Raw genomic sequence first — 72,089 nt, 5'->3', positions numbered from 1 at the left:
GAATATTCTGGGAAAAGTTTTTTCCCTCTCTCGTGAATATTCTACTAGAATCCCTATTAAAGATCGAGATGGAGAAAGTCCCGAGGAAGAGCTAATACTAACAAATTGATTTGATGTAGACCAACACCAATCAATCAGACCTTCAGGGATTAATAGCAAAATGGAACATCAACACGAATAATATAAATGAAACATCAATAGTAAAGACAGAACGAACAAAAATCACTGAGGCAAGCTTATACCACAATAATAACCTACACCTGAAGGCATCAATTCAGTCTTCATCAATTCTCTAACACAGAGATTTGACTACATTTGCAAGGCTAACAGTATGGAAGTTGGTCTAATTTCCACAAGGAGGCTCTTCTATGCTAAGGATGTGTTTTCATAGATTCTATAAGCTTACATCTTCTCATTTCCACAAAAATGGGAGACTGCTAGCTGTTTGGGCATTATATCAATGGAATTTGGCATTGTATCAGTGTAATGTACCTGTGAAGACAAGCACCAGCCATTCTGCACCAAGTGAAGCTTTCTTCAAAGGCAGCCCAACCGTTGCAGTAGTTTGCACAGGTATCTGTTGAGAGCGTGACTCACTTTCCCAAAATCTTTCTTCTTCTAGGTAGGGCCACAATTAGAAGACCAGCCTGACATGGGCAAAGCCTGTCCCTGCCCCTTCCAGCCTTAGACACCAAATCCTTCAGGGGCAATTACACTCCCTTGAGAAACCACATTGGACCTGACAAAGTAAACTCCAAGGGGAGTTTCTGGATTCAACCTCAGAGACTGGGCCAAGAGGTTTAGCTTCTCCTCCGTGGTTAGACTAGCAATATTTCTGATTTATTAGGTTCGTGGACCACTCTGCATCCATATATCAAATTAAAAACATAAAATTTGTTTTTCAAAAATCAGCTATATCAACATAAATGAACACCAGAAGCAACATTTAACATCCCAAGAGGCCAGATCCAATACCAGAGGAAACCACACTATAACAGCCCAGTCCCAAGGGGTTATCATCATCACCAATTAGTATAGTAAGAATGGCATCTCCCGGCAGCTTTATATAAACATTATAGAGCAGTGGGAAGAAAATAGACCCTCGTGGTACCCTATGAGGTAACAGCTATTGGTTCATAATTTTTATTCCCTGACTACCATCATCGGAAACAGGAAGGCAGAAAGCCACTGTAGAATAGGGTTGCCAATCCCCAACTATCACAAGTGTCCCAGAAGAATTCTATAGGTAGTCCTCGGCTTTCAACAGTCCATTTAGTGACCATTCAAAGTTCAACAGCACTGGAAATAGTGACTTATGACCATTTCCCACACTTATGACCATTGCAGCATCCTGGTGGCCAAATGATCAAAATTCAAGTGCTGGGCAACTGACTCATATTTATGATATTAATGGGTCCTGGGGTCATGTGATCACCTTTTGTGACCTCCCGACAAGCAAAATCAATGGGGAAGCTAGATCCATTTAACAACTGTGTTACCAACTTACCAACTGCAAGCATTCACTTAACAACTGCGTCAAGAAAGGTTGAAAATGGAGCGAAGCGTACTTAACAACTGTCTCACTTAGCAACAGAAACATTGGGCTCAGTTGTGGTTGTAAGGTGAGGACTACCTGTATTGTCAATTGTATTAAAGGCAGCCCCAAACCCTAAAGGAAGTAAAAGAGGCACAGAACCGACAAAGGTGGCTAACGGGACTGTGAAAGGTTGTGTCCATTCCATGCCCAAGTCTGAGCCCTGAGTGAAAGGGGCTTGGATTTTTTGGGGGAGCAGAAGAGCTATGCCAAGTGGTAATAGGGCCAGGTGGGAGCTCTATCTGCCAGTGATCATTCTAAACAAGGCAGCCAACACAATAAGGGAGAGGAAGTAATGTTTCACTTCACTTACAGCTAAGTAAAGGTATGACTCAAACTTCAGCTTTTAGCCATATGCAGTGGGGGTTGTTTTTCTCCTCCACATCTCTGCAGGTGTTTCTTCTTCTAAAACTCCTTAGTAAAAGGAGGAAAATCTGGGACTGGCCAACAGAGGGAGGCTGCTCAAGAGCAATATTGCCCACCAGATGGAACACAGAGAAATTAAATTGATTCTATTATTGATTTTTTTTAAGGTGGAATAGCTCATCTACAATAGCAAAGATACAGCCAGGGATTGTTTGTGAAACAGATTAGCAATACGCAACTTTCAAGTCAAGTTAAAGTGAAAGAACAAAGCCAACCAGTTTCCATAATATGATCTTGACCATACACCAAACTATTTTCAAGGAGAACATCAGGAATTGCTTTAAAAGTCTTTCATTCTTTCATACGGAACCATAAGAACAGTGGAATGAAATCAAATAAATGGTTGAGGTTAAATGGAAAAAGATACTGTCAAAGACCAAGGAACAGAAGAAAAACAAACTGGATGTCAGGACAGGTGATGAGAATTGCCAAGAAAAAAAAAGAAAAAAAAAGCCAAAGCCAAGAAAGACAAAGAGCTTGGAAAGGAACTTATTAAAGAACTGCTAGAAGTAACAAGGAGTAAAATATGTAAAGACATCAAAGATGGAAACAGGTATACCAAAGCAAAACAGTTTTCAAAACAAAGTCTCTGAACTTAAAAGAGTTTCCAACCTCAAACTGGTCTGCTAAAGGATACCAATGACAGATTGTAACTGATTCAAAGATTAAACAGAGATGGGAGGAGTGCATTGAAATTCTATATAATATGTATGTAAACATCAAAGATATCTCTAGCAGTATAAAATGAAGTTAGATCAATTTTCTGGTCATTATCAAGCCAGAAGGCTGTAGGAATATCAGAAGGCTGTAGGCTGTAGAAATATGACCAGCGACAGAAGAATTGCTGAAGTTCTAAACAAACTACACCTGCAAATAAAGAGAATGACATTGTGGCAAACAGACTGGAAAGAGGTCACTGTACATGCCAATACCAAAGAATAGAGACTTAATAGATTGTACAGATTATCAGGGAACATCCTTAACTTCAATGCTAGCAAAATAATATTCAGGGGAACCAGGCATAAGTTACCTTTTTCCAATGCCATTGTAACTTTGTCATCAAATGAATAATGCCAAGAACCACCTGTATTTGCAATGGGGGAGGGTGTAAGTCAATCTACCTTATAGTTTTGTTGTGGTGGTGAAAAATAAAAGGTTATATTGTTCCGATATAATTCCTGAGGTCCGGAACCAAAAAGGCAGTCTATAAATCTAAGAGTAAAGACCAAACCTTCAAGGAAAAAAAAAAGGACACGATAACCCAAAATAAATGTTTTATTTCAGTAGCAGAGGAAAGAAAGCATGCCACCTTTGTGCATCTACACTCCTACAAGTCATAGCTGTGAATCCTCAATGTAATCTTTAATAATTAATTCCAGCACTTCTGTAAATTATTTTTAGTCCAGTGATTCATGGCTTTCAAAAAAAAATCAAGTTGATGATTTCATCTCAAAAATTCCTCCCTTCCCTTTGTAAGAATTACAAAGGTAGTAGTTTATAAGGTAATCATTCAACTTGCCATTAATTAATCTATTTTCAATATGCCACAATAACAGAAATCACCCAGTCCTCTCCCCTTACCATTCCTTTATCTCCTATTCACAATTTCTTCCATAAAGAAAATAAATAAGACTGTTAAACAGGAATAGTTATAAATTGGACAGCAGTGAATATATTGGGTGGGTTGGGAGAGTATGTGGAAGGGAACTACTTAAAGCACCTATTGGAATCACATATTACCTCAGCCTGAAGGAAATGTTTTTCTGGGATGAAGTTGTAACTGGGATCATCCAGGTTGTGGCACTATCACCAGGTCTCTTCTGCATCTGTGGCATCTGTTGTGCCTCCACAATATTCACCCTAGAACACATTTTTCACACAATCACTTAGGTGCAGGTAATTTAGCAGATTTTAACAGATTAACACAGTTGGAAGGGGCATTGTAGGTCATCTAGTCCAACCCCCACCCACCCACCCAAGCAGGTGACCCTATACCATTTCTGACAAATGGCAGTCCAATCTCTTCTTGAAAGCCTCCAGGGTTGAAGCTCCCACAACTTCCGAAGGCAACTTCTGTTCCATTGGTTGATTGCTCTCACTGTCAGAAAAAAATTCTCCTTATTTCTAGTTTGAATCTCTCCTTGATCAGTTTCCATCCATTATTCCTTTTCTGGCCTTCGGGTGCCTTGGAAAATAGCTTGACCCACTCCTCTCTGTGGCAGCCCCTCAAATATTGGAACGCTGCTATCATGTCTCTCCTGGTCCTTCTCTTCACTAGAGTTCACTAGCTCTCAACATAACTGAGTTCAAAATTTCTGCTTCTCAGCAAGACACCTGCAGAGATGTGGAGGAGAAAAACAACCCCCACTGCATATGGCTAAAAGCTGAAGTTTGAGTCATACCTTTACTTAGCTGTAAGTGAAACATTACTTCCTCTCCCTTATTGTGTTGGCTGCCTTGTTTAGAATGATCAGTGGCAGATACAGCTCCCACCTGGCCCTGTTACCACTTGGCATAGCTCTTCTGCTTGCAAAAAAGCCCTTTTCATTCGGATTTGGGCCCAGAATGGACACAACATTAGGCACGCTTGTTAGCCACCTTTGTCGGTCCTGTGCCTCTTTTACTTCCTTTTGGGTATGCGGCTGCCTTTAATACAATTGACAATACAGGTAGTCCTCGATTTACAACCGCAACTGAGCCCAAATTTTCTGTTGCTAAGTGAGACAGTTGTTAAGTACGTTTTGCTCCATTTTACAACCTTTCTTGCCGCAGTTGTTAAGTGAATGGTGGCTGTTGTTAAGTTGATAACACGGTTGTTAAGTGGATCTAGCTTCCCCATTAATTTTGGGAGGTCACAAAAGATGATCACATGACCCCAGGACACTGTCATAAATATGGGTCAGCTGCCCTGTGTCTGAACGTGACTGTAGGGATGCTGCAACGGTTGTAAGTGTGAAAATCAGTCATAAGTCGCTTTTTTCAGTGCTTCAAACAGTCACTAAGTGAACTGTTGTAAGCCAAGGACAACCTGTATATGTATAGGGATATTAAAATGGCAGCAGGAGTGTGTATAGGTATGTTGAGTGGCTGGAAGTGGAGGCTTTGGTTCCTGTCCTTTAGTCAGACCTCTTCACTTGTAGAAAGTGATCTGAAAGATGGAATAGATCTCACTGAAGTGCTTCATTGAGTCCTTAATTTCCCCTTTTTTAACACTTTTTAACACTCCTGCCTGAACGATTTGTTAGCTACAAGCACCAAGCACTTTGAGAGTGAATAATAAATGAAGTTCCTAGGGAAAAGAAACAAACCACAGACAAGCAATAGAGAAATTCACCACCTTGTCCGGTTGTCCTTTGAACAAGCTCTGGTCTAAGATCAGTTTGGATTTTTGGTTAATCTGTGTCCCTGAATTACAGCCAAGAAGGGCTTTTCATCCATAGGAGGCAAAAGAGTTTCAGGAAACTAGTTCAAGTGGATAGTTAAATACGTATGTTTGGAATCAAGGAATATTGAGATGGGAAGAAGTAGACTAAAATTTTAGGCTTCTAGTTTTCAACTGTTATTTATTTATTTATTTATTAAATTTCTACACCAGCCATCTCAACGATGTGATTCTGGGTGGTTTACAAACAAGTTATAAATTCCACTTGGCTCCCCTTAAACAAAGTTTTCTAATTGGTGAATTCGTAAGTTATTGGGGTGGGGAGTATTACAACTATTTTTCGGTAGGTTTGAAAAACCTCAATCCAAGGTGTTTTAAAAAGCCACGTGTGATAAATTCATAAGCAACAAACCTCTATTATTATTATTATTTTTAAAAATATATAGCATAAGGCTTATATAAGCACAATAAAGTAATTGTTGAAGTTGGCGGGAGTTTTAAGCTCATGACACAGGAACCTGAACTGCGTTAGAAAAGAATCTTCCTTAAGCAAATTCATGCATCTCAAAAATAGCCTTCAAGAACTGTTATATAACCAGCTACCTAATTATCATTGTCAAATTATCCTATGACAAAGAAGTCTAATCAAAGCTGCATCTCCCAGGTTAAACAATCATAGGTGTTTATGTCTTACTATGTCAGCTTAAAAATTAAACTACAGCAAATATTTTTGTACAGCAAAGGAACACCAAGATGATCACAAATGCAAAGGAATGCATATACACAACACACATGTAAACACACACAGAGAGATATCTATGTATGCATGTGTGTGAAGTATATATACAAGATTGATTTTTATACTAAAGATTTATAATCTACAACAGGGGTGTCAAACTCAAGGCCCGGGGCCCAGATCTAGCCGGGGGGGGTGCTTAGATCTGGGCCACAGGACTGCCCTGGAAACAGTGAAGGACTAGCCCATGGCACCCTTGCCAGTGAAAATGGAGCTTGGGAGAGCTGTGGGCCTCCCAAGCTCTGTTTTCACTGGCAGAGGGTTGCAGGAGGCCGTAGCAGCCGAAAATAAAGCTCAGGAGTTTTATTTTCTCGGGCAGAGCGCTCGCTCCACCACTGGTGCCCCCGACACAAATGATGTTGAGCTGGCCATGCCCACCATGACCCCTGAGGTCAAACACAACCATGAGGCGTCCCTCAATGAAATCGAGTTTGACACCCCCGATCTACACCATCTTATTTTAAATGTTCTTTACCATCTTCCATGAAGACATAAATAGTAAATTGCCAACAGTACAGAAGCCAAAATAAAACAATCTAATCCAGAGGTCCCCAACCCCAGGTCCATGGACTGGCACCAGTGGCATGCCAGCAACTGGGTGATGCAAACGAAGCCCAGTGGTGGGTTATGACCGGTATGCCCCGGTACAGGCGTACCGGTGCCTGCCGGGAGTACCGTTCCAGTATGGTACTCCAGAGGCCCCACCCACCCACCCGCCGTCCTTACCTGTATTTGAGCTCTTTGGGGCTTCCGTGTATGGAGCATACAGTGCCTGCACGACGCTCTGCCAAGCAGCTGGAGCCCCGGAATCGTCGCAGAGCATCGCAGGTGGTAAGTAGGCATGCGCGCATTGCACGCATACATGTGGTGGATGCTGGGCCCCGTTGCACCATACCAGTTGCAACAGGATCCAGAACCCACCACTGGCAAAGCCCCATCACTGGGGTGCAGGCAGCTTGCAAAACCACACCCCCTCCAGTTCCCAGAATACCTTTCTCCAAGGAACCAGTTCCTGGTGCCCAAAAAGTTGGGGGCCACTGATTTAGTCCATATCCATTTCTCTGTTTGAGATTAAATGCCAAAAGACATTCAAATATCATTTATGGTGTCAAAAGAAGTACTAAAGAGGTAGTTTTCGCCATACACACATTCATTTGGTGACCGTTCAAAGTTACAACGGTACTGAAATAGTGACTTATGACCATTTTTCACACTGATTACCATTGCAAAATCCCAATGGTGATGGGATCCGGAATCATATTTATGACCATTGCTGTGTCTCAAGGTCATGTGATCACCTTTTGCAACCTCTGATGAGCAAAGTCAATGGGGAAACCAGATTGACTGAACAACTAACTTATCCACTGCCATGATTCACTTAACAAGTATGGCAAGAAGGGTCGTAAAATGGGACCAAACTCATTTAGCAAATGTCTCACTTAACAACAGAAATTTTGGGCTCCATTATGGTCGTAAGTCAAGGACTACCTATACCATTTATGGGTTTACTCCATTTTTTTTTTAAAAAAGGCTAAAACCTTACTCTGGCATAATTTGAATTCAGATGAGTTTGGGTGGATTTTAGTTTGGAGATCACATTCAGCCACACCAGAAAGCTATTCTAGACTTCAACTTCTGATTGCCAGGAACTTTTCTAGGATGACACTAGATTTTAAGCCATTTAAATATGTAGGGCTTGATTCATCGCTAAATTAAAAATGTAATGGCAGATTAATATTTGCTTCTGCGATTAACAAGAGGAACAAAAGTATAGTAGTTTGTACAAAACTGGTGTGTAATGTGTATCGACATACTGCATTTTGTGAACACGAAGCAAAATGGTGAATTTACCATTTACCTGAATCTTCAAACCAGCAACTAATTCACATTTTGAAAGCTGGCATTGCAGACAAGTAACCTTTCAGTCATTATTAATACTGTATATCTTATATATCTCCCAATTGCAGTCTTTTATTGTACTATTGGCATAGTTTCTGCTTATGTTTTATTATTTTTCCCAAAGAAGAGAATGACTGAGACTCTGGATTTTCAAACTGATGAAAACAGAAACGTTAAAGATCTATGCTGTCCATTCAGTATTCTGAAAACCATCACTACCACCACATTTGGACTTTAATATCATGCTAATTTATTTAAACAAACAAATCTGACATTTTACCGAGCTGACAGCTTTACTATTTACCCGGAAGCACTGGTTTCAATGGGACTTCCTTCCATGAAGAAAATTGTCCTAATGAAGTTCTGACGATCAGCCAAATTCAAGTGGAGAGAGACATTTGGTTGCACTTCCATAGAAAACAGGAACTCAGAACAAACACCCAGTTTTGACAAACACCCATTTTAAAGAATACCAATTACTGTAATAAATAAGCTTTATGGGCAGAAGAAATATTCTCAAGGGTACACACGAACAACAGAGATAGAAGAATAGCAGAGTAATAGAGTTGTAAGGGACCTTAGAGGTCTTCTAATCCAACCCCCAGCTCAGGCAGGAAAACCTATACCATTTCAGACAAATGGTTATCCAATCTCTTCTTTAAAACTTGTCAAGTTATTCCACTAATGAATTGTTCTAACTGTCAGGAAATTTCTCCTTGGTTTTAGGTTGCTTCTTGCCTTGATTAGTTTCCATCCATTGCTTCTTGTCCTGCCTTCTGGTGCTTTGGAGAATAGGTTGACCCCCTCTTTTTTGTGGCAACAGCTTAGATACTACTGCTATCTTGTCACCCCTAGTCTTTCTTTTCATTAAATTACACACACCCAGTTCCAGCAACCATTCTTTATATGTTTTAGCCTCCAGTCCCCTAGTCATCTTTGTTGCTCTTCTCTGCATTCTTTCTAGAGTCTTTTTTACATTGTGGAAGGAGAACATTGAGCAAGGAATAATATTAAAGGAAGATATGACTGAATAATCTAACCTCCCTTACACTACCTGGATTACCCTGAATAGGTTGAGAGTTGGAGTGCCTAAGTATAAAACCAATATGGCCAAGTGGAGACTCTCAGAGGATAACAACAGGCTATGTGAATGTGAAGAGATACTCCTGGCCCATTTGCTGGTATGTCAGAAACATGTACCATTAATGACTTATTTTTGGCCAACAAGAAAGCCAAGAAGGTGTGTTTATTATGACAGTTTAAAGTTTGATCTAGACAAGGAAGAAGAAGGCTGTAACACAGGGCTGTCAAACTCCCAGCCCGCGGGCCAGATGCATCATGCACTGGCCCACACCTGGTTTAGCAAAGGGGGGAAAAGTCCCAATATGTCATGTGATGCCGCCATGACGACGTGAGTTTGACACCCTTGCTGTAACACATCAAGCAACCCTCTGGTTCCTAGCTTTCTACCACAAGGTTTCATTTTTCTCATTGTGAAGCAATTTGAACTTGATAATAAAGTGAAGTAATTAAAATATGGCCTTAAAATGGATGTGAAATATTCACTGTGTTAGTGGCTGAGCTAACTAAAAAAGGTTCTCTCCGACAGGTCAGATTTAATTGTTTGAGTAATAATTACAGGATTGAAGCATACTTCATTGGAGGTGGAGAATAAAATCTTGGAATGAAAGAGAAAAGGAGAAGGAAAAAGAGGATGCAAAAAATTTAAGCAGCTACATTGGCCTAAAGAATTTCTCCTTTGCTCAATCAGAACAGCTCATGGTAGCGCACTCAGCCTGGGGTTATTTAAGAAGAGAGAGAAAGAAAGAAAAATAGATGAAGAGTGATACAATTGCAAAGTGAATGGAAACCAAGTAAAACAATCCCTGAATTAGAAACTCCCACTAGTTAGAATTCATTTTATCACTCACGAATTAGACTGGGTCCAAAAAACATGTGATTCATAGAATAATACAGCTGGGGGGGTTGGGGTATTTATAGGTCATCTAACCTCCTATTCACCACAGGAAATCCAGGAGTTGAGCACACATAAAGACACCTAACAGATGGTTTTTCAGTCTTTGCTTAAAAACCTCCAGCAAATACACATTCTCCTGGGTATTGTTTCATTCTATTTTTGAATGTTCAGATATTTTGCTTAATATTTAAGCAAACTCTACCTTGCCTTCTAGGCAGACTATAAATCTCTGCACTCTTCTACATGCCAAAACTTTGAAAAACAGTACCGGTCTTTGTCTGAAGTTTGAGTCATGGCAACTGGACTTATTTTTCTTGTTAAGTAGTCTTTGCGTCTTTAGGGCAAAGATACCCACTTTTTGTATCTCTTCCTCACAAAAGTTGTTCTCCATTGCTCTATCTTACTGCACCCCCCTAGAGCCATTCCAGTCAGAGGTGGTATTCAACAGATTCTGACCAGTTCTGGAGAACTAGTAGCAGAAATTTGGATTTGGAAATTTGAGTAGTTTGGAGAACTGTTAAATACCACCTCTGACTGGCCCCACTCCCATCTATTCTCTGCCTCCCGAGTCCCAGCTGATCGGGAGGAAATGAGGATTTTGCAGTAACCTTCCCCTGCAGTGGGGAAGGAATGGAGATTTTACAGTATCTTTCCCCTGCCATGCCCATCAAGCCATGCCCATCAAGCCATGCTCACCAAGCCATGCCCACCATGCCATACCCACAGAACTGGTAGTAAAATATTTTGAATCCCACCATTGATTCCAGTTCTATTACAACTTAAAGCATAAATACATAGGTAAAAGCATTATTTCAAATGAGACTGGCAAAAGTTTATATAAACCTCTTATTGGTGGGGTATCCTCAAGTGGGACTTTCCTACCAATCTTAACAACCAGACAAGATCATAATAGGAGAAAAGTTTCCTAGATACTCAAAATCTAATAGCAATAGCACTTAGACTTATATACTACTTCACAATGCTTTACAGCACTCTCTGAGTCAGCATGTTGCCCCCAGCAATCTGGGTCCATTTTACCAACCTCGGAAGGATGGAAGGCTGAGTCAACCTTGAGCCAGTCAGAATTGAACTCCTGGCTGTGGTCAGAGTTCTGCCTGCAATACTGCATTCTAACCACTGCACCACCAGAGCTCCTAAATCTAAGGTCTTTAGATCTATAAAGGATAACACCAACAACTTACATTGTGACCAATAAATAAATGGCAACCAGTGCAGATCTTTCAATACAGATACTATATGATCCAAAAATTTTGCACAAGGTAGCAGCTAAGCTGTTGCATTTTGCCATCGATTGGAACTTCTAGACACTTTTGAAGGATAGCCCATAAGGAAAGCAGTAATCTTGACTTTCCATAGTCCAAATAGATTGTAATCAAGGCATGGATAATAGTTACCAACTCCTACAGGTCAAATACTTGCTACACTAAACAAGATTGTGAAAATTGGATCCAGTGACAGCTGTGGATCAAAGGAGCTCTTTTGGATGAATCTGCCCATGATCAAACTTTGATCATGTTGAAGGATATGACTGCTTCACTGGAACTGGATAGTAAACTGAGTCATTATCGGCACAGCATGGATTACACCTAATCCTCAATTTACCACCACAATTTAAGGTCAAATTTTATGTTGCTAAATGAGAAATATGTTAAGTGAGTTTTGCCTGTTCTTGCCACATTTGCTAAGTGGTTCATTGCAGTTGTTAAATGAGTAACACGGTTGTTAAGTGAATCCAGATTCCCAATTGACTTTGCTTGTCAGAAGGTCATAGAAAGGGATCACATGACCCCAGGACACTGCAACTGTCATAAATATGAGTCAGTTAGCAAGCATCCAAATGTAAATCACATGGGGAGACTTCAAATGGTCATAAGTGTGAAAAAGGGTCATAAAACATTTTTTTCAGTGCTGTTGTAGCTTTGAATGGTCACTAAATAAACTGTTGTAAGTTGAGGATTACCCGTACTAGCACTGATGACATTACTGTCAGGGGAAATTTCACCCTGAGCTAACAAGGTTTAGAATCGATGGCTTTCCAAACAGCATATCTTCAGAAAAAGCGAAAAATAAAAATCCGAGAACATGTTCTAATGAAAACAAAACTTTTAATATGAAAATAAGAAAAATAAACAAATCTATCTAATTGTTATATTTTGGCAAGAGCAGTTATCGTCCACCTTCTTGGCAGATGAACAAAGATCAAAAGTAAAGAAGTCTCTGGAATGTGTGATGTATTATGAAACGTGTTAAGAAGCATGCGCAGTAAATCATTGCTGATAAGGGCCTATGACCTGCGCAGTAACTTTTCAGCTCAGCTAGCAAACAATTAACGCAGTGACAGTTACCTAGTTTGGGTAATGAAATGTCTGCAAGAAAACAAGCAAGCTCAGAGAGCACCCAGGACCCCACATTGATTTCTGCCCCTGATCAATAGACTCTGTCCCCTTTTAATGACCTTGGAGGAAGAAGAGTCAAGTATATAGAGTGTAGCTGTCATACTATTCATAAGCTGCAAAGAATCCAAAATAACAAAATAAACGTTTGCCATGAATATATCATTCTGGAGTTCAGGTCAAGATGGATCAGCTGATATTGTCTTCAACAAACAGTGCAATAGCAATAGCACTTAGACTGATATACCACTTCATAGTGCTTCACAGTCCTCTCTAAGCAATTTACAGAATCAGCATGTTGCCTCCAACAATCTGGGTCCTCATTTTACCGACCTCAGAAGGATGAAAGGCTGAGTCTGGTGAGATTCGATCTACCAAACTGCTGGCAGTCGGTGATCAGCAGACGTAGCCCCCAGTACTGCACTCTAATCAGTGCGCTACTGCAGAGCATTGTCTTCCTCGTGGCACAGCTGTTTCTTCCTGTATCATCTTAGTCAAAGTGATTCTGCATGCTGATGTAAAAGAGTGGCATCACTCTGTGGTTGTGGGTTCATGACATACAAGCAAAAATTAAGTAATCTAGGACTCTAGCACACACAAAAACAAAATATGACAAACATACATAACATTAAAGCCAACATATAAATGTCCCAGACTGAGGACAGATCCACCACTCTTTTTCCTCCAGGGTCATTAAAAATGACCATCACTCAAATTAACATGCAATCATAGCATCACCTCTCTGTTTTAGGGGGGAGGGGAAGACTTTTTCTTCACAATAGAGGTTAGATATGCAACTTTTTAAAAAAAAGGAACTGCATTTTGACCTGAATTCTTTCATTTTTTCAACTTTAATTCGAGTTAGACAACGATGTAGCTAAATGGTTGCTGTTTGAGATGTAAAATGCCTATGTCCAATGGGGCTATAATTATAGTGCGCAGTGGTAGGTTGCAGGCGGTATGCCCCGATAAGGGTGTACTGGAGGTTGCCCCGTGCTCTGGAGGGTCCACCCACCCGTCCACGCTCTTTACCTATCTTTAAACCCCTCAGCACTTCCACGCACGTTCATGGCACATACAGTGTCTGTATGACACTCCGCTGAGCAGCTGTACCGGTTGCAACGGGATACGGAACCCACCACTGTAGTGCAGTTACAACTGTGCTCTGCTCTGAACTATAAAAAATCAGTAACTATACTGCTCTCCTTGTGGGCAGTTATTTTCAGATTTCCCTGCCTTAAATGGAACAAAAGAATCCTTTTTCATGAAATGCTACCTACCTGCACTATAATAAATAGGAAGCTAGGTGGAAGTATATATTTAGAAAATTCTGCCTTTATTGAATAGCTAAATATTTAATCTAAGATGCAACTTGTGGTTTTTTTCCTTTCCAGCTGAACGATTATGGAATAATTTATCTAAAAATATTGGTTCTCTTATTACAAAGAGCATCCAGGCAATGAACTTGACCTCTCATACGTACAAGTCCAAATATCCATATTCAGCTACATTCACAGAGTAAATAATCAGATGTCCCCGGGGGTGCTTTTTCAAGAGGCAACTGGACTTTCTGGTTTTCCATTTAGTTTCTCATTGAAAGTCCAGTTGCCTCTTGAAAAAGCATCTTTGGGACAACTGTGACCTGGATAACTGAGAATCTCCATAGACATAAATAATCGGAGTAGTCTTACGAAACATAACAGGATAGGTGAAACTCTTTGGGTATATGCTTGACATTCAGTGTTTCTTAAAAACACATCCATGTGGACTTCCAGTGAAAAAATGGCCAACTGACTACACACCCAGGGAGAGATCTGGGATTCCTGAAGGGTTTTTCCCTGGGCTGTAGCTTTTTCAACTACCAACAGAAGAACCAACATTTCTTTAGTGTATAAAAACAAGCTCTTTAGTTACAAAAACAATTGGAGCAGTTGTCATCAAGACTATAGAATTATGCAGTATTTAATGCAGGATAACTAGATGTTTACTAAAAGATCGAAGCTACAAAACATTGGGGCAAATCTTCAAAGCCCATCCTAAAACAGGCAAGAAAAAACTTGGAATAATAGAATAACACAGTTGGAAGGAACATTGGAGGTCTTCTAGTCCAACTCCCTGCTCAGGCAGGAAACCCAATACCATTTCAGACAAATGGTTGTCCAATCTCTCCTTAAAAATCTTCAGTGTTGGAGAACTCACAATTTCTGGAAGCAACTCATTCCACTGATGAATTGTTCTAACTATCAGGAAATTTCTCCTTAGTTCAAGATTGGTGTCTCCTTGATCAGTTGTCATCCAATGCTTCTTGTTCTGCCTTCCGGTGCTTTGGAGTATAGGTTGATCTTCTCTTCTTTGTGGCAGCTCCTTAAATATTGGAACACTGCATAAAACTCATAGGGAGCTTGTTTGGCAAGCCTACCTAAAAGAGATTTCTACAACATAAGTATCACTACTAAAAGGCTTAGTTTCAAATTAAAGTTGGAAACTTGTGCATAACTTGCTGGCAAAATCCCTCAATAAATGCAATTAAGTATATGAATGGAATCCAATCATTAAAGACAGGATCTTGGCAACTGGGGCCTTCAGATATTTTGCACCACAAATCTCAGCAATTGCAGCCAACATATGAGAAGCAATTGTGGTAATTACAAATTATCTAGAGGATACCACATACTCTTTTGCCTCTAAATAATTTCTATAAATTAAAAGCAGTTCTTTATATTTAGGCCTTTTTATTAGCACACAGTGGCTGTATTCTGGTTATATCATCTGATTACTGAAATAATCCATCATCTGGGTTAATTGGAAAACAAATAAAAGTTAACTGATTTTTAGCATATTTAGCCCCACCAACATTTCAGCCAAAAAGTCTTCACTTAACCTAGTTAAGTGTGCTGTGTGAAAATAGCTGGTAAACATGTTGCCACAGCAGAGCATTCACACTGTTATTTTTCTGAACAATTTAGCTTTCAAGATATTGCACAGAACTGTTCCAAGGACTATTGTGAGCAAAGATCAGAAGCCAACCAAGAAGCATATAAATCTTATCTGAAAGATGAACTTTTCATATTTTATGTCACATATCATAGGTCATTTCTTCGCTGGGCAGACTCAGCATTAGAGCAAAATAGCCAAAACTTCCTGATAGTAGAAGAACAAGTGAAAATAAGACAACTCAAAGCTCTTTGATACAGTCCTATGAAGAAGACTGACTGAACTGTAAACATTGATAGGAATATACGTCAATTCTCAATTTGCGTATTATTTGGGAGTGTAGGTGCCATGCATATCTGATGTCTGGTACGCTGTAACCATTTTGTCCACTGCAACATCACAAAGATAGTTTTCCTCATCGGTTGGAGCACGAAAACATTCAAAGGTTCTGCCAAAAACCAGTTTTCCCTTTGCAAATTAGCAAATATGTTTTGAGGTTAGCAACATTTTATAAGGCTTGCAACTCCATCAGGTAGAAGAGGCTAATTTTCCCTCTTACTATATTTACCTGAAAGAAAGGCAACCCTAGGTTTAGGATGGGAAAACTATACCAAAAATAATGATGAAACAAAATATATTTTTAGCCCAAGTAAGACAATATTTCCTTTTTAGAAGTAGCTCATTTGGGACCTGATCTTTTTTCAGATACTGTAAATATAGTATTCTTAATAAAATTGATTGACATTTTAAAAATATTTTACCTTATTTCTTCCATAAATTGGTGCAGCTTCTTGTTTATTTTTCATTAGTAGCCAAACATACAGATTCTTTTGAACCAGTATTCTATGTCAACAATGGAGCAATCTGGTCAGAGAACCATAGTTTTTTTAAAAAAATAATCTACCTTCCATGGATGCAGAATTAGGAGTCTCCTACTGACAAAATAATATTATTGTGAGGGCAAACTGAATGTTTTCTGGATGATTCGTTCAACCATCAAAAGTAGAAACTGAGACATAAACATAGACATTTAATTTGTTCCTAAAAGTTCAAAACTCTATTGCTACACTTGCTGAATTATGGCACAGCAACTTTGGGATATTCTGAGGAGTCAAAATTTGATTGCCCATCTCTGCTTTACATGATAAATATTTGTGCTAAGTTACATTTCTGATTATCAAAGCATTTTTTTCAAAATAGATTAGATCCCCCCCCTTTATTTTTTTAAAAAGTCCCATTATTACTGATTGACATTGTAAATTTGAGTTAATTTTGAGTTTAGCTCTGAAATCACAGCTAAGTTACAAAGGAAGACATTGTTTTGGTAAATAAAAGGTACAAAATTGCAAATGAAAAGGGAAAACCCTTCCGAGTTGAAAGTTCAACTTATCTGCAGTTTTGACAGACCCAAAAGCCGTGTCCTCCATGTTGAATTGCAAAAGAACTGAAGGTGACTTTGACCTACTGAAAAGTAAGGCATGGCATGGCTGTTGGTCTTCTGTGTAGGTCTGTCATCTGTATCGCAAAAACCCAGATAACCAGGATGTTTTGGATTGTGTGTGTGTGTGTGTGTGTGTGTGTGTGTGTGTGTGTGTATACAAATCTCCATTTGTCACCACTCTGATTTATACAGCTTGTATAAAATAACCATACCATAAAGACAAAAAACTGTAGGATTTTTAGTAATACAATACTCTTAACAAAGTTCTTCCCTGGGATTTTTTTAGCTGTGGATCTTTTTTTTAAATTGAACTATGCTTCTTAAGTGGATATTAAACTGAGGGGTGCCAATTGCTCCACAGAGGCAAATCTGTTATATCAACTAGTTACTCAGAAAGGTTTTTTTAAGTCCATAGAAGGAAGGTAAATTCTCCCCAGTTTTGGTATTTTGCCATTAAACAAGTATAATCCCCCGAATAGAAATGTGTGATACACATGCAGGATTATAATGCGATGGTTTTTGTTCTTTGCTTGGTAATTGTAATTTTCTTCTGTCCGGTGGAAGTGTAATATTTCATTAGGGCCTCTGTTTTCTGTAGGTTATTCTATAATATCCAAAGTCTTTTTAAATACTTTATCTTTCTTTTTTTATTCAGCAGCATGCTTAATAAAAACATTTCATCCCTTGACAGAATAAAGATTTAATTTTCTTTGGAAAAATGGTGCTTACCACTACAGGTAGTTCTTTGTCTTGCAAACACAATTGAGCCCACAATTTCTGTTGCTAAGTGAGACATTTGCCCAATTTTACAACCTTTCCTACCACAATTGTTAAGTGAATCATTGCAGTTGTTAAGTGAATCTGGCTTCCCCACTGACTTTGCTTGACAGAAGTTTGCAAAAGGTGATGACATGACTCTGGGACACTGCAATCATCATAAATATGAACCAGTTGCCAAGTCTCTGAATTTTGATCACATGACCATGGGGATAGAATAGAATAATAGAGTTGGAAGGGACCTTGAAGGTCTTCTAGTCCAACCCCCTGCCTAGACAGGAAACCCTATACCATTTCAGACAAATAGCTATCCAACATCTTCTTAAAGACTTCCAGTGTTGGGGCATTCACAACTTCTGGAGGCAAGCTGTTCCACTGATTAATTGTTCTAACTGTCAGGAAATTTCTCCTCAGTTCTAAGTTGCTTCTCTCCTTGATTAGCTTGCACCCATTGCTTCTTGTTCTACCCTCAGGTGCCTTGGAGAATAGTTTGACTCTCTTCTTTGTAGCAACCCCTGAGATATTGGAACACTGCTATCATGTTTCCTCTAGTCCTTCTTTTCATTAATGGTTTCCTGCAACCGTTCTTCATATGTTTTAGCCTCCAGTCTCCTAATCACCTTTGTTGTTTTTCTCTGCACTCTTTCTAGAATCACATCTTTTTTACATTGTGGCGACCAAAACTGGATGCAGTATTCCAAGTGTGGCATTATAAAGTGGTATTAACACTTCATGTGATCTTGATTCTATCCTTCTGTTTATGCAGCCTAGAACTGTGTTGGCCTTTTTGGCAGCTGCTGCACACTGCTGGCTCATATTTAAATGGTTGTCCACTAGGACTCCAAGATCCCTCTCATAGTTACTACTATTGAGCAAGGTACCACATATATTGTACCTGTGCATTTTGTTTTTCTTGCCTAAATGTGGAACCTTACTCTTTTCACCATTGAATTTCATTTTGTTAGATAGTGCCCAATGTTCAAGTTTGTCAAGATCCTTCTGAATTTTAAGCATATGGAATGTTGCAATTGTCATAGGTAAGAAAATGGTCAGTGTTGTTGTAACTTTGAACAGTTAATAAATGAATGGTTGTAAGTCAAGGATTACTAGTATAGAGATTGCTCCTTGCTTGTTCAAAACTCTTAACTCTTTTTTGCAATTGTTGCTCACCATCTTCAAACCAATGATTCAACATTGCTTTCTAAAAATCTGACTTGCTGAGCATAGCGGATAAAGAAATGTTAGTGGAGATGAAGCAATGGTTTACAACTTTCTCTGGTGAAAGGTTATTTCTGTAACTAACAAATCAAATCCTTCAGACCTGTCACCAGGCTCAGCATGAATTGCCATGGAGACAGCCATTTAGAAACAAATGATAAAACCAAAAAACGAAAATCCTGGGATTCTTTTTCATGACTCAATTCTCATTAATGGATGATATATGCCTGAATCTCCATAGAACTCGTAGTGATGTGGGATAATATTCAAGCGGCACATGGTCCTTGAGATAAAGTTTAATCCAAAGGCCCTTTTTTCAATGATAAAACTCCTAAATGAAGACCCTAATATGGTTTCTTTAGCTCAGGGCTGTCAAACTCGCGGCCCACGGCCACAGGCCGGATGCATCACACGCTGGTCCCATCTACGCCCAGTTTAGCAAAGTGGGGGAAAGTCCCAATATGCCACAGGACGACCTGAGTTTGACACTCCTGCTCTAGTTAAATTATTGAAAAACTGTATGTTCTCTCTAGAACATCATTCCCCCCGAGACTGGAACAGCCCCCACTCTAATACTCTTCCAGAAGCTGCTGAAGACCTTGTTCTGCCAGTGGGCATGGGGAACCCAGAGCGGAATGGAGCCGATTAAATGGCTCGTGTGATCTGCTGTCACTGGGTAGGGGAGTCGGGGGTGATTTTATTATATTGATTTATTTGATTCATTTTATTAGTTTTATTGTTTTAAATGAGGTTTTATATTCTGTAAGCTGCCTTGAGTCTCAATGGGCAAATAGGCAGAAATAAATAAATCAGGGAAAAAAGAGAGAGGTTTGTTAGTCTGATGGGTGAGTTTAAAGAGTAGTCGTGAACAATGCTTTCTTCTGAGCTAACAGTCATATTTTTGGAGTCTGAAAAGGAAAGACACTTTGGGGGATTAAAAAAAAATACATAGTGAAATAAGAGAAATAATATTGAATCCCCCAAAGGGAAGAGGTGCGACTGTGCCCTGCCAGAAAACAAAGAGAAAGTTTGTGATAGCTGATGACTCACTACTATGAGGAATTGAAATAAATATGAGGTGCATTGTGAGCCCCGAGCAAGGATAAGAGTTGACAGAACAACATGTAAGACTAATCAATCCACTGACAAGACTTATTCCAAGATTTATAAATCCAATGACAATTATCCCTTCCTGCGCATCCGTGTGGAGAAAAATGATACTGCAAAGAACTGATCCAACTACATCCCCACAGACTTTGAAACTTTAGGATGCAAGTTCAAGATCTCGAGGGCTTTACGTGATATTCTCATCCATTCTTCCAGCCCAGTGGATGAGGTCTGCAAAGGGAAAGAAGAATGCTGACTCTGATTGATTGGCTATGCAAGTCGCGTTGAGAGAGTTTGGGTTTCTGGGACCATGGTTTGAATGAATTGGATGATGGACAGCTCACATGAGACCAGTTGCCTTTCACAAGAACTGGTCAAACTGAAGCATTGCAAGCCCGAATCTGGTAATGGTTAGTGATGAAAATCCTGAAGAAAGGAGTTCATATAAAGTTTTGTGTTCAGCACACGAGAAATAAATGAGTCTAAAATCCCAATACAGAAAAGCAAACATTAATTTAATAAACATTACAGATGGGATGGGACAAGATTATTTCCATTATTGAAATATAACACTTGAAGCTTACAATATGTTCAAAGGAAACAGAAGCCATAGACATGGGGGAGAAACTAATATTGTATGTTCAGAGTATCTTTCACTTTGGATCTTAAAAAACCAGATTTTTAACAAACTCAGAGCAATTCTTAGGAGAATTCCATGGAAAGAGGAAGCTAATGGGAAAAGCAGATTAAAATGAGCTGAAGTTTCTTAAAAGGGAACTACTAGAAGATTTTTGAAAACAATTCAATAAGAAAAAGTAATGGAGGACAGCAGAAAAAGCCAAGGGGGATATTACTCTAAAAGCTTAGAGGGGGGAGGGGCAGAGGGAGTACAAATATAGAAAGGGGAAAAGAGGAAGATTGCATTCTCTACCCTGGTTGGTAATTGGGAATTTAATGGATACCATAAATTGGGAATAATGATAGCAAAATATATTTCACTATTTAAATTGGCCAATACAGAGCTTTAAAGTAAACAATCTGGTGATAGAATATCTTATTCATTCATATTTTATAGCCATCTATATTTCTATTGTTGTGTACCCTGTTTCCCCGTAAATAAGACCTCCCCGGGTAATAAACCCAACCCAGCCTTTGAGCTCATGCACTAAAATAAGCCCTCCCCTGAAAATAAGCCCTGCATAAAAATATTGCAACGCAGCAGCAGTCATGAGGTGATCATGCTCAATGTCTCCTTCACCTCAAAAATAATAAGACCTCCCTGAAAATAAGGCCAAGTGCTTATTTTGTGGAAACACAGGAGTAGTTAAGATAAGAAAAACCCAAGTCCAAATCCATCTTCAACTATGAAAACTTAGTGAATGACTTTTTGAGTCAAGTAACCATCTTACTGTCTTTGAGGGGTACAGCAAATATTAGTAAAACATTATATTATCCTGCAAAAACAATAAGTATACAAAGAAACTCAAGATTTGTTGGCTTACCTATCTTTGGTATAAGAATAAGAGAAAGAGAAGTTTTTTTCATGCTTCCAAGTCTCTGCTATTATAACCTATAGTAATAAAATACAACTGTAGTATGTCTTCTCATATCTGTTTCCTGATCTGATCTACTTTGAAAGGCTAGGGACAGTACAATTTACCTCACTGGATTGTTGCAATTAGAATAAAAGGAAGGGAGAAGCCCATGAAAGCCCTCAGAAGGGTATAAAACCTAATAAACAAATAACATCAGCTTAAAATGTTGTTATCTTACTGATTTGATTGAGAAAATTCAATTGTTTTAGGAAACACGGAATTCAGGAGGTTATCTGAATAGAGTTTCAGAATTTGCTTTGCTTGTTCAGCCTATAAGGGCAATATCTGATCTGGCATCATGGGAAATCAATTCACATACATGCATGTAAATCAGTCAATGGTATTATTATACTTTATATAATGATTACACATATCTCATCTTCCTCTATGTTTATACAAAACTTTGTCATTGGAACAGGAAGCAAGTTGGGGCTTGGCACCACGGAAAGTACCAGATGATGCTGTTGACAGATTGCTAGAGGAAACTCACTTCCCAAGAAGATCAGAAGATCTTTTGTCATTTCCTAATTTTACTTCATGGCCTTTCTAATGCAACAATACCATTCGTACTTATATGACTAGAACTGACTAAATCAATGGATCTTTCTTCTGAATAGATAGCCTTAGGACTGCCTTATTAAAACTAAAAAGGAAGTTACGGAATGATAAGATCATAAAATATCCAGACTTTAATTCCTAATTAAAATATGGATTTCCGTTCTGTTTTGCCATGTGCATAGTTGTCCCTGAATACTCTAACAGTGATTAAAAACCAGACATATGAAGGCCACATTCTGAAAGAATTATAGGGAGTATAAACAGTAGATTTCTAAGACGGAGGAATAAGAAACCTTAAACATGGGCCAAGACTGGAATATTTCTGTTTACACCTTGGACATTTCATTTCTTATCGGTTCTTAATTTAGTAGATAAGACTGAAAGTCAATATTTACTTATTCCTCCAAGAGGAGCACATACCTTTGTGTGTTTAACAGAAATGGAAGACGCTATTGTGTCTGCAAACAAGGCTTCAGAGAAGTTTCCCCATATCAGAGCAGTCCCTTTACTCCCAAGAGTCCATAATACCCATTGTTATAGTTCAGGCAGTTTATATATGTGCAGAAGCCCCAAGTTACTTTGTATATCGGAGGCTAATGATGTACAATGTCTTTGTATATTGAGCCTAATTCTAATGACTGCCTTGATACAGAGATACTATCAATTCAGTGTATTACAGTTATACATGAGAGACCAGAATAAAAACATTCAGTAAATATACAATTAAAAATTCTAGCATAAAATAATAAATAACAACTAAAATCCATGATAAAATCCAGTCTGCCAATTATACATGGTCTAACTATACTAACTATATGAAACTATACTAAAATTACAATCCATAGGGTTAGGGTTAGGGTAGAACTATGGAAACAATAGATATAAGTATGTTGTATAATATCAAGTTACTATATTTTCTTCTTCTTATTTTAGCTTTCTATGTTGAATATTGTATGAATAAGAGAAAAATGGATGGATTTAGGATATGTAACATTATGTATATTTTTAAAAGTGCTGAAACAACCAGTATATCACTGTTGCAAAGTTGAAAAAGTTGAAATTGAAGTTATCTAGTTTAGGCAATGAAATGTCTGCAAGCAAATAACTTAGCTCATTCCTTGAACGGCAACTGTTCTCCTTTATTGGTATCTATGCTGTTATTCCACTGCACCAATTCCACATGGTGCACTGAGTACCAGTTAGATCTTTATCCAGTACAAATTACGCCATTTATCCTCCTTGCTTACTTCCTGGTATTTCTGACTGCTAGCTGGTACAGGCATTCTCCCTGACACTAGTCTGAAATTGCCAAAACTATTTGCCCTTTTGCACCTAACCATGCCACAAACAGGAATTGGCAGCATTTCTTCCCATGATACCCTTCAACACATATTTAGTTGTACCAATGTTTTCTCCTTTCACTATCAGCATCCATTGATGGTACATCATTTGACAAATGTGACTAGCATATCAAGAAACTCAGTTCTAATTTCCTCATTTTAATTCCTGGAAAGAAAACATAGATTCCATCTACTAAAAGAGTAGTTAATGGGTCCTTTATTTCCACACCGGTATGCTGTACCGGGGCGTACCGGTGCCTGCCGGGAGCACCGGGTCCCATTCTGGTATGGTGCTCCGGAGAGCCCACCCGTCCACCCGCCATCCTTACCTGTATTTCAGCTTTTCGGGGCCTGCATGATGCTCTGCCGAGCAGCTGGAGTGTTGTAGAGGTGTCGCGGAGCATCACAGATGGTAAGTACGTATGCGTGCACTGCGTGCATGTACACGCACTGCGCATGTTCCTGTGGTGGATGCTGGGCTCCGTTGCACTGTACCGGTTGCAATGGGATTCGGAACCCACCACTGTTCCACACATACATACAGTGGTGGGTTCCTACCGGTTTGGACCGGTTCGGCCAAACCGGTAGTGATTTGGCAGCCTGGGTTGCTGGAGCCAGCAGCGACCCAGGCCTGCCACGCCCCCGAACCGGTTCTCCTGGTGGCGCCTCTGGCCATTTTGCATGCACAGAACAATTTTATTGTACTGTGCATGCATGTGCATATGCATCAAGCGCAAACCCATAAGCGAACCAGCAGTAGTGGCTGCTGGAACCCACCCCTGCATATGTTGCAATATAACTTGAAAGTAAGGTTGAGTGAAAATATTAGGAATAATAATCTTACAACAGCATTCAACAACCAACTTTTTTCCCCAATCATATTTTTTCCTAATAATAAGACTGGTCGAAAATTGTTTAATTTAGGCATACACCATAACAAACTTCTTTCAGCAATTCTGAATAGGAATAAGGGATTGAGCAGGCAGGATTGTCTATGTTTAACAAAAATACATATCCAATTCATGTTATCTGTTATATATCAGGAAAAATAGTTGTACTCCAAATCAGTTTTGGGTACAACCTCACCAGTGACATGCGGTGAGGTTTATGGCTGGTGAGGCTGGTGACGTCATCAAATGATCATCATGAAGGGAGGACTGTGACAAGTTTGATCTTTGCAAGCGTGCAAAGCAAAATACCCCAGGATCATGGTGCCGGGGACAGCAACTCCTTCCACTGCGCTGGGGAGAAGAGCCACGCTGTGCTCCTCAGCACTAGCCTCAGATCAGCGTGAGCCGCGGTCCCCTTCATGTTGGCTCAGGAAGGAGGGGAATGGGACCACGTTTGCAGGAGGCTCCTCAGCGCTAGCCTCAGATCAGCGTGAGCCGCGGTCCCCTTCATGTTGGCTCAGGAAGGAGGGGAATGGGACCATGTGTGCAGGAGGCTCCTCAGTGCTAGCTTCAGATCAGCATGAGCCGTGGTCCCATTCCCCTCCTTCCTGAGCCAACAGGAAGGGAACCACGGCTCTTGCTGATCTGAGGCTAGTGCTGAGGAGCACAGCATGGCTCTTCTCGGCAGCGCAGCGGATGGAGTTGCTGTCCCTGCCACCATGATCCTGGGGTATTTTGCTTGCACGCGCAAGAAAGAGATGAAAAAGAAAAGAATTTTTTTCTTTTTTTTTCTCTTCATGATGAGAGCGGTGAGACTCTGCCTCCCCTGCTTCCCCTGACTGCACGTCAATGAACCTCACAAAGATGAAATATTTTAATTTTCATTTGAAGAGAAATAAACACATGAGCAAATGTGCAAAAAAAGTAATTTAAGTGGTGAATTTTAGCTAAAATGTAACCATTATCTGAATTGCAAACTACATGTCACTGAAATCAGTGTCAGATTTTCTGTTGGTTTTAAAGGGGGTGTCTAATACTTATGTGATAACATTTCCCCCCAAAGGCCATAAGCAGAAAATGTATATATCTTATCTATGAATTAGAATTAGAATAGGCTGGATGATATAAATCACATTCTAGATCAGGAGAATTAATTCATCCAATCTAATGAAAGCTTACATCACTGGGATGTTAATTTAAAGATAACCAGAAGTTATCCGAGGTGAAGAACATGGAAGCCCTATATCAGCAGTCTTGCATGCTCCAAAGAAAATGGAATATAGCTGTAATTGTTAAAAAAAAATCTAAGGCTTGTCCATCAATAAAATGGAGATATGGCTTAACAAGGTACCAAAACTATCAGTGAAGTTAATGTGAATGATATTAACTGAAACCTGCTTTCAAGAAAGAACCAGGAATCCAAATCATTCTAATTATTGTTTCTCTTATCTCAATGAAGCATATTAGTACTAGTATCTACTATGAGTTTTCTGAGCTAAAACAGCACACCTTCTGCCTTGTGAGATATTCATCCGCAGCCAGATAAATTTTTGCCAAGTCTCCAGTTGCTAGACCCAGTCCAAAAACAAAGAGTAGAAGACTGGAGTACAATACAGGCGGGTTATTATCCTGAGCAAATCATTTGTTCCAGCTCATCTAAAACATGATTACACTTTGTTCCTAGGACAGGTATGATTAAAGTTCAAACCCTTACCCAGCAGGCTTCTCTTGCCGGGAACTGCGTGGGATTCAAGGCTTTGAGTCAGACTATGAGAAGGAAAAAGAGTCTGGAGAGCAGTCATGAGTTACACTTTAGAATGGAGCTATAGAATTTAGAAGTTTACAACTGTGTCCTCCTTAGGCGTTGAAAGGAGACAGGGATCTGCTCCAGCCAATTGATTCAACTGCAGACAGGAAAGAGACAAGGAAGCAGTGGAGCAGAGTTGAAAAACACACTGGGACCCTCTTCACTATTTTGAACAGATCTATTTAAAAACAATCATTTAATGCTATTTATTGTACCAAGTGCTTTTTTTGACATTATCTGTTGAGGTTTCGTTATTTAGATCTGTTGATATTGCAGCGGATTTTTGTTGTTGTTGTTCTATTATGGTCTAAGTAGCAGTGACTTGATGAGGATTCAGAGGCCAATTTTTGATAGGTATATAAAAATGTTCTTGGATAGCTACTTATTTTGAACCAAACCAGGAACTGATCTCAGCTCCAGTCCCATCAGCATTTAACATCTGTAACAAGAGTGTGCCGCAAATATTATAAAGACACTTAAGACCCATTTTGAAGACTTCAAGTCAGAGGCCATCTATCAATTTCCAAGCAATATTGGGCCATTCATAAACTCTTCTCATAGGGTGTGTGTGTGTGTGTGTGTGTGTGTGCGTGTTTGTGTGTGTGTGTGTGTGTGTGTGCGGGCGCCTTTAGTGTTGACTTCTGGCAACTGCCTGGACAAGTCCCTGCAGTTTTCTTGGCAAGGTTTTTCAGGAGTGGTTTGCCCTTGCTTGCTTCCTGGGGCTGAGAGAAAGGAACTGAGAGAAAGGACTTGGTCACCCAGGTGGCTTTGTGCCCAAAGCAAGGCTAGAACTCTTTGTCTTCTGGTTTTAACCTGATGCCTTAATCACCATAGCAAACTGAGTTACTTCTTATTTTTTCTGCAATGATTAGAACTGACCACTTCTTCCTGTTCCATCAATGGTTCTGGCAAAATATTGTTTTCTCTCTGCCATATAACAGCCTCTGCAATTTAGCTCTCTGCCTTATCTTTTCATCTCTGAACATGTCCCTCCAATAGAGGAGAGTTTTTGTAGCCCAGGGTTGAACTGTGGTGTCCTTGCTCTTATCCATTTGGTTGTTTGCTTGGCTGTCTCTTTCCTTTAGCCTCGGATTTCACTGATTTACAGAATGGAGCTTTTGAAAACACCCAGTAGGACACCTACTTTGTACCCCACGTTTATTCTTCAGTATTTTGTTTTGTCCAATTTTTTGCTCCACTTCACATGAGAGACTTAAGGTCCGCAGTCTGAAACAGACCATTGTTATCCTAACACTGTATCTGAATGTAACCATTTCTTGGGACGCAGTAACCCATCTGCCAGCAGCAGTGACTGACAGCAATAAAAGCCAAGTTCTCTTCGAATTTGGAAAGATTGCCCACCCAGACACCTGGGACACTGAATTCAGACTCCAGAAAGCAACGTTACTTTATTTAAAATGTGTCTTGGCTACAAAACAAGTAAAGCTTCATTCAGTCTACGAATGGCACTGGAAACCTTTGAGGTACAACAAATTATTCAAATATGCAGATGTCAGCAGAACCATCCATGTCACTTAACTTAATAAAAACATGTATAGATTGGATGTAATTTGTTTTAAGTCCAAGTCCTTCAAATATAGTTGCATTTAACTGATCCGAATGACTTCCCAACTATTTCACTCACTTGTCATCTAAATTTATTTAGGCTTTATTTTGAATGCAAATTTGTTTTGGGAAGAAGAAATAGCAGTGTTTTTTTTTTAATTTGGTATTGCCTTCCTACATTGGGGGTCTCATTATAGCCAACAATAGATGAATATATAGGGGGGGGATTTTTTTGTAGAGCTCCGACATCATTCTTCTATATCAGTGGGTTCAGTCTATCTCCACTGTGGGTCGGGACCCCTTTGGGGGTCGAACAACCCTTTCACAGGAGTCGCCTAAGACCATCGGAAAACACATATTTTTGAAAAAATACAGAAAACATAAAGGAATTCAATGGTTGGGGGTCACCACAACATGAGGAACTGTATTAAAGGATCGCGGCATTAGGAAGGTTGAGACCCACTGTTCTATATATTCCAGTCAGAGATGGTATTGTGCTGCTTCTAACCTGTTTGTCTGAACTTGTAGCAGAAATTGCAGCTGGCCCCACCCACCCACCCCCAGCTCTATGGCATCCCATTTAGGCCCTTTGTATTTAGGAAAAGCACATGTGTAGATGACAGAGTGCATGCATCAGTGGTGGGTTCTTACCGGTTTGGACCAGTTTGGCCAAACCAGTAGTGGCTTGGTGGCCTAGGTTGTTGGAACCAGCAGTGATCCAGGCCTGCCACGTTTCCAGGCATCGGTGGTGGCAGCGCCATCTTGTTTTTCAGTTCTGCGCATGCGCAGAACATTTTTAATTGCACTGCGCATGCACGCAAAGCGCACACGCAAAGCACGCATGCAAAGTGTGCACATGAGCAAACCAGCAGTAGCGCCTGCCGGAACCCACCCCTGTAATGCATGGGTGTGCACACTCACATTTACGAACCGGTATGGAAGGCAAGTGAATACCACCCCAGATTCCAGTGATTTGACACTATAAGTAGCTGCAGTGCACACTAACTTATAAAGGGGTGTTTCAGTTGTTTTAATTAGTGATACCATCAAAGTAAACAATCAAAATTTGCCATATATGACATGATACCTAATCCCATCAGGAAATGTGGCTTGTTGCCAGCCTCAAATTTAAAATTAACACAACCCTTACTTGATTGCACAGACCTCTGGTAACTCCAAAACTTGACTCTATTGAAAACCTATATTTTAATGTAAACCCTATTTTGATTGCTTCTGAACAATTAAAGTTTTGCTTCAGTTGAGTTCATGAAATCCCCACCTTAAATGAAAGAAATAAAAATATGTCAACCTACGTCCTGCTTTTCTGTCTTTTCCAAAACTTAAATAGGTATACATATTTTTTTGCAAAGTTTAATTGGAAGCACCACACAAACACATAGACACATACCTGTATCCTTCCATCCCTCCAGCAAGCAATAAAAAAAAAACCATCAAGCAATGCCTTTTTTGAATTTTTCTGGAAAAAAATAAAGGCTGATTAAAAACATTGCACTCCTGAATATAAAAGGTTTAACTGCAGATATGCAGATATACAAATAAGCAAAAAAAAAAAAAAAACCCTGATGACTGCTGATATGTGCAAAGCCCATCACAGAAGACAAAGTTTGTTAAGTGTCTGGACATGCTCAGGGTAACTACTCTAGGTACATTCGGAGCATTCTCTGAAAGCATAAACATGTTACTTAATAAAAGGAGCAATGGTTACATGAACCAGCACATCTGCCATGCCTTGCATCAGTAGAGATGGCATTTGTGGTGGGGATGTCAGAAATATTAAAGACTTATTTGGGAGAGGATACAAACTGGTAAAATCACAATACTAGATTTGTTCACAGAATTTTGACCTGAGAGATAGACAGGTAGCATTTGTTTTACTGCCCAAGAGAGCATCTTGTAGTTTTAAGGGGAGTTGGGAGCATCTTCTCAACCGCAAATTGAGGGACTGAGCACATAGCATTATGCTGTTCTCCCCCTTCCTCTAGGATCAGGCCCACTTGTAATATATGAGGGTGAGGCAGAAGAATTTTACCTACACTGGGTTTTTTTTTTAATGTGCAGAGCCTCAGGCTTGATTCTCTTTCCACTTCTGTTTAATATCTACTAGAAATTGCAAGAGGAGGTCATTAAATGGCACAGTGTGAGGTATTATTAATATGATGATATTCAGCTGCCACATGACCAAAAATTTCAGCTTCTGGAGTTTGTGGTAATTAAAATATTGCGCTAATTGCAGAGCATGTCTATGGGTTGCATCTTCCCATGTGCATTTTTGGGGGGTCCAGAACCCCTTTAATCAAGTATCATCTTTGTCACTTTAGACAAAGTTGAACAGGTATAGTGGTACATGGGGCAGGATCAACAGGGACCCGTAAGGAATGGTGAAATATGAGGTGTACTTTGATGCTAGATGGAAGCTTGATTTGGTACACCATAAAGCTGACTATAACTTCTCACGAAATGGATCTAGAAACTAGTGGTCTAGTGTTTTCTGTAGCTGTTGTATTGCAACTGCTTTCTAGACATCCATACCAAGTCTCCTGATGCCAAGGAAGCTTCAGTCTAGCAATGTCAATATTTTGTTGGCTTCTTTGACCTTCTGAAGCTGGTCTGGAGGACTTGATGAATTGCTTGTGGTTCCTGCAAATGTTGGTGTAGGAGATATGCTGCGAGTTGTTATAGATGGAGTCTGCAAAAGCCAGAAGCTCCACCTAGTTATTCTGGAAACTGACCAAACAACTCAAGTACTGCTCCATAATCCAGCTCACTAGTTCAGTCTAACTATCTAACTAGAGAGGATGTTCTGATCAGAGATGAATGAGGCTCTTAAACAATGTCAGAAACTGGCAATGAATTGTGGACTGAAGCCAGAAATCATATGGGCCAGTAGTCCTTGAAATCCATGCAAAAAGACAATGTTTTGTAAAATGCTGGATCATCTTTTAAACTATCAACAAACCCTAATACTATAAATTTTTATACACAATATGTGTTTTTATACACAATGTCAAGATTGTATAGCTTTTTTGGATTTAGATAAATCTTTAATGATATTTATGAAGATAGTTGGCCTGGGATGTCAAACTTGAGGCCCGTGGGCTGAATGCATCCCAGGCCATGCCCACACTGGCTCCACAAAGGCAAAAAACATCACGATACGTCACGATATGCCATGTGACACGATCGAGTTTGACATCTATGGTGTAGGCAGAGGCAACAGACATTTACTAAGAATATTCTTCACCTGGCTACATCACACAGAAGGCAGTATATATTGACTCACATCAGCTTGAATTTACATCCTCAAAGGATGTATACCCAAAGTCCCTCAAGGCCGAGTGTAGGAACTTGGGGAGACTAAAGTAACCAACTGATGTGCTTCCACAGTATACCACAGCACACCAAAGCATCAAAGGTCCTAAGGACCTTGTCCCATGTGATTTAATTATGTTAAAATAAGCTTCTGTGAGTAGTTAACATTTAGAAACAAGATAAATGAGTGTTGATCTGGCTAGTATAACAGTGTTGATGGTTATATCAGAGATAAAACAAATGACAAATGGCTGTGAGGTGTCCAGATGATGTCCAAAATAAAGTGGTCAGGATTTTGAAAGTCTTGGGCAGTCTTATCTGACAGAAAGAGTCTTTTTTTTTAAATAGGTGATACGCCAGCAGCACTATGAGGTGTGCAAAGCCAGGTATAAATCATTTAAAGTCATTTCAAACCAAACGCAGATGTTGAAACTATTTAGCCTTGAATGCTGGCTTCCAGGTTTGGAATACTTCCACCGTAGCTGAATCCATGGCAGTGTCATCAGGAGAAATATGATGACATAAGGAATTAGTGGTAGTTTCAATGGAATTGCATTTTCATCCATTTGCAAATGAATAGTTCTCTCCGAGGTATTGCAGCACAGTGCATATATGTTCTCGTGTTCTACAGAGACATAAATTACCATAGATGTGTATGTATCAAGTAAATGATGACATCAAGAACATTCCTGAAGGTATGGAATGGAATGAATGAATGAATGACCTTGGAGAAAAAGAAGAGGAGATGCTGCCCAGGAAGTAATCAGACAAGGGAGGCAGCAAGCCAACACTCACTTAATGGTCAAAGAAAGAACCTTAGGAAAGGCCCACCATCAGGGGTGGGATTCAGTTGGTTTGCACTGATTCGGGTGAACCGGATGTTAATTTTGCATCTGATTCGCCGAACCGGTAGTTGTAATGACTGGTCAGCCCTGCCCACTGCACCCCACCCCACCCAGGAATCTACACGTGACAGATAAGTGCAGGACCTGCATGGAGGCTCTGGGAGGGCAATAAATAGGTCTCCTGGAAGTCCAGAAACACGCCTACCGGAAGTACCAGAAGTCCAAAAATGGGCCTGTTTCCAGCCTCCGGAGCCTGGGGAGGGCTGTTTTCGCCTTCCTGGAGGCTCGAGGAAAGCCTCCGGAGCCTGTAAAAGGCAAAAATGCCCCCTGCGTGGTGTAGGAGGTCAAACAGTCCACGCCCACCATGGCCACACCCACCCAGCAACCAGGCAGAGAACCAGTGGCTAACATTTTTCAATCCCACCCCTGCCCACCATAATAGATTGTGTTAAAAGTAAAGGTGGGTGTTTTGTGCTTTCAGACTGACAAGATTCTGCTAGTGTAACCTTACAATAAAATAGAATTAGTTCATCTTGCTGTGTTTCCTGTCTGGTTTACCTGGGAGCGATGACAAGGTATTGTTCATGGAATTCAGGAACACCACTAGATCTTAGAATAGGCCAAATAGCACAACCACTCAGAATGGCCATATGGGTGTAGAACAGGGTCTTCCATTTATTGCCTTCACAGATTTGTCCAGGTTATACCCTTCTCACAGCTGAGCTTGGTGTGGACTCAGGCATTCTGTAAGCAGTTCAAACATTCTGGGGTTAACAATAGGGAGTAGCAATTCCTGACTATAATCATGTTTAGCTGGCGGTACTCATTGCATAATATCGATTTGCCTAATTTATTTTTGACAAATAGGTGCAAGTAGAGATGAATGTAAATTCTTTCCACATATACGTGTTGATGAGATCCAAAGGGGGTTGCAACCTCTGGCTCTGAGAGGGTAATTTAGCCCACCATTGGTATCTTGGAACTTGATACCAAGTCTGTGGGGCATTCATATGGCTGATCTGAGAGTAGCCTCCTTCCCATGGAATATGTATACAAATTTCTGTATAGTTTTGGGGCAAACCGTAGGGGAATTTTGTGTGTTTGGAAGCCAAAGTCTTGGGGACAGAAGTGACATGAGATTTGCAGTAGAAGGTCCCAAATGTGGTGGCTCCCGCAAACCTCACAATGTGGAGACCATTGGTGTGGTCCCAAAACAAGCAGGAGATGCAGAGGTGGGTTGCTCCCGATTCAGCTCGGTTTGGCCGAACAGGTAGTGGAATTCAGGTCTGGGTCGCAGAACCCGCAGTGACCCAGGCCTGCCACACCCCCAAACCGGTTCCCTTGCTGTCGCTGGGCCGTCCCCATTTTGGTTTTTAGTGACTGCGCATGTGCAGTTCACTGTAAATTGTTCTGCCCATGCACAAAGATTTACATTGAACAGCGCACATGCACGCAGTGTGTGACTGGCGCACGCGGGGATTGCAAACCGGTAGTAAAACCGGCAGCAACCCACCCCTGAGGAGAGGTACAGTACACCAAGGTAGAACTGAAATTGGGGTGTTTTTTTTTTGGCTTCCCAACTTCATGTGGAGTTTGTTAATTGTCCAGGCCCTAGCAGAAACTGCCCAGCAGTCTTTACAACCACCAGTAAAGGTTGGGTGTCATGCCAGGAAATCCCCTAGTCCTCAACAAACTTAATATCCATGAAGTTTGCAATGGCCCCTTAATTTACTATGGCCCAGGTTTGCTGCTTTAGCTCATCAGAGCTCTGCAGCAGCACTAATTAATAAGGAAAGGACAACACAAATGTGATTTTTTTTCCTGAGCCATTGGATGTGCCAATGTGTAATTAACTAATTCTTCACACCATAATAATCTAATTCTATAGTTCTCTGTGCACAGTATGCCATCCAGTTCCTAATTTTAGCTACCTTTCATTTTTGAAGCGCCATAATTGAACAATAGAAATCAAAATACTTCATTCATTGGTGATGCCGACAGAGGAAAGGCAGAGAAAGAGAGAGAGAGACTATTGCTAAACTAACGCTGTTTCATTCTTATGCACAGGGCCAGAAGGTTCAGAGTGCTTTTGAAACTGTTTCAGAAAGTTAATTTGGAAAAAAAAAAAGCCTACATACTTCATGAGAAATATTTGTTCTAACTTTCTTAATCACTCTTCTCATTATAGAAGATACATGCAAAGTGCATTACATATTAAAAACAGCTCAGGCTGGCACCAATTACAATTTAAAGTGTGGGCTAATGACAAGAAAATTACATCTCTCGTCTGAGTTTACTAATTGAGTAACAGTCCATTCCTCCAGGGTGGCTGGCACGGATCTCTCTATCAATCTTGTGTGGAGACTGGAAGGCTGAGGCAAAGCAGTAATACTTCTATGACACCCCTTCTCTCCCCTTTCTACAATGCCTGGCTTTAGTCTTCTTTTCTGAACAGACACTCAGGGCATAATCAAAGTAATTCTGAAATCCCCTGGTGCCGTATACTGTCTGACCAATGACCTGGCATAAGACAAAGCAGCTCAATGCAGATCTTTCTTGAGCAGCTTTTGACCATCCCATTCCAGGGCTTGGAAGGAGGCAGGGATGGGAAACAGGACTGAAAGGTAGGGATAGCAAGTAAAGAAGACTATCTCACTTCTGTCACACATGGAGTCCGACTTTCCCATAGAATGGAGGGAAGATGCCTGCATAGGATTTTCTATAGATTCTTGTAAAATATATCATCCCCTACATTAAATAGGGGGGGGGGGACACACCGTGGCTCAGTGGCTAAGATGCTGAGCTTGTCCATCAGAAAGTCGGCAGTTCAGCAGTTCAAATCCCTAGCGCCGTGTAACGGAGTGAGCTCCCATTATTCGTCCCAGCTTCTGCCAACCTAGCAGTTCGAAAGCAGGTAAAAGTGCAAGTAGAAAAATGGGAACCACCTTTGGTGGGAAGGTAACAGCGTTCCGTGCGCCTTCAGCATTTAGGCATGCCGGCCATGTGACCATGGAGACGTTTTTGGACAGCGCTGGCTCTGCAGATTTGAAACAGAGATGAGCACCGCCCCCTAGAGTCAGGAATGACTAACACATATGTTAGTCATTTGAAGATATGAAGATGCAAAACAAAGAAGATGAAGAAAAGGCTCCAGAAAGACCCGGATATCTTGCTGATGGTCTATTACATTGGTGAAAGATTTTCAACCTTCAATGGGAATGTGGGGTGAATTTAAAAGGAAAATGTATTCTGTATGAGACCATCCCCCCCCCCTCATCTTCTCAACTTCCTTCTCTAAAATACCTGAGTTGGTCGCTGGTCAATATCTTCTAATCAAGGAGAGAAGCAACTTAGAACTGAGGAGAAATTTCCTGACAGTGGGAACAATTAATCAGTGGAACAGAAGTTGCCTCCAGAAGTTGTGAATGCCCCAACATTGGAAGTCTTTAAGAAGATGTTGGACAGTCATTTGTCTGAAACGGTATAGGGTTTCCTGCCTAGGCAGGGGGTTGGACTAGAAGACCTCCAAGGTCCCTTCCAACTCTGCTATTGTATTGTATTGTATTGTATATGTGGGAGGGGAACCTTCACCTTACATTTAAAAAAAGTACAGCAAGGCATTCATCTGGCAGTATGCACTTTTTTTAATGAATCAAACCTACATTGATCTACAAAGACTTGCCTTTTCATGTAACCCAAGTCTTGTTTCTTGGCTATTCTATAGCAATCAATGCAATTCATAGTTCCTATAAGCAAACTTATTAAAGTTATCTAATTCATGATATTCATGATTGTAATGTATGCAGCCAAACATTTCTATAGGCATTAGATGTGAGTAGGTAAGCATAAAGACATTACAGCATGCAAATATAATGCATGCTACACATGCTTCCTACATATTTCACTGTCTGGTTAGAGAGGAGATCGCTTTGTTTTATGCCGTAATTCACTTTCAAAATGATATAAAACTTACATAATGCAAGCAGAGAAACCGCATTCAGGGAGACCTATCATCCTTAGATCTTATTTGTGGTGGCAGGTTTAGGTAATCTGGCTTTTCACCTATTCTGATGGGATCCAAGTGATGTTTTCTTTTAGTAGAAAGAATAAAGAAGTCATTTTACAAAGACCTAGTTTTGCCTCATTGACAACAAAATGGTGTCATAATAAGCTATTATTCACAAAGAGTCTTGCATGCATAATAGTTCCTGCTGATCAGAAACTATTTGCTGTAGCTGGGATGGCAAACCTACGGCACATGTGCCACAGGTGACACACAGAGCCATTTCTGAGGGCACACAAGGCATTGACCTGTCAGCTCCAGAGCGCATGCGCGTTCTGGCCAACTGATTTCGGCCTTGATTTTAGGCTGTTTTTCTCCCTCCGGAGGGTGAAAAATGGCCCAACACACAAACCGGAAGTTCGGGAACGGACTTCCGGTTTGCACATTGGGCCGTTTTTTTGCCCTCCAGAGGCTTCAGGGGGCTTCCCTGGATCTACCATGCCATCAAGCACCTAGTGGGGGGGAGGGCACACAGATGTGTGGGTATGCGCATGCATGCACGGGGGAGGGCATATAGAATTATGGGTGTGGACACCCACGCCCCCCCCCACACGCCCCCTGCTTTTGGCATGCAATGGCAAAAGGACTAACCATCACAGTGCTATAGGATCAGTAGAACATGCCATGCATTTTTTTAGAAATTTCCTAAATTAGCCAAGTTTTAGCTACCATGCTTTCAGTTGTTTGACCTGTGACTTTATTGCCAATTCAGAATCCCATGATATCAATCAAAGGCCAGAATGATTGTTGTTTACTCATGTCAATAGAAGTCCCTGTTAAGGAAACAACAGGGCCTGCCAAAATATACTTAGGGAAGTCCTCAGTAAATATGTGCTATTGTACAAGGAGATGAAAGTCAAAATAAAAGGATATTTTTGCCCCTGTTGAACAAATATTCTGTGTTTCACTAGTACTATGTCGTCCTTACCAACTGTAGAGTTCACCATGCTGTACTTTTAATCTTTCACCTAACTTTCTCTTACCTTGACCAGATATCTTACATCACAAGATTCTAAAAACCTTCAAGCATAAGTACCTGTTCAAACATAAGTACCATAACAGCGCAAAAATATTTCAGTACAGCCTGAGGAGGAGGAGGAGGAGGAGGAGGAGGAGGAGGAGGAGGAGGAGGAGGAGGAGGAGGAGGAGGAGGAGGAGGAGGAGGAGGAGGAGGAGGAGGAGGAGGAGGAGGAGGAGGAGGAGGAAAGAAAAACATAGGACCTGTCTTTTGTTTTACCAAATCTCACAATACTGTTAAAATTGACTTTCAGTAGTTCTCTATGATTAGGTATAACATATCCAAGGTGCAAAATTCAATATGGCCATTAGTTGGCAGCCATGAGCTAGAATTTTCTGTATTCCTTTGTTAGTTTCTATTGGTTATTTGGAATTCTGCAGTCCAGATACAGTATGTAATCTATGGTTTAAGATAAAAATTTTGCTCATAATTTCAGGAGATATCAAAAGTTGAATTTGGGATATTCTGCAAACAAAGCATGTGTTTTACCTACCTTGGATCTTTTTCATATCAGATTATATATTGTGTGTGAAATGTTTCAAACTGCCACAAGTCATAATTAAAATGGGATTTGATCAGATACAATCTAAGAAATTATCATTACCACCAAAGATTGCAATATAAGGCAACTATGTACTTAGAAAAAAATTAATCTACTGCATTATATAATTGGTTTGTATATTGGACAGATATGGAACAATGCTAATTTGTCATTAAAATGTAGTGTTTTGGCAGCAAAAGATGACATAAGGAAATCATATATTTGTTTCTACTTGAACACATAGTTCAGTGCCACTATTTTTTTCCCCATAGGAACTTGTACTCACTAAAGTCAGGTATCCAACAATTCAATATCAGAAGTAACATGAAAAGAAAAAGGAAATTGACAGGTTCTGTTATGTCCATGCAAAAGCATTTCATGTAGAAACCAATCAAACTAGGCCAATGTAACAGTCATTGATAATTTCAAAGTATTAGCTTTAGGTCTTCAGATGGAAGGTCTACAAGAAGGAAAATGCATCAACAGATATCTCAATGCATGGTGAGAAAGGTTCTAAAGACAGAGACTTCAGCAGGCCATATGGCTGTGAATCTCCTTCAGCCTTTACAAGAGACCTAAACATGTTTGTTGGCATTTAATTTGCCAAATGTTTGCAGGTACAGCTTAGAACTTTATAACTTTATAAGGTAATTTCATATTTTTTGGGGGGAAAATCTGCTATGGGGGCAACACTCAACCCCACATTTGGTAAAAACAATCAGTTTGCAACCACTTGAGCATCTTCACTCAACTATGACATTCATACTATCTTGAATCCTTAAACGGGAGGAGGGGGGCAGTGGGGATGGAGTAGAGCAGCAAGGTCAAAGGATAGATAAGGCACATTCTTTCCCCTCACTATGGAGCCTATCACTATTAGCCAGATTCCTTCCCAAGGAACAGCTGCCAACTCTGCAGTGCTTATGCAGACAAATGACTGGTTAGTCTACTAACAGTTATGATTATTACTTATTTACACCTAAAGACTTCCCTCCTGTATTGTCTGGAAAGGAAGGAGCGAAAGACAGTCCAAACCAAAGCAGCAGCAAAGACAACACAAAGATAACAATGCAAGCGGTATTCTATCTGGGCACGAATAGCTATCAGCAAGGGGCAGCCACATTTGCTTCGCAATGTATTAGCAATCCATTTAAAGTGCATTAGCTGTTATTCCAACAACTTATTATTAAAAGTGAATGTAAAACTTCTTAGTTTTGGAAGCAACAAATGCCTTCATTTTCTTTTCATTTTTTAAAAAAATCATAAATGTAAGAAGGTTAGGCCCCTTTATCAAAACAGTGAAAACTATTTGTAATGATGACTGAATGATTTTCCAATGCTGTACATATTTTATTCATGAAGTCTACTTCTTAGAATATGTGCGACAATTCCTTAGATGCGCCTGTTTCTTTCCAATTCAAGAATAAATCCAGGTAATTTTATGGATAATATTCTTCACTACACCTCCTGGCAGACCTAATTTAAAAGAAGCATTTCTACATAATGGGGTGAAACTTGATATTTGATGAATATGCAGATGAAAGGCTGATTAGGTTATGTATATTCAGATGTATTTTCTGAATTATTTCTGAAGCACAGCTCCTCCATTTATTTCCTATCTTTACAATATCTTTAATAACCTACTACAGTGCAATGTTGTTTTGAGGTTTCTTTCAGAATGCAGCTTAGTCAGAAATAGGTTGAAGTTCAGTTTACACCCTAAGTTTGACCTCTTCTGAAGATGTCCTTAGTCTTGCTCTCCAAGTTCACGGCATGATAATGATAATAACAATAACACTGTTGGGTCATTCTAATCTCCCAAACAATGAGCATCATATGGGAGAAGAGACAAAAGTACTTGCTCATAATCTTTAGTGCCCCTCTGAATTGGGATCACTTATTCTCTATAGAACCCAGCACTTAGGAAACCTGTATTTGTCAGTGAAGTGAACCTGCAGCACATCTCATGTAGCTCAAATGATATCTATAAAAAAAGTCCTTTCAGTCTAAAATATTGTTACCCTTAGGGCAAAAGAAATGTTAATGAAAGCTCATCTGTAAGGGATGTTTTACCATCCACTTAAGGTAAAGGTAAAGGTTCCCCTCGCACATGCATGCTAGTCGTTCCCAACTCTAGGGAGCAGTGCTCATCTCCATTTCAAAGCCGAAGAGCCAGTGCTATCCAAAGACGTCTCCATGGTCATGACTAAACACCAAAGAATCATCAGGTACAACACTTATTTGTACCCTATGATAATCATAGGGTACAAATAAGCCATCAGTCTATGAACTTTTCAAAGAACCATATATATTCATTAATACTTTTCAAAGGTACCATGATTTGTGGACTTATGTAACATTTGCAGCTGATTTTTGGCTGTTCTGAAAGCTTGGTTTAAAAGGAAGCAATTCAAAATAATATGCTCAGAGACAACAACCAACTTTATTTGGCTATTACATAGTTGTCTTTAGAGCATTTTATTAATATTCTTTCAAGGGACCATTTCCTATACTGGTTAAACTTCAGGTTTTTGGTTTTTTTTTAAAGGGAGGAAGGTGAAAAAATCCAATATTGTTTCAATATCAAGATTGTTGTCAAACATTACTCTCCAATAATGCTCTTAATAGGAATGAAAAAGAGGATCACCTCATTTTAGATTAGACTAGACCAGGGGTGTCCAAAATTGGCAACTTTAAGACTTGTGGACTTCAATTCCCAGAATTCCCCAGCCAGCAGATTCTGGGAGTTGAAGTCCACAAGTCTTAAAGTTGCCAAGTTTGGACACCCCTGGACTAGACTCAGTCAGATATTATGGTTCTAGAATTTTACAGTCATGCATTTGTTAGCAACTATCTATTATTATCTTGACTAATTTTTACCCAGGTATCAATTATTACCATTAAAAGGAACCCTATGTGACATTTCTAAAAAGTTGATAATGACTGGGCAGACTCTGTTTCAAATTTCCATTTATCCTTGAAGCTTACTAGGTGACTTTGAGTCAATCACTGTTTTTCAGTAATTAGGCTGAAAGGGTGGAGATAAAAGTGGAGGGCAGAGTCTATATAGATTTTGTGTTCCAGAATACAATCCAGACCAGTAAGTTGGGAAAGTAAAGTTGTATGCCTAAATTTCTTTTGGCCTTGCCTATTTTTTTTTTTCTGGTTAGATGGGCTCAAATAAATCTTTCCAAATCTCTGCCACCACCAAGATTTGAAGTAGCCAAATGAAAGGCTACATATTGATGATGGAGGTGGTGGCAGAGATATTTGCCCCAGGATATTGCTGTTTGTGGTGGATCTGGGAGAGGCAATTCAGTGGACAGCTAAGATGACATTGACAATTTTTCTTCATCCAAAATCTAAGGTCAGCAGAACCTTTGGTGGATTTGGACTTCAATTTCACATCCGCTTTTCCCAATTAAGAGGCTGTTCTGTTCGGGCTCAAATCAGTTTTCAATTTATTACAATAGCCTAACATTACATTTCCATCCACTGAGAAACAAAGTTTGAGTTTCACCTGAAAAGTAAATAGGCATCTCATTCCACCCCCGAGTTATTATTTATACATAATAATGAAATGCATAGCAACCAGTTGTGGTTTCTACAGTTTCCTAAGCTATAGTAAAACAAGCATGACTTAATATAAGGTACAAATCCAATCACTTTGTGCTGTAAAACTCCACGAACAAATATACTATATACACAAGTAAAGAAAAAATAATTGCATCTGCACATGAAGCCACAATTCATACTATCTAGACCAGTATGTGATTCACAGTAAGCCAATATTGCAATATGAACTGAATTAACGAACACCCCAGATATTTTGGAAACCGTTACATTTGACTCCGCTGTGCTTAAAAGTCACGGTAAATTCTTGCAATTGAAGTTTCTTTTTCCAGAACCCATGTGCTATGGGTTCTGAAAAAACTATAGATTGAATTAAACTTGATTCTATTGAATGTTTCAATGTTTAGTGAAATCAAATAATTAAGCAGTCCTGGACTGCACCATTGCAAATAGGGAGGAGGAGGAGGAGGAGGAGGAGGAGGAGGAGGAGGAGGAGGAGGAGGAGGAGGAGGAGGAGGAGGAGGAGGAGGAGGAGGAGGAGGAGGAAGAAGAAACCTGTCTTCTGTTTTACCAAATCTCACAATACTGTTAAAATTGACTTTCAATAATTCTCTATGATCAGGTATAACATATCCTAGGTGCAAAACTCTATAGGGCCACTAGTTGGTAGCAAAGAGCTAGAGTTTTCTGCATTCCTTTGTTACTTTCTACTGGTTGTTTGGAGTTCTGCAGTCCAGATATAGTAGGTAAACAGGGAGCAGGAACACCATTTTGGAATGCTTGCAGATGACTAAGAAAAGAACCCCATTATGAACATGGTAAAATAATGTGCTGGTGAGAAAGGATAATAACGCAAGGACCCTACCGGGAAGAGAGAACAAATTGTACTCTTGTGCCGGTATGGATTCAATGTGCTCTAAGTGTTGAATACTGATACAGAAAGTCAGGTCTTAAGATGGATAAGACATTAGGTCATGTAAGTTCATTGTCTCATTAGTGCTGGCCTGTGTACATTCCTGTTTTAAACTAATACCCCAGATAAAATAATGGAAGCCTAGAAAAAATATGACATAAACCATCCCACCGCAGAGGGATGTGTTTTTCAAAGTCAGTTTATGACATGCTTGTGAGCCTTTCAAATCCCCTTGGACAAGGGTTCGCTCCACCCATCTTGACTTGTACCCGATGATTATTCCTGTTTCAGAGCTATTTGGTTTAGCAAAAGCAAGGAGATAAGAGGAATTACAAGCGTATGGGAAAAGAAAAGCTTTGTGTTCTCCAGTTGGTACCAGGGATGGGATTGTTTCCAGGTAGGTCCAGCTAATCCACCAAAAAAAAGCACCCTGTGGGTCTGTTCAGAATCAGATATAAACCTATAAAGTTCAGGGAGTTCAGAGATAAGCTTAAATCTCTGGACTAATGTCCTGCCCTCAATTAACACAATTGTCCTTCAAGTAGCAATTAATACCTGCAGCCAAAGAAGGTATTCCTTTGGGATAGTATCTTCAAAATATGTTGTCTCCTTCTAAAAATGACAGTCAACAATCAACAAGATTAGCCTGTGCAAGCTTCATGGAAGGAAGAAAATCCGCAGCTGATTTCTGAATGGCTTGCCCAACAATTCTTAATTTATATGTGCTGGGTTTTGGCTTTTCTTTGTCTCGCCCCTTAGATGGAATACAGTCAGGGAGCTAATTTCAATGAAGCCCGTTGACAGTGTGTGTGGGGGGGGGGGAAGCAATGTCCAAAATACCGCTCAACTTACAGTAGGACCCTTTACCAGTTTGTGAAATATAAGGAAGGGAATTTCAGTACTGAAAGCGTTTTAAGAAATTGGAGAGTTCCCAAGGCCACTCCCAAATCCATACGATCAGTCAATGGAGAGGTTTCTACATACAGTATGTCCAAGAAATTCTTGTCCTAGAAGAGAAAGCAGTTTAACAGCAAGTCTGCCATTGCAAGTCTACCTCTTCTGCTCCCGCGCCCTCCACACATTGGATCCACCATTTTAATATGGTGGTACCATTTGCTTGCCTAGCTATTTGTCATAAATTTCACATAAATGGAAAAGCTAGTGAAAACTATAAATAGAACACTGGACTGAAATATCATGTCAAATGAGGCTTTATTTTTAAAAAATTCAATCAGTTCCTAATGAAGCACACATCTTTGTATCGTTCTCTTTGTATCATTCTCATGTTAGCCTAGAAACCAGGAGGCTGTGAGTTCTAGTCTCACCTTAGGTATGAAAGCTGGCTGGGTGACTTTGGAACAGTCACTCTCTCGCAGATCAACCCACATCACCGTGTCATTGTGGGGTAAAAGTGGAAGAGGCAGGAGTATTACGTATGTATAGAATAATAAGAGATAGCTGAGCTACTTGTAAAGTAATAAAGGCAGGATAAAAATCTAATCTAATAATAATAAATAAATGTCCTAATCTTTCTTGTCTACCACATACTAAGGAAAAAAAATTAGCTCTCCACTACTTGATTCTCTAACTGATGAAGAACTGTGGAAATATTTTTTTTTCATCACTTGGCAGGACAATTCAGATGACTGAGTTGCCATCTGATAAATTATTATCTGTATTCATCAGTCACATTCAAAATTCCCAATAGAAATTTGTTTTCTTTTCAGTTTACCCAATGAAGACAGTTCTCTGGGCAGATATCCAAGAAAAGCTGGAGATGTTGAAACTTGCACAGAATTGATTTAGAAATGATCAAAGCTCTCCCAACATTTGAATAGAAATGAGGTCATTGAGGCACTTACAAATCTTGCCTTGTACACTGGGAGCTTTTACCTCCCAAACCCAGGCATATGCGACCTAGTCTGTATGATGATGCCACATTCACTGAAAGCCACATTTTCTCCCCATTTATTTTTGACTGAAACTGAACTGAAAATCATTACCTGCCCTACCTTTCAACTTAGTTAAGATTAACTGCGCTTAAATACATGACAATAAACAACAGTTGACTGAAACAGCTTCCAATTTCCTCAAAATTGCATCAAAAGACAAAGGAGGAAGATGTACTTTTGAGGATTGTGCTTTGGAAGCCACAATTCAGTGGCCAATGTCGAAATGAACATTTCTTTGTTAGTAAGACATGTAGTACTACAGCCACACCTGATTCCTCGTTGAAAATGAAGTGATCTTTTGCTAAATCCTTCAGCACATTTGATTAAAACTCATTTGCCAAAATGAAATAAATTCAGTTTGGAAAGGTGAAAAAGAGCTGATAGAGAAGTATCATGAGGTATAATACATGTTGAAACACCCTCTAATTATGTATTTATCCAGCTTACTACACAATTTGTGGGGGGAGGGGTGTTTATAATTAGAGGTTATGAAAATGTCTACCTAGCAATATTATAATACCTAAATATAGCACTCTTCCTGAAGCCTTTTAAGTTGGTTAAGAAAAAGAAAGCTGAAGACCAGTTTTTTTATTAACAGACCAATTACACTTGCAGGGAATCTGTTGTTAAATCAGGCAAAATGGATTTCAGGTATAAGTTTTAATATCATGCATTTTCTAGTTCAGTGATGGCTAACCTTTTCCGTACCAAGTGCCCAAAGTGCGCACCCAAACTCCCAAAATGCAATATGTGCGCGGCCCCCATGCATGCACTCCGCTCCTGTATGTGCACACGGCTCCCCATGCGCCGGCATCTCACCCTTGCGCAGGCATCCCACTGCATGCCACCTGTTCCCTAGTGCATATAGGGCAGAAATCCAAAGACCAGCTAGCCAGTGGGAGGCACACATGCACACACATGCGCAGAAGAACTGAACTGGGATGGCAGCTCGCGTGCCATCAGATAGGGTGTTGCATGCCACCCCTGGCATGAGTGCCATGGGTTCTTCAACTCTTAAATAAATAGCAATGATACTGTCGCTTGTTCAACTAATTATGTGAGGAGAACCTACCTCATGCTTCCATTTGAAAGATTGTTAAATCTAATGAGATTTCTAAACTATATTCCCCTTTGACTTAGAGGAGACGTTATTTTAAAGGGCCTTGAAATTTCAAATAGTTTCTGATATCTAATATCAAACATAAATCAGTTTAAACAAAGTTAAGATACCCAAAAATTTGTGATGAGAGCCCATAGAAATAGCTGATTTTGCTAATTGCTCATTCCCATTCCATAATAGCATAAACTACAGTAAATACCACTGCCTGGAAACTCATGGAAGGTACCAGTTGGATCATCAGTTACTAACAGAAGAGAGATGAAATGAATCACACAGTGTCTTTGCTGGCTTTTGCTGTCATCTCATTTTAAGGAACTAACTCAAGAGCCATACTCTTGCTCTCTTTTTTTTTAAATTACATTTCATGTCGGACTTTATTTACTTTACTCACATTTTATTCAGTTACACTTTCTGTTGGACAGCCTGGAATTACACTATTGTTTTCACCATGTGAATCTTAGGGTTGGAAGAAACTCCTCTTTCCTCTATATGACAAGCCATTAGATCAGTGTTTCTCAATCTCAGTAGCCAGCACGCTGTATGGGGAATTCTAGGAATTGAAGTCCACACATCTTAAATTTGTTGAGGTCAAGAAGCACTGCATTAGATATTAGAAAGCTGCTATATTTCCCCTCAATTGTCTCTGTAAGCTAAACATCCCCTCAATTGTCTCTGTAAGCTAAACATACCCAAATACTGAATAGGACTCGGCTCCCAGATACATTACCACAGTCCTCCTATGAACCTGCACACTTTGTAAATATATTTTTATAGGTTGGGGTACTCAAAATATAAGTTGTGGGATACGGTGGCTCAGTGGCTGAGCTTGTTGATCAGAAAGGTCGGCAGTTCGGCGGTTTGAATCCCTAGCACCATGTAAGGGGGTTGTCCCAGCTTCTGGCAACCTAGCAATTTGAAAGGACGTAAAAATAAAAGTAGAAAATAGGAACCACCTTTGGTGGGAAGGTAACAGCGTTCCATGCACCTTTGGCGTTTAGTCATGCCAGCCACGTGACCACAGAGATGTCTTCGGGCAGCGCTGGCTCTTTGGTTTTGAAACTGAGATGAGCACCGCCCCCTAGAGTCGGGAATGACTAGCATGCATGTGCGAAGGGAACCTTTACCTTACTCAAAATTGGACACAGTACTTCAAAAGGGGACAACGCAGCAGAATTATTTCCAAGGATCTGTACTCTATATTCTTGAAATCACAAAACATTTGCCCTTTTAACAAGTGTGCCATATTGCTGTCTCATGTACTAAATACCAGATCCTTTTTATATTACTGTTGCTATCCTATATTCTGTTTTTCATTTTTCTCTCCCAAACTATTTGCTTAAGGCTGACTATATCTTCCTGAATCCTCTCTTTCTCTTCTAAAGAGTTAGTTACTCCTCTTAGCTTTGAGTCATCTGCACATTTAATAACTCTCCCCTCTTTCTTTCATTCCAGTTTATTAATTTAAATTGCTGTTTCTCAACCTTGGCAACTTTAAAGATATATGGACCTCAATTCCCAGAATTCGTCAGCCGCCATTCTGACAGTTGAAGTTCACACAGCTTAAAGTTGTCAAGTTTGAGAAACACAGATTGCAATGCTGAACACTGCAAAACTGTGACGATCCTCTCAATAATATTTTCCAAGCTGATATGGAGCTATTTATGATATTCTCTGACTGCATTCATTCCATCAATTTTGAACCCAGCTCACATTTTACCATTTCATTAATCATGATAGTCTCTGCCAAACACTTTGCTGAGATCGAAATGTACTACACATACTGCATTCCCACAACTATCCATACCTCTCCTGGATGTGCCTTATGAGCCCTTACATCACCTTGTAAAAGTATACTCTTTTTTTCCCTCAATACTAGGAGGGTGCTTGTTTGTATTGCAATTATAGCAAATCCTGTAAGCCATTTCTCCTAAAAGCTTTGAGATGCTAACACAAGTCAATGGAAACAGTTCATTCTGGCTGTTCTTTCTTCCTATTGTTTGCAATGGGAAGGTGGCTGTTGAGCATACCACAGACAATGCTGAAAATCTGCTATTTTCAGGAGCTTATCCACTACCCACAATAACTGCTTTCATAATCATTCTTTGTCCATGAGGAATCTTGTCTCCAGACTAATGAGAACTGGAAGCAAGTTAGGTAATTAAATAAAGTTCAGCTTGAACAGATTTGAGATGCCACCAGTTGGCCGCTCTTCACAATAGAGATGAGTAACCTTTACACTGTTGGAGGAAGACACATGCACATATGATTGCATTTTCAGAAGGATAGTTTTATCAGACGTTGTGAATGCTCAAACACTGGACTTTTTTTCAAGGAGAAGCAGGGGGTTTGACTAGAAGACCTTCAAAGTCCCTTCCAACTCTGTTATTCTAAATCTATACAACTGCTGCAAACAGAAGGTTAACTGTTATTTGTGCTTCCTAACTATCCACCTTGCAGCCTGATTTTTCAGGCCATAGCCCCAGCAATTCTAAAATACTCTCAGTGCAAAAATGAAAACATTCGAGCGTTTCTGGGTGGAGCTTTATAGAAAATGGCAAATGTTGTTATTTCCAATATCTTTGGAGAGCCATTTCGATGGTTAAAGACACCAGGCTACAAACAGGGAGACTGGTAACTCTAGTCCTGCCTTAGGCATAAAGCCAGCTGGGTGACCTTGGGCCAGTCATTTTCTCCCTACCCTGGGAAGGAGGCAATGGCAAACCAATGGCACTTCTGAAATTGTTGCCAAGAAAACTGCAGGGACTTGATCAGATGGTTGCTAAGAATTAGTACAGACTTGAAGGCATGTGTATGCATGCACACACGCAGCCACAGAGAGAGGGGGAGGGGGAAGGGAGGGGAGGGAGGGAAGAAAGAAAGAAAGAAAGAAAGAAAGAAAGAAAGAAAGAAAGAAAGAAAGAAAGAAAGAAAGAAAGAAAGAAAGAGACTATTATTGGGATCTCTGACTTTTGCACTTGAGAGGCTCTACAATTCCTTGGTTTGCTGCATCAAGAAGAAGTTGGAAGTAGCAGTAGAAGCACCTCAAGATTGGAAGCCAAGTGGAAAAGAAGTTTTCTGAACACCTGTGACAAACAATATATCAAAGATGCTGAGAACATTATGCAACCCAGGAATCACAGATTGTCTACATTGCCTTTGAAAGTTGAACTGGACTTTTGTTTGTTCCTACTGGCACAAATATGAGACCCCGGCATCGTATTCCTAAGGGCAATTATTCCCAACCCAGTGCTTTCCAGATTTTTTGAGGCTACCGTTTCATAACACACCCACCACCCCTGCCAGAGTTGACTTTTAGAAGTCCCTACAGATCTCGACAGCGCCCACAGAATTTGTCTGGAAAGGACCGAGTTTTTAAAGAAACATTTTTGTAAAGCCCCAGAAGCATGGTCAACACTCTTGCTAAACTGTAATTCCCAGAATACTTGTCTGAAAGCCAAAGCAATCCACTTAATATAAAACCAGTGTATTTTGTACTCCATCTGTGCTTTTCAGACATTGTAAATTTAGCCTCCCAAACTTGCTCTACTTTTCTACTTCCTCAGCTCCACGATCTACTGTGACTCATTTCCTTAGAAATAATCAATAAGCTCATAGATAATAGGTTGAACAACACAAAGATTGACATTCTCAGGGTTTTTGTAAGAGAAAGCAACCAGGACAACGTCTGAAATCCCGGAATTCAACCAGCAACGTCTATTTAATAAAAGTTGCCTAAAATTCAGCTGAGATTTTCTGCAGGTGGAGGGGATTGTAGGATAATTTTAAAAGCAGGCAGATCACAGGATACATGCTTGTTTGGCAAGTATTAGGTTTTCTGCTATAGTGTATTATACATGGAGGTTATGTGATCTCAAATAATTGTACCAATTATGTAATTTGATATAATTAGACTAATTACATAAACAGAGAATCATTTACTTAGTTATTCCAAAAACCAATGTTGGAAGAACATTAAAGAACCTGATTTTTTTCCCCCTCTTATCTGCCCTGCTACAAGTCAGGTATGACGCCATGGAAAACAATAGATTTATATTGACATTAAACTGGTATGAAAGGAAAACCTTTACGAATTGCATACCCGTATACCCAGGGGTCTTAACCATCAAGATATAATTAAATAGTCTATAGTGAAGGAATGGAATCCTAGGATGATTAAAATCCAATGCGTGGAAATAAAATGGCTTTTCTAAAGTATCTACATATGTTTTCATCCAGTGCAGCAAGCAGAACTAAATAAGAACTCTGACATCCGTTTTGCAATCTAAATGTAACTATAGAGCTGAAGAATTTTAGAACCAGAAAAGATCTCACAGATTGTCTATTGGAGTTCAGCTCCTGCTCCATGAAAGGTATGTAGATACCATTGGTGGAAGCAATTCTAGAGATCCCTGACAAATGGCTCTTTCAGATGCTGATTTAATAGCTCAACCAAAGAAGAGCCCACCATATTTCAGAGTAATCTCTGTCAAATAGCTCTTGCTGTTAGGAACTCTCTTCTAACCTACCATTTTCATCCACCAGGATTTGTTCTGATCTATAGTGCATCTGAGAGCATTCTGGTCTGTCTTCTAGGTAAGACCCTTTCAGCTACCGGAAGACAATTATCAGTTCTCTCCTTAGGTATTCCTTCTCCAAGTTATGGATACCTTCTGTTAGATGGGTACTGGATAGGCACAAACAGGCTTAACGGTAACAACAGCTCTTTATTAAGTACAACAATCCAGTGAAGGTTGAGTCTGACAGCAGCCTTATAGGGAGTTGTCAGACCCTTTGACCAATAGGATTAAACCTCCGTTCCTGCCGGAACAGAGGACCTTGGTGGAAACCACTGTAATTAGAACAAGTATCTAATACCTCTCCCCTCTTGGATGGAACAATCCTACTTCTTACGTAGTCATGCAGGTTGGCGGGCTTTTTGGGTAGCTCCAATTCCTACCATCCTCGAGCTCTACGAGGTAAGAGTGAGGGCCGGTGATGCCTATCACTGTGGCAAGAATCCATACAGTTCTCCTGGCATAGTTGTGGGCATATACGGAATCCCCTACTCTAAAAGTCCGAATCTTGCTTGTGGAGTCTGGGGGCGATGAGGCAGAATAATTGGGGTGTAGCTGGTCTAAGTGGGACTTTAGCCGGTGACCCATGAGAAGCTCGGGGGGGTTCTCTCTGTAGTGGCACTGGGTGTGATGTGCTGAATTAGCAAATAGTGGTCAACCCGTGTTTGCCAATCCCCCGGGCCCATCATAGAGAGGGCCTCTTTTGCAGATCTCACCATTCTCTTCGCCTGACCATTGGAGCCTGGATGGAATGGCACAACTAGGGCATGCCTGATTCCCTGAACTGCTAGGAAAGTCTCAAATTGCATGGCCCTTAATTGGGGCCCATTGTCAGAGATCAAGATGTCGGGCAGGCCGTGTGTGAAGAAAAGTCTCCATAGCACCTTGATGACCGCTTCTGCCGTAGTGGAAGTCATCAGGACTACCTCTAACCATTTCGAGTAGGTGTCCACAACTACGAGAAATGTCTGGCTGTGAACTGGGCCAGCAAAGTCAATGTGCATCCTAGACCATGGTGCTTGAGGTTGCTCCCACTCCTTAGCGGGCACCTCTGGGGAAGCTGGTCTGGACTCCTGGCACGGTGTGCAGGTAGCCACCCATTCTTCAATCTCCCTGTCTATGTTAGGCCACCACACATAACTCCTAGCCAAAGACTTCATCCTGACAATTCCAGGATGCCCTACATGTAAAACCTCTAATACTGCAATGCACAAAATGTGGCAGCCTCAGCTTTGCCCCAGGACCACTTCGCGTTCTTAGCCAGGAGACGATGTAAGGGCTCATCAACGGTGGCTTTCTGTTTCAGAAAGACACTGTAGAAATTAAGGAGGATGAGGAACGCCTGCAGCTCAGTTTGATTGTGAGGTGTGGGATCGTCCTGAATTGATTTGATTTTTTGTGTGGCAGGTGAATCCCAGAGCCATGGATTAGGTACCCTAAGAATTCAACCCTTGGCACGTTAATTTGGCATTTCTCTTTTTGGAGACGGAAGCCTTTGTCTCTAATTCAAAAATGGCTGCTCGAAGCCGCACTGAGTTCTGGGCTGGATGTACTTGCTGGATTGCTACGCTCTTCAGTTCGCCTAGTTGCCTTCGTCGCCAGTGTTAGATTGGGTAATGGATAGGCACACACAGGCTTAACGATAACAACAGCTCTTTATTAAGTACAACAAGTGAGGATAATCCAGCAAAGGTTGAGTCTGACAGCAGCCCTTTTATAGGGAGCTGTCAGACACTTCGACCAATAGGATTAAATCTCTGTTCCCACCGGAACAGAGGACCTTGGTGGAAACCACTGTAGTTAGAGCAAGTATCTAAAACCTTCTATGACTAAGTTTCCAAATCTCACAAGGTCCAATTTGTTGCTCTACTTTTTAGGCTGATACTAGAACTGTGACCCTTCTGTTTTCTCTCTTCAAGTAGCCTTTCTGTTTACTTTTCTTTTTCAATGTGAAAAAAAGGGAATGCTACATCATGCCTTTTAATTAGTAGTGCTTGGAGCCTTTGACTGTTGGATGCTGCTAGCAATGTTTTTGAGCCCTATAAGCATTTCACAGGGTTGCTAGAAAGCACATTGGAAGAACTATCTAGCTTCCTTCTAAAAAAAACTGATATAACAAAAAAAAAATTATTATTACAGCTAAGGGCCCCCAGGAAGCTGATAATACCACTGAAGCAAGACAAAGGACTGATAGGAAGGTACTGAGTGAGTGAGTCACATAACCATCAGTTTATCAAAGTTACCCAGAAAAAGAGTAATGGCACACACTATATACCAGTGCAGAATGTAATATATAAATATCATTTTGCAGAATTGTTGTTATTTGACAACAATGGGTGATGCTGTAATTACATTTATTTACTGTGATTCAAAGTAAATATGGTGAAAATGTCTGGGAAAACAAAAAAATGTCTGGGACTGAAAATTTTAAGTGTAAAGTTTAATATCTTGAAAAATAAAAGAAAAAAAGAAACAAGGAGTCACCTTCTTAGAATTCCTACAAAATTAGGAAATGAGTCGAATCCTAGGGGATGCCCAGATATGACTTTGCCAGGGCAACAAAATGTCTGGAGCCAGTCTGGGTCAGTAGCCATCTTTCCATGAATGAGCATGTTTTTCATGGTATCCATTTTGTGAAGGTTCTCACCATATGCTCTTAAAATTACAAATCCTAACCTAGCCTACCAAATGAAGGCTAACTGAAAAGGAAGATGATTTTCTGAATATTTCAGGATGCATTACCTTGATTTGGCTACCCCAAAGCAAAGACCCCAGTTTGAAGCATGGGTCCTGAGGAAACAAAGCTTAAGTTTAGCATGCATGCTGGCTAAGGAATCACGCTTATGTGAATTAATATATCTGTTCCACGGTCTCAAGCATGGGGAAGAAACAGCCTGCTTCACTTCGCCTCGGTCACAACATTTCGTTACATTCTTATTATACTTCTTTTTCGAAAGTCACACCACAACTGATGTTAATGTTTTCCCACTGATTTCCCATTGATTTCATCAGGCAGAAGTAACTTTCTCAGTGGGCTCTGTTGCAACAGTCACTCTTATTCCAAGGTTGAAACACAAACCCCGAGGAAGGGAGAGGCTTGGCTAACAGTGGAAAGAGGAGAAAGTTCATAAAATTTAAAAGGAAGTAGGTTGCACTCTTTCAATCAAGAATTAATTATGTTGGGTCTAGGCCAGGTTTTTTTTTAAAAAAAATAACTCAGTCTTGAGCATTGCAGTCTTAATCTGAAATAATTTAATAACAAGGGTTCAAGAAGAAGAAAAAGATACACACTCTTTGCTTGATTTTTATGCATTTCAGTAATGAAAGCTTGATTGTATACTTGGGAGTTCTCCCAGATTTTGACTTGTCCTTTGAATTTAGGTAATAGCATTGCAGGGAACAGGTATACATAATTGTATGTAGAGGTAGTTTAGTGACTGTTCTACATTACAATGCCATTGAGAAAAGTGACTTATGACCAATCCTCGCACATACGACTGTCACAGCATCCCCAGAGTCACGTGATCAAAACCAAGATTCAGGCACTTGGTGACTGGCATGTAATTACGATAGTTGCAGAGTCCCAGGGTAATGTAGTTGTCATTTGTGACCTTCCCTTCCCATTTGTGATGGCTTCTGATAAGCAGTCAATGGGAAAACTGGATTCGCTTAGCAACCATGTGATTCACTTAACAACTGATTGGCTTAACAACTGTGGCAAAAATGTTGTAAAATCCGGTGTGACTCCCTTAACAACTACCTTACTTTGAAACAGAAATCCTGGCCCCGACTGTGGTCATAAGCCAAGGGCTACCTTTAATGTACTGCTCCAAGCGTTTCTCAGCCACAGTGACCTAGCAATGTTAACATGTTCACTTGAGTTATATCACATCTGAACTGCTGTAATGTACTCTACACTGGAAGCTTCAGTGAAAAGCAAAACAGCTGTTATCTGGGTCATATCAGTCTCCCTTTGAAAAATTTGCCCTTGACTGCAAACATTTTTTTGAGAATTCATGTGGTTAGGTTTCAAAGCCTTAACTCCAATTGGGGGTATGCCTTCTTATTCTTTTTTTTTAATTTATTTTTAAACAAACAAGCATAGACAAACATAAAAACCATCCTCCAGTTACATGCAGTGTGCCGATTGGTTACAAAACGTCTATGCCTCCTCACCACAGTCCTCACAATTCATATAAAATCCCATATTATCAATCCAATATATATACATACAATTATTATCATTATTAAACATTTATTTGACTACAACCATTATTACTCCCTTTTATGTGAAATATTCTAAGCTTAGAATAAATTTACATTATGGCATTTCATCACATCACAAAACCATCCAGTAATATTACATCTTTAAATTGTATTCTGTATAAAATTGTTTATCTTTGGTTATAAAACTTTTGTGTATCCTCTCCATAGTCCTCACTTACAATTTATATAAAATTTCATGTTGTCAATCTAGTATGTATGTATGTATGTATGTATGTGTGTGTGTATACACATACATAAACATACATACACATACACACACATACACACACGTGTGTGTGTGTGTGTACAGTATATGCACACACACACATTATTATCATTGTTAATCATTTATTTGACTATAAGAAGGTCTGCCTTCTTATTCTGAACTCCCCCCATTCTTTAGAAAAGGTGTTGTTTGCAGAGGCCAATTTGACACTGAAGGAAAGAAGAAGAAGAAGAAGAAGAAGAAGAAGAAGAAGAAGAAGAAGAAGAAGAAGAAGAAGAAGAAGAAGAAGAAGAAGAAGAAGTAGTAGTAGTAGTAGTAGTAGTAGTAGTAGTAGTAGTAGTAGTAGTAGTTTTAAGTGCTTTTGATACATTTCAGGGACGTTTTATGTTTTAAGTTACAGTTCTCTGAATTCAGCAATTATTTGAATTATTATTGAGAGTTTGATCTAGTGGTTAAGGCACCAGCTAGAAACCAAGAAACTGTGAGTTCAGGTCCTGCCTTAGCCATGAAAGCCACCTACGTGATTCTGGACCACTATCTATCTATCTATCTATCTATCTATCTATCTATCTATCTATCTATCTATCTATCTATCTATCATCTATCTATCTATCTATCTATCTATCTATCTATCTATCATCTATCTATCATCTATCTATCTATCTATCTATCTATCATATATCTATCTATCTATCTCTATCTCTATCTCCCTCCCTCCCCCCCCTCTCTTTCTCTCTCTCTCTCCCTCCCTGCCTCTCTCCCCTCTTCTCTTTCTCAGTCCTACCCACCGCATAGGGTTACTGTGGGGAAAATAGGAGGAAGGAGCATTAGATATCCTGGCTACCTTGATTTGTTTGTAATAATAATAAAGGCAGGATATAATCAAATAAACAAATAGTGTTCAGACAAGAATTATAGAAATAGTTTTAATAAATAAATACATGCAGATAAAGGCCATCTTCTTGATGATTGGGAGTTCACGATACAGACCGAGTTATTTCAAGATGAAAAGTGTCCATAATGATATAATAATTTTATGTACAGTTTTCACTAATCTCAGGTGATATTGTACTTAAAGCTAAAGGTTTCCTCTGTCCAGTCATGTCCAACTCTAGGAGGTGATGCTCATCTCCGTTTCTTGGCCAAGTGAGCCAGTGTTGTACAAAGATAATTTTTGGGATCATGTGGCCAGCATGGCTATACATCAAAGGTGCATGGAATCCTGTTAACTTCCCACCAAAGTGGTACCTATTTATCTACTTGCATTTGCATGCTCTTGAACTGCTAGGTAGGCAGGAACTGGGGCAAGTAACAGGAGCTCACCCTGATGCTCAGCACTCGGGTCTTGAACCCAGCCTGTAAGCTTTCCATCTGACAAGCTCAGCATCTTTAACCGTGATTCCTTTTGATATGGTACTTACCAGGTGATAAATCAATATGCATGGATAAAAGAGCCCTTACACACTGAACGTATCAGGGGAAAAAACATTCCCTTTCACAATACAATCCTTTGACCATCATGATTGCTGTGTGAAAAAGTATACAGCATCCCTCCTTGACGAATTTCGTAACACCGCAGAGTTCTATGGGAAATATTTGTTCCTCTTTGGATTTCCTCATGTCTTTGCTACTCAATGTTATCAGAGTCTAAGTGAAAAAAATAACACCAACGCTTGGTGCTTGCTTCACTTGTTTGCGAAGCAATCATCCAACATTCAAGGTGCCAATGTGAAAATGAAATTGTCCTTTTAGAACCAGTAACTGATGATGGCAGCAGTAGCTGACAACCAAATGTGTCTTGTAATTAGTGATTGCTCTTTCCCTTCAATGTGTAGCAATTTTAGCTCATTCCTTCATGAATTGCTTCAACTTTAGTAACACATGTGGGTTTTTTAGCAGAAATTGGACTCTGCCTATCTCTGTGGAGAACTGGTCTGGAGCCTGATGTGGCTCTTCCAAATTGTTATTTATTGTTTGTGGCTTTCTACTTTCCCCATGAATCCATTTTTGCTGATATAGCCACAAACACTGACTTTAGCCAAGGCAAGAGAAGATCACTGGATGTTGTTTTGGGGTGCTTGGTGGCCTCCTGGATGAATTTATCTTGAGTTCTTAGAACGATTTTTGTAGGACAATTATTGGGAAGTTTCACTGTTGTCCCAATTCCTGAGTGTGGATATTTATGTACTTGCATAATTTTTTTTTACTACCTGTTCTGAGGGTGTGGCTTTGTGGGAGTGGCATGCCTTTTTGGGCGTGGCTTTGTAGGCATGGCAGGGAAAGGATACTGCAAAATCCCCATTCCCTCCCCACCCCATTAACCTGCTTTCCAGCTCCATTCTCCTGTTCAGGGCAACAAAAGAAGATCAGCTGGGAGGCTGGGAGGAAGTGGAGGAGGGGCCAGTCTATTTGCCGGTTCTCCAAACTACTCAAAATTTCTGCTACCGATTCTCCAGAACCTGTCAGAACTGGCTGAATACAATCCAATTCCTAAACTGTTGGATAGTTTACCAATATATGGTTAAAATATGAATAAACCAGCTACCAACAACCCCCCCCCTCCCAAAGGTTCAAGATCAGAGCAATCCAAATAGCAACTCAAATACATGACCATCCAATAATTACAAAAATCTTATAAACAATACCAACATCACTAAAATCAAACTTGCCTCTGATCAAAACAGCCGTTGTGGTTCTATTGAAAATCAATACTCAAAACTCCAGGCATAATCCCCAAAACAGTCTCCCAAAATATTGAGGCTAGCATGGAGAACTTTTCGGGGGTTTCTGTCCTCCTCACTTTTCTTTAAGGAAATTTTTTTATTCTATTCCCACTCTGCATATTTCGACCAGAGGCAGATCACCTTGGGAAATGATGGCATTTAGGTATCCTGGATCAAAACTATGTGGGCCTTATAAACTAAACCAGTGGAATAATTATTGCAGTAACCAGATATTATTACATCTGGTTACATTACATTACAATAACTTTCATCCACTCACTGCCTCACTGCCATATATTGTATTACCTGCAGTGTCAACTTTCAAAAGTAGTCCCTTTTCAAAGCAGTCATCAAGTGAATCATAGAATCATTGACCCAGATGGGACCTCAGAGATCTAGTCTGATCCCTGCCCAAGTCAGGAGTCCTTATACCATTCTGGGGAAAGGGATGTCCAAACGTTCCTTGAAAATCTTCAGCACTAATAACTCTGGGAAATAAATTGTTCCATTGATTAATTGCTCCCACTATCAGGAAATTTCTCCTTAGTTCCAAGGCTGGATCTCTCTCTTCCACCCATTATTGTTGTCTTGCCTTCAGGTGCTTTGGATAATAAGTCAATTTCTTCGTGACAGTCCCCAATCCTTCCCTTGTTAGGTTAAACATACCTAATTCCCTTAACCATTCATTGTACAGTTTAGTCTTCAGACCTCTTATCATCTTTGTTGCTCTTCTCTGCACTCTTTCTAGGCTCTCATCATTTAATTTGATTCTCTAGTTTATATTCTTGTTTTTCCTCTGTATGCAAGATAACCTTTGTATGCAAGAAGGGGTCTTCTTTTCTATCAGGTTATAGAATGTAATTTCCTGAAAGCAAGGCTGGGTGACCACTATAATAGATGACAGGCAAGAGTCTTTCCTGCCTTCCAGCCATCCTTTGGATTTTTGCAGCCTTCAATTACAAATTTCCATAGTACTGTATGCAACCTCAGTGATTTTTAGCAATGGTTGGGTAATTTTTTTTGGTAAAGTAACAGTCTTGTTTATATTGATACGGAAAAGGCAGATCATATTTCAACTTAAATGTTGATGTCTCGTGAGCTGAGGACCACCATTACCCAAACAAAACGAATAACAATAACTTAAATCATCGTCATTGGAATAATAATGCATTATTATGAGAGCATTTAAGGTTGTGAACATCTGTGACCTGGTGTCTATTTTTAAATAGTTTTTAAAACGAGAGACAGATCTAGATCTCCCCTCTGTACATAAAGAATTAGTTGGAGAATAGAAAGAAAAATGAATTTTGATTGAAAAATTTTGACCTTCTTTCCATTCTGGTATGAATTTGTAAATGAGTGGATCTTCCTTGGGCTACAATTATTTGTTTTCTAAACTGATATCTGGGACAAAATGGCATCCATAGCGACTTCCCAATATCTGGCAGGACACATTACACCCCACAGCTACTTCTAACTATCCAAGGTGGTTTCATTTTCCAAGAATTATTCTCTGGCAATTTCTTTCTATTCTAAAATTTGCTCTGTTCCTATTTTGCCTGCTATGGGCTGTTTCTTTCCTAAAATGTTGATAACATCAATAAATATTGTCACATGATGATAATGATGATGGCTGAAAAAAGCATGGAAGCATATATGAATGTTTTAATATGAAACAATTACATTTTACTACTTAAACAAGTGCCTCACAATGTGTTGTCCATGTAGGTTGGGGATTCTGGAAGTTGAAGTTCAGCATATCTGGAGTTCACCATTGTGGGAAATACTGAACTTTCCCACTGTCAAAAACCTTCCCAGCATTTAAATCACTGCAGAGATTAAATGAATGCAGCCTAAGCCAGAAGCTGAAGACACTTCAACCATGCATTATTTTGTAGAGTATGGGGGCTTTGCAAAGTAATCCTTGCTTTGACAATAGGGATTTTAAAAACACAAATCTGTTTTCCTCTTTAAATAATGGAGGGAAGACACAAGGCTTAGCTATCAGGCTGTTTGGGCCAGGGCATCAGAAGATATGTACACTGGGTTTGGCAAACTATCTGAAGATTAATTGGCTCAAATTCTGGAGAGAAAAAAATACTACAGTGGGAATGAGGTGTTAGTAGTTCAGAGAACAGAGACCATATTTTTAAATGTTTAAAAATAGTGAGAGAGGCTTAATTCAAAAATGAGTTCAATGGCTGATTCAACTGATGAAAATACTTTTTTCTGCCACTAATGCCATTTTCTAAATAAAAAACATTTACAGTACTTTGAAGGTTCTGATTCAGGTGGTTCTCTTTCAGTGAGAACAATTAGGACCAGCAATTCAGTTGTTAAATGAAACAGTTACTAAGTGAAACTCTGATTGTGCTTATGATGTTATTTTAGCTTTGCTTTACAGACCTGAAAAGACAAAAAAATGTGAGGATTTGTTGCAAAGTTACTTTTTCATCGGGAAGTACTTGTTAATGGTCACTAGGCAGTTACTAAATGAGGACTATGTGTATCTTTCTTGTAAGGGAAATCTTTCTAGGATTCAGGTGAAATTGGTATATTTTTCATTAACATGTTTTTCCAATGCTGGAGTCTCAATCTGAGTCAAGAGGATTATTATTTGAGGTGAACAAGTAGCTTTTGATCTTTACATTTTAGCTCAGGGTTAGAACAGGCCTCCCTTCTACTTTAAAGGAGTTCTTGCTTGACCTAGGAAAGTTGTCAGAAATTCCTAAGTAGGAATTTCACTAACAGCAAAGAAATTTTCTTAGAAGTCCACTATTAGCAATTTTGCTTTGAACTGTGAAATTATATGGGAAACATTTGAAGCCTCATACAATATTCTACATAGGCTGAACTTAGTAACTTAGGCTCTCCATCATGTAGAGGGCATGTGGTCCATGCATCCCCAACCTACTACCTTCCAGGATTACAGCTCCTAGTTTTCCAAAGCTCTTTCTCCACTAATAGTTTTCATAGTGCTAGAATCATGGTTTCCATGGTTCTCAAGCCAAGATTTCAAGCAGTTATGTCCATCTTTCCTATTCTTAAAAATAGGTACTTTTTCCTGCTTTTATCAACAGGATCCTAGTGCAACAATATGGTGTACAGGGAAAAAGCATTTGTGTTCTACCACTCCTTTTCTGGGAGGCAGGGTGACAAGAAGATCTGTTGTGACCAAAGTGGAATTGAGCTTCTGGGAAAGTCATGTCTCATTCCCCGGTCATCATAATTTAGACATTGACCAATATTATGTGGAAAGATTGGCCTTCAACCAATGAAGCAAGATGTTTGATTACCAAGGTATCCTGAAAGACAGAATGGGGACGATCACCCAGACATCCCACATTTTTCTACTAACATGGTGTGAGCAAAATGGTGCATTAAGTCAGGAATGAAGAAAGGGCTGAAGGAGGGTGACAACTTGAAAAAATGCTGCCCCTAAATTCCAGAGAAACACACACCCTTTCCTTGCTAAGACCCTCCAGCAGATGCATATGGATTCTGTAGCAGAAAGTCACCATGGGAAGCACTCTCAATTGAAAATGGCCACCACGACCCACGTAGGGTATTTTATCCCAATCGTCTTCAGTTTGTAATATTGTATATACAGCCTTGTTTTCCACAAGGGGTATTTCTGGTAAGAATATTGTGAAACGATGGCTGAGGAAGAGCAAAAGCATGCTTGTTTTCAGCTAATCTTGGGATTTGCAGGGCCCTAGGCCATGTTCCCCTGAATTGTTTGCTCAAAACATTAGCCCTGTGGAATTTAATGGAGTTTGCACCTGCGCTAAGTTCCCTGGCCCTTATCCGACCAACGGTTCCGCATTCATGCTTCCATTCAACAGTGCATAAGCGTGTTCAACAATCAGGCCTTGATCCCCCAAGCTAAAGATACTTTTTAACAAAGCTTTTTTCCAACAGTTCAGCATAACTGCAAGAAGCTGCTGTAGTTCTCAAACTTTTTTTTCCTCTTTTGTTTTATTTACTTAAACTGTACACAAATGCAAAATACTCGGACAGCAAATGTAAGTGAATGTTGTTTGGTATTTAAATTACTATGGAACAGAACCTACAAGGGACTTTATTAAATAAACAACAATTTGGGGTGGTTTTTTCCTTCTTCTTCTTCTTCTTCTTCTTCTTCTTCTTCTTCTTCTTCTTCTTCTTCTTCTTCTTCTTTTTCTTCTTTAAACGATGCACGTCTTGGAATGTCTCCAACACAGGAGGGCATAGAGAAGATACTGATCCAAAGACAATGGAATCTATTTTGTCCCCTGAAAAGAAACTGACAGGCCTTCAGTATCGCTGTGACTGTAGATACTGCGGCCTTGCCATCTGATAAAAATTATAAAGTTGTTGGCCTCTTTGGTTCCAAACTTTTCAGTATAATATATTTTCATTGTATCCAGTATTTTTTGCTGGTATAAAAATAACCTTCCCCCACCACCCATCCCCACCCCAAAGGATAGTTTCTCTTGTCTAAGTCATGCAACTACATCAGTGCAAACATGAAAACCAATCACTCGCTTTTAAAAAAAGAAGCAAAAGATTTAATTTCAAGTATAAAAAAAATATAAAAAGTACCGTCTCATTTCAGTCCAGTTTCATCTCGTTTGGGTTGACACTTTTAAATTGCATAGCTCATGCGGCACTTGTTTTTAAATCTAGAGAACAGTGAGCAAAAGGAAGTGCGCTATCAAGTACCAACCAGTCAAGGCATTGAAATCTGCAAGTGCTAAAGGAACGTGCATTCAAGCAGGTTGCGAGTGCTGTAGTGGAGCATGGATTTCTGAGCTCTGCAGCCACCCTTGATATGGAAGTGTTTGGAAACCAAACTAAAGGTAACACCCTCTACTTCTGCATTCTCTCTCTCCCTCTCGCTTTCCCTTCTACAGGATGTACTAAACATTCTCACCATTTCAAACACTGTGAGCTACTCCTTTCTCCAAATATATCCACTATGCGATTGAGATTTCTCTTATGGCTCATAAGTTTACTTGTGCTAACACTGGCTTCTCTTTCCTTCTGTCCTCTCCAGCTGTTCCCATTGTCATCTTACTGTTACTCCAAGCATGGAACTTCAACTCCAGGTTTTGATGTTGCAAAACTTTTTGTGAATGTAGGACCATGAGCAAAACTAGAACAGGAAGGGCCAAGACCTTTTTTTTTTTTTTTTGACAATATAACAGGGATGGCATGTCCAATAAAGCATAAAATCATGCCGATCTATCATTCAGAAGAATACAGCTACCATTTCTGACATTAATCCCATGGTACTGTTTCTCCCTCCCTCCCTCTCTCTCTCTCTCTCTGTCTCTTTCTCTCTTGCACACACAAGCATGCATACATGCATACATATAGTTAAGAGAGAGACTGGTTTCATTAATGTGTTCTCTCCAGGAAGTGCTATATGCATATCTTACACTTCCCATCAGGAAGAAGGACTTATCTTGCACAGAGCAGGTAACCTGCTGCTTCGATTTAGACCTTAGAAATGATGGTAGTTGGTTGCTTGTTTGGTCACTGAAATGCTTGTCTGTTGAGCGTATAGGATTGTTTTCTTTGTTTTTTTTAAAAAAACATTTCATTTCATAGGGCTGGCTGAGAGAGAGAAAAAAATCTACTGGTCTGAATGCATACATCACCAGCAGACATTGAACTCCTTTACATAATGCCTTCCTCCAAACTGGATCACACAGTGTGCGCGTTCATGTTGTTGTGTGTATGTGTATATAAGAGTATGTGTAAATATGTGTGTATGTACGTGTATACACACACACACACACTTGTGTATTTGGGTATATAGATAGGATTAAGTAACTTGAAAGCATTAGTTTATATGTGGTAGCATACTTTTAGTGTCCAGGATGCATTGACTGCCACTGTCCTGACAACAGAGTGCAATTGATATATATTTATATGTATTTTCCGTGCTATTGCTGCCCTTGCCACTGTTGCCTCTGCAGTAGGGTTTAAACATCCATGCCCAGAAGGAAGAAAAAGAGCAGTAGCGCGTCTAAATCCATTCAGTAGGGGAATCTTCTCACTCCCCCCCCCCTCACCTTCCCTGCCCCCACCCCCACTCCTTTCTAGCATCCTTCTCCAGATCAGGCACAGCCACATTCTTCCACAATCATATTGGGAACGTCCCTCTTCACGATGTTGTATTCATCATCAAAGTACAGCATGGATATTGTGCTAAGTTTGGTTGGAATGCAGCAGGAGTTCACGGTGCCTGGGTTCAGCCCTCGCATGCGGTACTGATTCACGACTGCTGTGTGAAAAGAGGAAGCTGAGCCCGGGACTCCAGCCAAATAGGCTGGGCAGCTCCCTTCACAGTAATTCCCATAGTAACCCGCTGGTGCTATGATCCAGTCAGTCCATCCGATGATCTTAAAGTCAATGTAAAACTCTTGTCTGCAGCATAAATTGGTCCGGCCATCGCATTCCAGACCTCTTTTCCGAATCCTGTGCTTGTTGTCAGCCAATCGGGCTTGCACCACTAAAAAAGGCCGGTGGGATTCATCCCCAGAATCCACATAAATTGGCAGCACTGAATACTCTTCACAGCCTTCACACTGAATGTCCAAACTCAATCTTCTCTCTCCTTTCTCAAACAGAGCTTGGATTGCTTCTGTCATAGGAAATGTGTGCCAACCACTTCTTTTGAGATCAACTTTCTTTTCAACCACATTCCACTTGTTGCTGGTGTCCGAGTCTTGGAAATACACTTTGACTCTTACTTTTCGCCGGCTGCCTTTCTCCAAGACGTAGGGAAGCAGCTTCAAGTAAAGCCACAAACTGGCTTGCACCACAAACAGATTCTGATTGCCTTCATTAGAAATGAAGAAATAGAGGCGCATTCTAGAGGATGACAAGTCATCTGGAAAATAATGGAAGGGGGAGAAAAACATTAATGTTTTTTAATGCTTGATGTTTACGTTAGGTTTTCTCAAGGAAAAGGAAAAGAATCATGGATCAAAATAAATGCATAATATTAGTAAGTGCCACAAACAATATACATAAATGGCTAAACTGAAAAGAGGGAGGGGGGAATATACACCATCAGCTATAGATTGCAAAGTTGTTCAGTGGCTGAATCAGTACTAGAAAGCCATAATAAAGCAAGTTCCCAGAGAGAAACTAATAAGGGTATATAAGGAGAGGGGGTGGGGGAGCCAGATCCTTAGAAATCAGTGTATAAGCAATTAAGTTCAGATAGATGGAAAGTCATGAAAGGAACTCAGAGCACCTGGATAAGTGCTAATTGGTTTTTTTTTTAAAGTGTTGGCCTGGCACAGGCACCCCTCCTGTATAATCTTCCCAGAAAGCACAAATTGTTAACAATCAGGGAACGGGGTTTTTTTTTCCTTCGGAGAAAGGATTTGGTTACAATTTATATGCACTGTAAACTCACCCAGTAGCTCTATAATTCTTGGGAAATGTGAGGACTTGCTGAATTTGTCCACTTGACCAAAGCAAATTCTTACTGGGATTGTAAAAGTGTCTGATTTTGATTGTTCCAGATTGCAAATAGAAGCATGCTCCTTTGTATAATAATATTCAGGACATAAAAGTGTCAAGAGAAAACCTTCTAGCACAACTATCTCCTTGACATTTTAGCTTTTAGAGGGCTGGGGTGAAACAAGTTATTATTCAGTAATATGAGCCTTACCTACCAGCAGCACAAAGGGTTTACTACCTTAGTAATAACTGAAATGACAGGACAGGTGCATTTGTCATCATTGTGCCCAAAGACATACCTTCTCTGCCACCTTAAATTCTCTTTTGCACCATTCTTAAAGGTACTGTCTGATTTATTTACTTGGCATCTGGACACCTAAAGGGAACAAATCCTCTTGTACTCCTTGCAGCTCTTTCGTTTAACTAAAGGATGAACTTTAGACATTAATCATTTATAAGTCCCACACAATTTTTCTGGGTATTAAGCAAGTTTTCACTGCAGCCAATGGGTGACAGATCTGCACTTAGTCATACTTAGAGTTGTTCTTGAAATCAATCCGAGTTAACTTAGTCAAGACTAATTCAAGTCCCACTGATGTCAGTGGAATTAATTCTGTATCCAACATAACGCCATTGCTGTTTTCTTTTCTTTGAGATTAAAGCAGGAAAGCAGATGCCATGAGCAACTGGTTGCTGCCTTCTGGTTCATATTTATAATATGAACACTAAATGGAACAAGCTGGCACCAAATCTCTTACCCAAACACCTCTGACCTAGAAATCCTGGGCACATCCATGTGAAACTCAGCAGGTCTACCTTTGAGCAAATATGCACAGGATCACACAGCTCCAAAGTTTATTCAATATTCTTCATTCTGCTTCAATTCATTCCAATCCAATTCTACATTGTTCAGTATGTTGAAAAGAAAAACCCTGGTGCTGGCATTGTCAAACCGAAGTGCAAATCTTTATATTTTAGACCTAGTTCTTGCAATGGCACAGGATAATGCTTTATTAGTAGTAGTATGGGATGGATATATTTTCTTAGTCTATACTTTGCAGGAACATGATGACAACAATATCCTACAGTGTATTGAATGTGTATTTATCATAAAGCTGTAGTTCCATCACAGGCAAACAGCACCAAACCTTTAAAGGTAACAATAACATGCCATGATAAACAGGTTAAAAATTATAATTCCACTAGAGGAAGAAGACTAAATTTTAATAGTTTAATCCTTCTCTTATTTTACTAACCCAGGTAATGAATGCATTCACTTATCCCTCTATTTCTTCCTGCCCTGTATGTATTATAATGATTTTCAAACTTTTTACCTTAAAACCACCCTTTTTAGAATGCCTGCTCTTCTGAGGAACCCCTGAACTTTTGGTATGAATACAACACTGCTGCAATTAATTTAGAAGCACATGCCATAATCACACTCAGCTCATTCACAGGACTGTTAGTCATTGCTTACTTAGAACACGCTTAATATTCAAGTATATTTCTCTGGAAAGGAAAGCTTGTTTGTCATCTTTTCATTGACAAGTACCTTAACTTCTAAGGAGTAGCGTACTTGATAATGGTATTTAACACTGGTGGTTTTGCTAGTTGGCAGCTGTAGAACACAGAAATGTTAACATAAAGTATCAGAGAAAGGTGGGTTAGACAGACAGATATGGTTTATGAAGAACAGTAAGAAAATCTCACTTGGATATGCAAGAAGGTAACTTCAGCAAATTGGAGCAGCTAAACTGGAGATGTGGGATAGACACAGTGCTATTAAAATAGAAGGATCAACAGAATCATAGAGAAGTACAGAAGTAGGAGAAAAGGGTGGCCATTACACCAGAGAAAGAAACACAAGATGAGCCGATATTGTTGTGACTGGGGAAATGAGAGGAGGAAAATGGATTAAATGCTATCACAAATGCGATATTAATAGGGGGGATTACAGGGTAATAACAGATAATTTTTACTCGTTCATAACTTTATACTCTGATTTAATGAATACACAAGTGGATGCGTATGGAATAGGAAGTAGAAAGTCTTGCAGAATAAAGGATGCATACAAAAATGACATGGATGGAATCACCAAAGGTGTATGCGGTATGCATGCATGCATGCATGCATGCATGCATGTATGTATGTGAGAAAAATAAATTAGAGGTCAGTGAGTGGATGGATACCCAGAAGACCCTGTCTGAGGCTGAAGAAGAAGAGGGAGCAGAAGAAACTCAAGCGCTAGGCAGGTTGAAAGTTAGCTAGAAAGTTAGAAAGGTTACTGAGCAAAATATGTCAATAAAATAGAGCAAATTCCATTTTACTAGTTGACAGCAGGCACAAAAGGAGAAGAATCTATGGCCAGGAAGGAGGGAGGAGCAGGGGGAAGTTTGAAGGATGAGAATGGATTCAGGACAGATATTCTGTATGACACAAGATTAAAAAAAAAGAAAACAGGATATGGAACATTCAGTGGTATATAGAAAAGAACCAATGCATAGCAGAAGAAATTGTGATTGGGTTCTGCATGGTAAAAGATTTATTCTATGCCATGAGGACAGCACAGGTTTCTGACAGTAGCCTTTATAAACCTATAGCCTGTGGGAGGAAAATATGACAAAGTGACCTGATCAGCAGAGCGCAGAGGATGAGAGGTAAATAGATGGGATTTTTGCAGTAAGCAAGATACTGGAAGGTTAAGGTACACACCCATTAGCCCCCTACCTACATACCCATTGAAATGGAGCAAGTACTGCAAATAAACAGAGGATCAAACTTAATCAATGAGACAGAAACCACGGATGGAGAGGGAATGGACAGATGGGTGCAGAGGGTAAATCAGAGCGGAGCAGGAGTTACAAAGGTGTGACAGGAACTTAGCCCACATGCTGAAGAATAAAGACGGGTGTGGCAGCAGTCAGAAACGGGGAAGTGAGGGAGCGCAAAGCAGAAGGATGGGGTTGCATGGATGGGCCGATCCAGGACGGCACCGGTGTGGAGGAAATGCACAGGATGGGAAGCCGGGGTCCCCGCAACGAAGAAGCAGCAGCAGGAAGCAGGCGGAGGAAAGACCGGCGGCCCCCAGAGGGAAGCGGTGGGATTGCAGGATTGCCCGGGGAGAGGGAGACGGGATGCTCGGACCGACGTTCCGTGGTGGAGGCGACGGATGCTCGGGGCCAAGAGGGCGAAGCGGGAAGGTCCATGGGGGGGGGGAGTGCACGGGCGGGCCACCCACCTGTCTCGGCGAAGCTGATGATCTCGGAGACCTGCTGGTGAGCCGCGGGGCCCCCATTCGCCTGCCCATCCAGGTTGGGGATCTCGACGCGCCCGTCCTCGCGCAACTTGCCGGCGTGCAGCTTGCGCAGCGCCGTGACCAGAGCCGCCTTCGGCACGGCGTGGGTGATGTTGGGCCGGTCGCGCATCTGGAGGCGGTTCAGAATATGCCTCTTAATGGCCTCCAGGAAATCGCCGTCCACTTCGCCGGGCTCTTCGGGTGGTCGGCGGAAGCCGCAGGAGATGCAAGTGTCCAGGGGTGCTGCGCCGGGAGGCGTCGGCGAAGCTCCGGCGCTCAGCATCAGACAGCACGCTTCCGCCAGCAGAAGCAGAAGCGAGGCGGTCAGGGGCCCCTTCCGATCCGCCCCGTCCATGCCGATCACCGGGCAGTTCCGCTGGGAGGTTGCGAGGTGAGCCAGGGAGCCGGCCGGATCGGACGCGCGGAGCTCAGAGTGGTCGGTAGAGCGACGGGCAAACCCCACCAAAAGAGTGCCAAGCGGGGCGAAGGCGCGATCTGGGCGAGAACGGCGTCCGAATCGGCGAGGGCACACAGGGCCAGTCGAAGGAGCTCCGGCGGAGAGGTTGCGAGGCGGAGGAAGAGGATCGATCGGGAAAGCCTCTTTCCCCCAGGGCAGTCGGAGTCCGCCCGCGGCCTCACTCGGTCACTTGCCAGCGGGTAACTCCAAAGCAGCCAACTCCTCTGTCATGATGTCAGTGGTTTGCCTTCAGGCAGGCAGCGTCCAGCCAAAAGCAGGCAGGAGGTGGAGAGAGAGCGCTCTTTTTTAGCCAAGAGTCATCGGGGGGCCAAAGGGGAGGGGGAAGACGGGGTGGCGTGGAGGATCCACGAGGCAGATTTTAGAGTCAATCCAATTTATAACGACGAGCTGCGGGACACTCCAATCAACGATGCCTTCCTATCTTTCGCCACACGAGGAGGCGGTCGGCTGAGGGGGAAGCTCGCCAAATCCAATCCACCAAGCCGGTCCCTTGGTACGCTCTGCAGCTGTCCTCTTTTTTTCCCTTTTCCTTTTTTTTCTTTTCTTTTCTTTTTTTTAGCGCGGTGGGCGCGCTCTCCGCTCTGCGCCTTGGGTCGCTCCTCTCTGACAAAGCCGGTGAACCTGAAAGCAGAGAAGTGCCGGCAAGTAGGGAGAGAGGAAAGATCCTAAAAAGATCCGGTCAGTTGCAAACAAACAATTTCTTTCTTTCTTTAGCAGCTGCTCCTTTCTCCCGGACGGATTTCTCTTCTGGATCAAATTAGGGGCTACAGTCCAGCCGATGGGTCCCTTTCCTGGGAGTCCCGCGAATAATTCAGCTTTCCAAGTTAAAAAACGTGGTTGGAAACAAGCGACATCAAAGAAAGCCGCGGGAGGAAAAAAGCTCCCGAAGTAACTTGAAGAAATCTAGCCGGTGGGTCCTGCTTGAAGCTGCTCGCTCACTCGAGGCTCTCCTTCGCCTCGAGCAATCCTGTCCCGGTTAGTATTTGGCACCGGGACTTCTTATGAGTAAGCGCAGTCTGCGAGCGCTGCCTCCCTCTGCCAGTTGATCTTTGCTTGTGCCTCGTATTTTAATTTCTCCCTCTCCCTAGCTCGCTCGCTCGCTTCCGCTCCTGAACCTGACGTTCCGCCCCCGCTCTCCAAGCAAAAAGTCTCGGTTGGAAAAGCGCTTCTCTTTCTCTCTCCCCCCCCCCCCTCCGCTTCTTCCTTCCCCCTCCCCTTCCTTCCTTCACCTGCCAAATCGCAACGTTGAGCCACTTTTCTTTCGAAAACGTTTGTACGGATTGCAGCAAGTTCCTGATGCGGAAATAATATCTGCTCGTTTCTTGAACGAACTCTATCCCTAATTTCCTCCCTGACACGCGAGCGCGCGCGCGCTCTCGCACACGCAAGTGTAGTAGAAGTTGCCGATTAAAAGGGTATCCCTCGCCGGTCTACGAGCAATAACGTTAATTTATTGCAATGCAATAAACTGCCAAGCTGGCAGCCTGTTTGGGAGGACAGGTGAGAGTTTGTGCAAGGGACGGCTTTAAGACAAAGTGCCTATAGAGATTCTCAAACATCCAGGTCATGGTTGTCCCAAAAGTACTTTCCAAAAGGCAATTGGACTTTCTTGGGGGTTTTTTTCTCTTTCTGGAAAACTTTTCACTTCTAATCCAAGTGAAGAAGCTTCTTGGATGAGAAGCAAAACCTTTTTAAGGAAACAAAAATACACCCAATTCCACTTGTCTTTTGAAAAGCACCTTTGGATTAGCCAAAGTGCACAGCTTTCTCCTCCAGGTCTTGCCTACCATGTGGAGATAACAGCAGTAGAAAAATGCTGGATTGTTGTAGGAAATAAATAAACTGCCTGGACAAAGTGTGACCCCTGCATCACTTGGATAGGGAGCAACTATATCCACAGTATGTTCCACAAGCATAACATTCCTTGAGAGAAACTGCATACTAAAAGAAATTTGAACATGACAAGATACAGCAAATGGGTTTGCATTGAGTAAGGCAGGCATCCAGTTCAGCTTAGGAATGTACACGTGTAGTTTACCTTGGTATAGAAGATTTGCTCTCACCCTCCATAACATACAGTGTTTAAACTTTTCAACCCAGACTGCAGTGGTTTGTCATCTCCCATCTGAAGAATAAACAAGGTCCAGCTTGCTTAATTTTTCTTAAGATCAGCCAATATTGGCTGGCCCTATCCTGAGGATTAATTTAGCTCAGAGCTTTCTTGGAGGTTACATGAGGCTAGTCAGGCCTCCTAAGGAGCCCAACTCATTTCTCCTACTGTAAAAATTGTTATTTCCCTTAGGTTGGAGTCAAGACTCAAATCTAGAGCAGATTTAACCCTAAGTATGAATGGCAGGCAACAGTTTTGGGAACTTGCCCTTATAAAAGAAGTAGAGAAAGCAGGACCAAATTGAGCAATCTGAAGATTTGGATGAGTTTTACCTTGCTCTTGAAAATAGCACATAGACTGCAGAAGTACAGACATGCAGTCCATGAGACAGGCTGGTGTGTGGTGAAAGATGCTAAGGAAAGGTGCCAAAGTGTTGGTAGGCATCTCTCTTTAAGTGGTGCTTCTCATGATCAGCTTCTTTAAAGAAGGGTCTGAGCCAGTGGTGTATTAACCATTAAGCAGACTAAGCACGTGCTTAGGGCACCAGGCCCAAAGGGGGCACCACGAAGTTGAGAAAGAAAGAAAAAACCAACGAAGGTTTGTACAGTATGTACAAAGGAGGGGGACACCAAGATTTGGCAATGCTTAGGGCACCAGTGAGCCTTAATCCACCACACTGTGCTTTTGAGTCTTAAGGGGTCAAAGGGCGTTGAAACAGGCATTCCCGTGTCACCCAAGCCCACAAATATTTAGAACAGGGTGCATGTAAAGCGGCAAGGAGAATCAAATCCCGGCAGCTTGCCAGGGGATCATTGCTCCTCTGTGGCCACATCAAACAAGGGGGTCGTACAGGGAGGAAAGGCGGACCGGGCAGTTACCGCTAAAGAGATGGGCAGAGGGAGAGAAAGACAAAAGGCAAGGGGCTGGTTGGTGCCCTGCGCGCCTCTCCGCTTGTTGATATTCCGGGGGCATGCTCGGCTTGGTCGCGGCCGCCTTTGGCGGGCTTCTCATCGGGGAAATCCCTGGCTTTCCTTGAGGCCTGGCTTCGACCAACTCCCCGCCATCCAGCGCCCGTCCTTTTTCATCCGCTCTCGCCGAGGGTGGAAGGGGAAGGAGGGGTTAGCCTGCTTGTGTCCCCCCCCCAACTTGACGTGGGGGGTGCGTGGGGACTGGGGGTGGCCTTGATTCAACCGCTCTGGCTCGCGGCGCGGTTTTTTTAATAGGCAGCCGCAGGCTCCGAAGGCGGCGAAGAAGGGGAGGTGGGAGGGGGGGCGAGAGAAAGAATAGAGCTTGCACCTGGCACTGCCAGTGGTAATCTTGCCCTTATCCCGGGCAACAGAGAGCAAAGAAACCAAATAAAAGCCACCCAGCGCACGAAGATAGCACACAGAGTAAAACGCACACGCAACCACGCCGCTAAGAGCCAAACGCTCGCCGGAGGCGGAACAAACACACACTGTTAGATATTAGCATATATCGAGATAAGTCTTCCCTCAGGTCCGCTCCTACAGCGGGAAACAGGTATTCATCTGATTGGTCAATGGGCGTGCCTCATCCCTATAAAAGGGGAACCCTCCGACCACAGGTTAAGCTGGATCACTACTACTACTAATAAAATGAGCTGTTGAGTTACTTCGTGTCCGCAGTCTGTCTCTCGTTGCCCAGATCTAACATTGGCGACGAAGGTGGGATTGAGAGACAGATAGGACGAAGAGCGCACTTCAAGAATCTCCGGATTTGATCCAGCCCAGGAATTCGGCAGAAATTCCGGCAGCCATCTCAGATCACCGCAGCGCGGCAAATTCAAACTGAGAAAATGGCGATGCATGCTCCCCCCGCTCCTTTCGACCCAGCAACCGACGAATGGGAAGCCTTC

The 72,089-nt window shown here is 40.8% G+C and overlaps 1 protein-coding gene across 3 annotated transcripts; it reads right to left on the bottom strand.

Moving 5' to 3' along the window:
* Positions 1 to 60,825: 60,825 nt before the first annotated feature.
* Positions 60,826 to 69,445, bottom strand: INHBB (inhibin subunit beta B). Of its 3 annotated transcripts, none has more exons than XR_014174777.1 (3): positions 67,569 to 69,445; positions 61,067 to 63,749; positions 60,826 to 61,033 (listed from the first exon to the last, which is right to left on the bottom strand). XR_014174777.1 is itself a non-coding variant. In XM_081945760.1 (2 exons), exons 1-2 carry the CDS (start codon positions 67,978 to 67,980, stop codon positions 62,974 to 62,976), a joined length of 1,188 nt encoding a protein of 395 aa, XP_081801886.1. In that variant the 5' UTR covers positions 67,981 to 69,445; the 3' UTR covers positions 60,826 to 62,973. The 3 variants fall into 3 exon arrangements, 1 of the variants encoding a protein (XP_081801886.1); XR_014174778.1 differs by having other exon boundaries at positions 60,826 to 61,030; XM_081945760.1 differs by having other exon boundaries at positions 60,826 to 63,749.
* Positions 69,446 to 72,089: the final 2,644 nt, after the last annotated feature.

The sequence above is a fragment of the Natrix helvetica genome (assembly GCF_964273705.1).
Source record: "Natrix helvetica genome assembly, chromosome: 1".
NCBI lineage: Eukaryota > Metazoa > Chordata > Lepidosauria > Squamata > Natricidae > Natrix > Natrix helvetica.
Note: the sequence above shows the minus strand (reverse complement) of the source record. Positions and strands in the feature narration are given on the sequence as shown.

Coding starts and splice junctions, on each gene's coding strand:
- INHBB (XM_081945760.1), bottom strand. CDS start 67,980: ATGGACGGGGCGGATCGGAAGGGGCCCCTGACCGCCTCGCTTCTGCTT. Junction 63,750..67,568: donor CATCAGCTTCGCCGAGACAG/GTGGGTGGCCCG, acceptor ATTATTTTCCAG/ATGACTTGTCATCCTCTAGA.